We start from the raw sequence: 72,089 nt of genomic DNA, 5'->3' as shown, positions 1-72,089 counted from the left end.
GGGCATGTTACAGTTTCTGGCGACTCTGCTGGGGATTTTATGAAACCTTGACTCGAACTCCATGATATGACCTTTATTTTCAATTATATGTTCATTGCATTGCATTCATTGGTGCACTTCAGTCCTTGTGTTGCCCAGATACTGGTGGGAGCACAGGTAAGCTTTTTGTGACACTCCACCTATTTTTACGATACTTTAGAGGTCTTGTGTTGTAACCTTTTGAGATTTGTCAAAAGGGTAGCTTTGCTATGTAGCCCTGCTATCTAGCTTTGCTATCTAAGGTTCTCAGACTCCGAAGAGAGGCTATTTGACTCTTCTGATTTCCTGGGATCTTTATTGGTTATGACCCAAAGGACTCTTTGGTAACGTCACCTTGGCTTCAACCCATAAAGTAGAGCCAACCTTGTACATATAGTGAGCTATAGTACCTTTCAAATTAGGACAGAATGCTTTCCCATTTCTAGGATGTATGATACCACTTGTGTGAATAGTGAAACCCTAGATCATTCCAAGCTAGGACAGGATAACCCTACCCTCTTTAGGGGTGTTTGTTCTCTTTCCTGCTTTATGTGTAATGTATTGGATCTATACAGGGGTTCTCAAATTCGAATTAGTGGCTCAGGCTGTTCAGTTTAGCACCATTACTTCAAAAACAAAAAAATAACAAAAACATAAAATAAAAAAAAAAAAAATTTGTTAAAAAAAAATGCCGATATCCCACAAAGTCGACCATCTCTGTGCTTGGGGAGTGACCACCTGTTGATTGCATGAGCTTTATTTTGAATGTTGTGGCTGGCCCACACTTTGACTAGCAAAATTGAGAATGGTTTTATTCTGAGTTCTGAATTGAGTATTGAGTGTAAGTTTGACTCCACCAAGTTTGTAGAGTTAGAGTCAGGCTCGAGTCAGCCTAATGAGTCAGAGTCTGTTGATTTCGATAGTGCTAACCTAGACATTTCTGTCCTGTCTAGGTTCTCTTTGTCATTTTCTTTTGAGTATGTTGTCAAAAGTCTGTTGCCATTGCTGAGTCATAGTCTCTTTTTAATAAACAGAAAAACAAAAAAACAAAATGCCATAGAGTCTGCCTACTTCTCTGTGCCTTAATTCATTGCATTGACCAAAGTTTTTTAAAACTTTTTCCAAAACTCTGATGAAAACAAAGAGGAAGAATTTCCTCGGGATTTGCAAATTTTGATCAACTAAGAAGAAGAGAGGTGTGCTAAGCCTTTGATGAATAAAATCATTTTTGTTAATGTGGGTACTGAGAATGATCCTAGCTTGGTCCAAATTGGGTCTGTCTTATCTTCGTAAGAGTACGGGTGATTAGTCACTTTGTTAAAAGATTTCAAAAACCATTTTTGTGTGGTCCTACAAAGACATGCCTGGAATTGATTATACAGCATAGGATCCCTCTTGACTCCAGGTCCGACCTCCTTAGCTCCTTAGCTTTCAAACCTTAATTCGAAGTATTCAATGATCATTCAAAGTGTAAGGCTTGCGTAGCCGAATTGGAAATATCCCTTGAATTAGGGGCCATGATGTGATTCAAATGGAGGCAGCCCTTCAACTAGGGGCAAGAAGGTCGAATGTGATTCAGATTTGAAACAACCCTTGAACTAGGGGCAAAAGTATGAGGCTTGCATAGCTGAAATGGAGGTAGCCCTTGAACTAGGGGCAATAAGGTACCACCCTTGAGAGGCTCGCTGGGCCGAAAACCCGAAAGGGCGACCTAGGCAAAAGTTAGAGCACAAAAAAAAAATAAATAAAAAAAAAAGAAGGAAAAATAAAAAGAAAAATGAAAAGCTCGCAAGGTTGAAAACCCGAAAGGGCGGCTTTGGCAAAAGTTAGAGCGTAAAATGAGAGTGTCAATACCCGAGTGAACCTTAGCCAAAACTATGTAGGGCCTGTGATTCAGATTGGAAACAGCCCTTGAACCAGGGGCAAGAAGGTCGGATGTGATTTAAGATTTGAAGCAGTCCTTGAACTAGGGACAAAAGGTTGGATGTGATCAAAGAGTTAAAACTGAATCGTTTCCCAATGAAGATCACCCATAAAGGCAAAACCCAGAATTTGAGAGAATGAATTTTATTGTTGAAGGACAGTCGAGTTCCTATCCATTACACTAGGGGCAAATTCAGACCCAATTAGCCTAGTCCCTACATCATCATATCTACTGGTCAAGTGTAGCAGTCATTGGCTTAGAGATTTCACACCCAATCAACATGGACAAGCTAAAATAAAAGTACCATCCTTGAGAGGCTCGTTGGGTTGAAAACCTGGAAGGACGACCCAGGCAAAATTTAGAGCAGAAAAAAAAATCAAAAAAAAACAAAAATAATGAAAAACAAAAAAAAGAAATGAACAAAATGAAAAAAAATAGAAAAATGAAAAGCTCGCAAGGTTGAAAACCCGAAAGGGCGGCTTTGGCAAAAGTTAGAGCACAAAAGGAGAGTGTCAATACCCGAGTGACCCTTAGCCGGAACTACGATGGCCTGATTCCTATCTTGAGGATACGTAGGTAGCTTCATCTTGAAGTTCGGCCCTAATAATTTTTCAACTCATTCATCTCGTCCATGTTTGCTTGGTGTGTCTTTAGTCGACTTGGTTGTCCTATCCGTGTTTGATTGGTGTATCTTCATTCTGCTCAGTTCAATTGGTTTGATTTAACTTGGTTCAGTTCGGTTCGATTCGATTTGGCGGTTCGGTTCAGTCTGGTCCAGTTTTGCTCGACTTCATTCGGTTCGGATTGGCATGGTTCGGTTGGCTTGGTTCAGATATCACCTTTGATTATCTGGTTTGGGACTATGCACCCTAATGGTTGATTCCATGTTAGTTGAGTAGTGGCCATTTGCAAAAATAGATTTTGATTAATTTGAATGAAGCTGACTAATTTTTCTCAAAAATTGTTCCATTTTTGCAAAACTTAGACCATTCTTTGGATTTGAAAAGGGAAAATTTTCAGTGCTCACAGTTTAGCTTACATGATTTCAAACAGAAAATGGAATAAGTATGCTAATCTAACTGTCATGTTGATCAAAACATTTTTATGAAAAAAAAAAAAAAAAAAATTCAAGGTAATGAATTAGGGGCATAGTCGAGTTAGAAATTCTGTCTTCTCCACCACTCGAGTCAACTCCTCGGTGTATGTGAGTGTGTATTCATACCAATCAGTGTATATAAGTGTGTATTCATACCAGTTAGTGTATTCATACCAATCAGGGTATTCATACCAGTCAGTGTATATAAGTGTGTTCTTTTCATACCAGTCAGTATATTTATACCAGTCGGTGTATTCATACCAGTCCGTGTATATAAGTGTGTTTGAATTTTTTTTTGCTTCGCTCTTCTTTCAGTCATTCTTTGATTCAGGTCAGTATAGAATCAATGTTCAATTCAGAGTTCAAAATTCGATTACTCTCAAATTCAATCAAACAAAAATGTTTTCAAGTTCAAAGAGATATGCTAGTCACGCCATCGATGTGCAAAAACTAAACTGATTTTATTGTAGTCAGGGAAGGACATCCCCGATCACAGAGACACAAAACAAAACAAAAAAAACAAAAACAAAACACAAAAAAAAAAAAAAACAAAAACAAAAACAACAAAAAAAAAAAAAAGAGAGAGTAGCATTTTCTCAGTTTTTCGGCAGTAGCTTGGCAGCGAAGATTACAACCAGCTTCATTTGCACACAGTTTCATTGCCTGACTTTACCATCAGCTGCCTCGCTTCATCTTTACTTCTTCGAAGCTCTTGAAGACTCTGCCTCGGCCTTGGCAGAGCTTCCGAAGGAGATTATCCCTCGCTGGCCGTCAAAGGTAGTCCCATGACGAGTTGCGACGGTCACCTGTCGTTTCAACTCCTTGATTTGTTTCTTCAAGCCACTAACTTCCCCTCGAGAATCTTTGTACATATGTTGAAGTAAAGAAAGTTGTGCATTCAATCGATGTACTTCAGACGTCCTGTTCTGCAGTCGACGGGACAAGTTGGAGACCGCTGTCACGGTCTCCACACATGACCTCAGTGTATATGAGTTTGCTTCGATGTCAGACTGTGCCGCCATGATTTGTTCAACTGACATCGCTGGAAAGTTGAAAACAGGGGAAGGAGGAGGAGCTCGTGGTTGAGGTTCAGGAGAGTCAGAAGCGGTCATCTCTATCGTGGACTCGTTCAGGTCTGGAAAAAGAGTGAGAGAACCGTGTGAAGAAGCCATGGCAAAGAAGAGTAATGTAAAAGAAAGAGGTTGCAGAGTGGTGACAGAGAAATTTTGCAGGCTTTTGCTCTGCCTCTCTCTTTCGCAGGCCTCAACTTAAGAAGAGGATGAAGCCAAAGAAGAAGACAAAGAGGGAGGAAGGCTGAGATGATCATTGACAATCGGGGCACGATTGGATAGCCTGTCGGTCAGGCGCCGCGATTGTTGAAATCACGCGCCAGACACAGCGCTCGAAGAAGATGACGGAAGAGAGAGTAAGACAAAAACAGAGAGAGAGGCGGGAGAATTGTATATTTATACATATATGTATACATATTGTATATCTATGTATTATATATATTTGTTTGAACGTTTTGGTCACAAGAGTGGCTTAGGTTTAGTGGTCTAATTCGATGTTTGAAGGATGGAAGGCTGAGCCCGAGGTCAGGGGTTCGAATCCCATAACAAATGTTTCTTTTGTTTTCTTTTGGTTATATATATATATATATATGTCTCGTATACCTACATATATATATATATATATATATATTTGTTTGCATATTTTATCACAAGAGTGGTTTGGTTAAGTGGTTGAGGACTAGGAAACTAAGCTTAAGATCAGAGGGTCGAACCCCTGTATCCATGCATTTTGTGTTTATCCTTTCTTTTTGTGTGTTTTGCGTACGCACGCTGTCATATACCATATATATCTATGTATATATCCGTATGTCTTTGTATATGTCTGTACATATCTGTATATTTATATATCTGTATATGTATATATGTATACAGTATGTACATATCTGTGTGTATTTTTGTCTGTATATGAATATATGTATACCGTATATGCATGTCTGTGTATATTGTCGTATTAGTATGTACTTTGTCTATACATGGTATATGTATATGGTATTTGGTTCGAACATACAATTCCTTCTTTCATTCTGTGCATCTATCGCACAATAATCTCACTTCATGCACCTACCACATAAATGCATCAGATTCAATCGCCCTGTCTTGGGCATCGCACTGTCTTGTGCATCATCAAATTCAATCGCCCCGTCTTGGGCATCGCACTGTCTTGTGCATCATCAAATTCAATCGCCCTGTCTTGGGCATCGCACTGTCTTGTGCATCATCAAATTCAATCGCCCTGTCTTGGGCATCGCACTGTCTTGTGCATCAAATTCAATCGCATTGTCTTGTGCATCATCAAATTCAATCGCACTGTCTTGTGCATCATCAAATTCAATCGCCCTGTCTTGGGCATCGCACTGTCTTGTGCATCCAATTCAATCGCACTATCTTGTGCATCCATACATCGCACTATCTTGTGCACCCCCCACTCGCACTGTCTTGTGCACCCGTATTGTGCTATCTTGCGCATTCACCCATATCGCACTGTCTTGTGCACCCGCATTGTGCTGCATTACGCTATTCTGCGCATTCACTCAAATCGGTTAAAAACAGTCAGGTGTGCCTATCTGTTTACACCACCTCGGTTAAAATACAGTCAGGTGAGTCTGTCTGTTTACATCACCCCGGTTAGAATATAGTCAGGTGAGCCTGTCTGTTTACACCACCCAAATCGGTTAAAAACAGCAGATGAGCCTGTCTGTTTACACCACCTCTCCTCCTCTCGCGTGAGACGCGTTAGGATTGCAAATCGGTTAAAAACAGCAGGTGTGCCTGGTGTTTACACCATCTTTCCTCCTTACATTCTGTGCATCTAACGCATAATAAAGCATCTATCGCACAATTTCGATTCCATCGCACTGTCTTGTGCAATTTCAATTTAATCGCGCTATCTTGCGCATCACACCATCTTGTGCACTCCCTAGGTCTAGGAGACCTTAAATCCTCTGAAGGTGCAATTCCTTTGGTGTTTGTCGTGCCCGAACGACTTCAATGGTCTAAGAATGGTCTAGGAGACCTTAAATCCTCTAAAGGTGCAATTCCTTTGGTGTTTGTCGTGCCCGAACGACTTCAGATGGTCTGGTATAGCCACCTGCCTGTGATTGCAATAAGTTCCTAGGAGACCAACTGCGACGGTGGAAACTAGAGTTCGAATGGCGATGCCTAGAACACAAAAGGTTTGGAATTTCCGAGACTAAAGTCTGGTTTAAATACCCAGGGGTGTATCCCCGGCTTGAAATCTGTATGGCAGCCCCATAGGTTGAGGTAGCGTGTATGCGCCTCAATTCTGGATACTGAACCAACCTAGTCTGTCACCCCGTTGGAGAATAGGGAAAGTTGTGAATATGATCAGGAAGAAAAGCAGTATCGGTGGCTTCTACATATAGAGGTTACCCCTTGTCATTCTACCATACCTTCTTCCACTTGCGTAAGACGCGTTTGGATTTCGAATCCACCTTTACTCCTTTCACGTGAAACGTGTTAGGATGTGACGTTCTCCTTGGTTAAAACCTTCCCCCTCTCCGTATAAAATACGGTTAGGTACGCCTGTTGGTTACACCATTGTCATTCTCATTGGTTAAAACCGTCCCTCTCTTCGTATAAAATACGTTGAGATACGCTTGTTGGTTACACCATTGTCATTTTCTACTTGGTTAAAACCTTCCCTCTCTTCGTATAAAATACGTTGAGATACGCCTGTTGGTTACACCATTGTCATTTTCTACTTGGTTAAAACCCTCCCTCTCTTCGTATAAAATACGTTGAGATACGCCTGTTGGTTACACCATTGTCATTCTCATTGGTTAAAACCTTCCCTCTCTTCGTATAAAATACGTTGAGATACGCCTGTTGCTTACACCATTGTCATTTTCTACTTGGTTAAAACCTTCCCTCTCTTCGTATAAAATACGTTGAGATACGCCTGTTGGTTACACCATTGTCATTTTCTACTTGGTTAAAACCTTCCCTCTCTTCGTATAAAATACGTTGAGATACGCCTGTTGATTACACCATTGTCATTCTCTTTGGTTAAAACCTTCCCCCTCTCCGTATAAAATACGGTTAGGTATGCCTGTTGGTTACACCATTGTCATTTTCTCGTTGGTTAAAACCTTCCCTCTCTCCGTATAAAATACGCTGAGATACGCCTGTTGGTTACACCATTGTCATTTTCTTGTTGGTTAAAACCTTCCCTCTCTCCGTATAAAATACGCTGAAATACGCCTGTTGGTTACACCATTGTCATTCTCATTGGTTAAAACCTTCCCTCTCTTCGTATAAAATACGTTGAGATACGCCTGTTGGTTACACCATTGTCATTTTCTTTGGTTAAAACCTTCCCTCTCTCCGTATAAAATACGTTGAGATACGCCTGTTGGTTACACCATTGTCATTTTCTACTTGGTTAAAACCTTCCCCCTCTCCGTATAAAATACGGTTAGGTACGCCTGTTGGTTACACCATTGTCATTTTCTACTTGGTTAAAACCCTCCCTCTCTTCGTATAAAATACGTTGAGATACGCCTGTTGGTTACACCATTGTCATTCTCATTGGTTAAAACCTTCCCTCTCTTCGTATAAAATACGTTGAGATACGCCTGTTGCTTACACCATTGTCATTTTCTACTTGGTTAAAACCTTCCCTCTCTTCGTATAAAATACGTTGAGATACGCCTGTTGGTTACACCATTGTCATTTTCTACTTGGTTAAAACCTTCCCTCTCTTCGTATAAAATACGTTGAGATACGCCTGTTGGTTACACCATTGTCATTCTCTTTGGTTAAAACCTTCCCCCTCTCCGTATAAAATACGGTTAGGTATGCCTGTTGGTTACACCATTGTCATTTTCTCGTTGGTTAAAACCTTCCCTCTCTCCGTATAAAATACGCTGAGATACGCCTGTTGGTTACACCATTGTCATTTTCTTGTTGGTTAAAACCTTCCCTCTCTCCGTATAAAATACGCTGAAATACGCCTGTTGGTTACACCATTGTCATTCTCATTGGTTAAAACCTTCCCTCTCTTCGTATAAAATACGTTGAGATACGCCTGTTGGTTACACCATTGTCATTCTCATTGGTTAAAACCTTCCCTCTCTTCGTATAAAATACGTTGAGATACGCCTGTTGGTTACACCATTGTCATTTTCTTTGGTTAAAACCTTCCCTCTCTCCGTATAAAATACGTTGAGATACGCCTGTTGGTTACACCGTTGTCATTTTCTACTTGGTTAAAACCTTCCCCCTCTCCGTATAAAATACGATTAGGTACGCCTGTTGGTTACACCATTGTCATTTTCTCTGGTTAAAACCTTCCCTCTCTCCGTATAAAATACGTTGAGATACGCCTGTTGGTTACACCATTGTCATTTTCTACCTGGTTAAAACCTTCCCTCTCTCCGTATAAAATACGTTGAGATACGCCTGTTGGTTACACCATTGTCATTTTCTCTGGTTAAAACCTTCCCTCTCTTCGTATAAAATACGTTGAGATACGCCTGTTGGTCACACCATTGTCATTTTCTACGTGGTTAATACCTTCTTCCTCTCCGTATGAGATTGTTGGTTATACCGCCATTCCTCCTTTCGCGTGAGACGCGTTAGGCTGTTGTTTCACTCGGTTAAAATTATGTTGTGACACATTTGTATGTGATCTTGTGGCACAATTAATGCAATGCACCCCCTGTTATGTTTCATATCATTTGCACGAAGCTTTCCTTTTCATTGTTGTCATCTTCATATCTTTATCATCACTCCATGGCATGGTATTGCATTGCATAATCATGAATTTTCAAACAACTGGCTTCGCAAAGCGTGTAAGTCTAACCTTCAAACTGCATTTTGAGCATGTCACTTCCATTCTGCCCCTGAACTACGCTGGTTTGATTCCTTGCAAAAGGATACGTAGGCAACCTTCGGGTTCAACCACTTGCATTGCATCTTGTTTGCTTGCCCAAGTCTTACGGCCTTGTCAAAAGGGTCGTCTTTGGGCTTTGACATTCACTCACGTCATGAAATGACTTTGAGCTCTGTCAAAGAGGGGCAACTGTAGACACCCCATTTTGACCGGCCCTAAGACTTGGGCGCTTTCTTTTGATTACTCAATGATGAAAACAGGAATATGCTATCTCACAAAATTCTCAGTAAAAAGATGGAATATAAACTTTAATCCTAGTCTTACACCTGTTTTTGCCAAATTATTTTAGACTCCTTCTCCATTTTCTTTCCTTTTATTATGTATTATATATTATATATATATATATATATTATGTTATATTATTATATAATATTTTATTAAATTTATTCAGTAGCCTGGTTTCACCCACGCACCATACTTTTGTATACATATAATATTATATTATATAAGGTATTATTCCTCATTTAAAAAAAAATTCACTACACTCCCATCGTGCGTTTTTTTTGTTTTCTGTGCCTTTAGACCCGCTTTGGTCAAATTATGTTGCATATTTGGCCTACTAAAATATATTTTATTAGTCCATGTATTTTAATTTTACGTATTTGTGTGTTTTTATATATTTTTCTGGGTATTTGTACATGTATTTATGCTAATAATCTCTTTTATACATTATTATATTGTAAAGTGCATAGTAATTTTACTGTGCATTTCACAGTAAAATCACTGTGCATCTTTTGAAATCAACTCCTTCCACCACCGTTTCTTCTTTTGTCTTTTTCTTACAATTATTTTCTATAAAAGGGGGAAGATCAGAGAAGGAAGAGGGAGGATTTTGGCAAGGGAGAGATGAGAAGAGTCAAAAAAAATTGGGAGAGAGAATAAAAAAAAAGGGAATTGGTGCGAGGGAATTTTGAGAGAAAAAGAATCAGAAAGAAAGGAACCGTTAAAGTTGTAATTCCAAATTTTGACTGAGAATTGAGAACACATTCCACAAACTTGAGGGTAATCAAAAGAAAGTTTGTGAATCAGAAAATTCATCATGTCCCTGAAAGGTGAGTTTTCGCAAACTTTCATTTAATTTCAAAATGTGATATAATTTGTTTAAGTACTTTATTTATTGTTTTTCATAATTTTTTTTGTCACTTTAAATGGTCGGTTGAACCACCTAATTTTACTACTTTATCTGCTGTAATTTACGGTTGTATATAAACTGTTGTAATTTACATAAAATGTTGTAGTTTACTATTTATAAATTGTTGTAATTTTATCGCTTTAAATGGTCGGTTGAACCACCTAATTTTATTACTTTATCTGCTGTAATTTACGGTTGTATATAAACTGTTGTAATTTACATAAAATGTTGTAGTTTGCTATTTATAAATTGTTGTAATTTTATCACTTTAAATGGTTGGTCGAACCATCTAATTTGTTAAAAGATGTGACCCCGCCAAATGAATAGTGATCGGTGGTGAATAGTAACCTCCGGCGGTAAATAGTAACTTCCGGCGGTGAATAGTAACTCTGACGATGAATAGTAGCCCCATCGATGAATAGTACCTCCGGCGATGAATAGTAACAGCGGATGAAAAAATGCCCGGTAAGATGAATAACGATCAAGAAAGGTGAATAGTAATTGTCATGATGAATAGTAACTTCCGGCAATGAATAGTACCTCGGGATGAATAGTGCTCCCGCAAAAAATAAGTTTCCCCAAACAGAACGGAGCAGTCTTCCTACGTCAAGCAAAATATTTTCCGGCGCACATGAAGTTTCTTTATTTTATTTGATTTTATTTTTATTTTGAGAGTTTGTGAGGTTTTTATTTTGTTGTAATATTCCTTTCTCTCTCTCTTATCTGGTTTGTAATAATTTATTCAGAGCGTTGTAATAATTCCCCGCCCCGCTTCTTTCTATCCCGTTCTTTTACTTGCTTTCTTTATTTGTACATAAACATCATATTTATTTTTCATCATAGTTATGCTTTGCATCCATGTTTCATGCATCTTGATTCGGCTAAGTTTGCATTTGTGGATTTAATCAATTCCTATGTGATTATGTGCGCTACCTCATGTTCTTGAGATGATTCACATATCATATTTTAGAGGCTGAATCTTTAGTTGCATCTCATGCGTGAATTGCATTAGGATTTTGTATATAAGATCATACATGTTTTACTAACTTTGCTTTGTAGCTTGTTCGTGGGTCGTCAAACATGTAAGTTTTTATGCTTTAGCATCCCGTTTGTGTATGTTTTTCTTACTATGTTTAAGCATTCTACCATGTGGCTATTTGCTTATGTGATATAATTGTATGAATGCCAGTGGATGGAGGTTGTGTCGCTTAATTTGGAATGATGTTGATTTTCATGTTTGCAAACTCAATTTATTTGGGTTATACATTTTCAAAACTCTTTCAAAACTACATGAAATCAAGTTGTTCCAAAATGGGTGACATAGTCTATACTTGTATGCTTCACATAGTAAATTTTAGGATTTATTAACTAATCAGAACATGAACATATAAATAAAATAAAATTCATATCGTGGTTAGTAAAGGCCGATCTTTGATCGGGTGGGCGGGGGTGCTCATTATTGACCTTCCCCTCTCATACCTAAGGTTCCGAGCCAAGCATCCTTGGTTACGACGAACAGTGGCCTTGGCACCGAGTCATGGGTTTCCTAATTTCCCAAAATATTAGGTGGCGACTCTGAGATCTGATGACGCAGTCCATTTTTGACAAAATTGCAATAAAAATGGATTTTCAATAAAAGTTGCCAAATCTGGACTCTCATCTACGTTTCACATTGCACTCGTGAGAATAGATCAAAGAGATCTCAGGGGTCCGAACTGTTTAACGCGCGCGGGTACCCCCCGGGCATGTTACATGTATCCACTTTGGTTGTTGATACATGAACTGATGAACTTTTAATGCATTTTGAGTATTGCTATGCTTTAAAAAGCTGTCTTGGTAGTTGATGGATTCTTGACCAGACAGTCTAAAGTTGAATAAAATCGTTATATAAATCTCCATCCATATACATATTACTTGCATTGTTCTACTAAGACCTTGAATAAAAACCCAAATGGCCTCACTAGGCTACTATGAAGTCCTATCAGCACTTATATGCTTTCTCTTCCTTTTCTTCCTATCCACCACCGTTGATGATGTGCTTCCTTGGAACTGGCCTCTTTTTGGGATGCTACCGATTCTTCTCTGCCATGTGCACCAGATCCACGACTGGGCCACCAGACTTCTATGCCAAGTCGGAGGTACTTTTCTATTCAAAGGCCCATTTTTTTGCTAACATGAACATGTTGGTAACTGTTGATCCATCCAACGTGCACTACATAATGAATTCCAACTTCTTGAATTTCCCAAAGGGTCCTCAGTTTCTCAAGATTTTCGACGTTTTTGGAAACACGTTTATCAATTCTGATTCAGATATGTTTATCTACACAGTGCACTATGTGAAGCATTAAGGCTATATCCACCAGTTCCATTCCAACACAGAAAGCCTTTAAAACCAGACACACTTCCAAGTGGGCATTATGTTGATCCAAAAATGAAAATATTATTCTCTCTATATGCAATGGGGAGGATGAAATTCATATGGGGAGAGGATTGCGTGGAGTTTAAGCCGGAAAGATGGTTATCTGAGCGAGGAACGATCAAACATGAGCCATCTTACAAGTTCTTGGCGTTCAATGCAGGATCGAGGACTTGTTTGGGGAAAGAAGTTGCGTTCACTCAAATGAAGGCGGTTTCGGCTGCAATAATCCATAACTATAACGTTAGAGTTGTTGAAGGACACCCTGTTGTTCCTAATGCTTCTATCATTCTCTGTATGAAGCATGGCTTGAAAGTTAAAGTTACCAAAAGATGGCCTTGAAATTAATTTTAGTAGTAGTTTGGGGTATTTAAAAAGTGTAGTAAGTATGCAATGATTAGAATTTCAATAAGTAAAATGAATGGTTCAAAATAAATGTTGATTGTTGCTCTCTTTTAGCATATTGCCTAATTGTTTAAAGTTGTAATATCTTGTTCAACAAAGATGACATTTGGGTTTATTCTTGTGTATGTGAAAAAAAATTGTGAGAATGGTGATTATATGTGGTTGTGTTTAACTCACGTGCTTATGTTTTGATTTCTTTGTATGTAGAGGGGTACTATACCTATTTTTTTAAGACCTCCACTAAATAAATTATTTTCCTCCATCTTTTCTTTGAACCCATCGTAATATTTAAAATACTCCTTTCTTTGAACCTTCTCTTTACCACAACTTTTCCTTTAGCAAACGTCCTCTTCTGCCACCCTTTAACTCCGGCCACTTTTAGCATTGCCTTTGGCGGCCCTCCCCAACCCTCGCCTTATCCCCTAACACCCTTTCGCACCTCCATCATTGCCTAGTAGTAGCCCTTCCTCACCCCAGCTTTTCTTCAACCATTTTTCTGTTTTGTATTTGAATTTTTTTGGAATAACTAGGACCAAATGAACTTGATTTGTCTTGTCGTGTTCCATCGAACAAACTAAGTTTGTTTGACTGGAAATGATTGAACAAATCAAATTTGTTCGGTTCTGACCGATCGAACACAACAAAATTGATCAAGTTTGACTTTAGTAGTCTGAACATCCTTAAAATGTTCGACAATGAAAAATCGAACAATATTTGTTCGGCAAATCAGAACCGAATAACTCAATTTTTGTCAAAATCATATAAAATTCATAAAAATGATAACCAACTACACTCAAACATTTCTTAAACACCAAAATCTTATATGTAATTTATATACAATAATCATATTTACTGTTAAAACAAGTTGAGAGAGAGAGAGAGAGAGAGAGAGAGAGAGAAAGAGAGAGAGTCTCTGTGAAATATATTATTTCAATACTGAAACCAATGAACATGGTCTCCTTTATATAGAAGAAAGAAGACAAGATAAGGACTAAGATACATAGCTATCTCTGTATATATCTTAACATATCTATCTACAGAAACATAGCTATCTATATACATATCTATCTACAGATACATAGCTATCTATATACATTAACAGCCTCTCTCAAACTCAAGGAGGATACATATCAACCAACTTGAGTTTGGAAACAAGTTCAATGAAGTGGCCAGGAGGATAAGCTTTAGTGAAGATATCAGCATGTTGATTAGCAGAAGAGATCTGATAGAGATGAACAGTACCATGAGTGACATATTAACGAATAAAATGGCAATCAATCTCAATGTGCTTGGTGCAATTATAAAAAACATCATTGTGAGCAATCTAAATAGCACTATGATTGTCACAATAGAGATCAGTAACACCAGAGGGGGTAACATCCACGTCAACAAGAAGCCAACGAAGCCAGAGAAGCTCCTGAGTAGTATCAGCAAGAGCACAGCATTCGGCTTCTGTACTTGAACGTGCAGTAAGAGACTGTTTCTAGTTGTACCAAGAAATAAGAGAATCACCTAAGAAGAAAAGAAACCTGTAGTAGAGCGGCTAGGGATGGCAATTTAAACCCGGTCCGATGGGGACCCAACCCCCCAACCCCGATTGGAACAGCTTTTCCTCGAAAATTATCCCCATAGGGCCGAGAATGGTATTGAAAATTAAATCCCTGATGGTTTTCGGGCCGGGAACGGGGATATGTTCCCCAACCCCAGCCTCAGCCCTGGCCCCGCCCCATCCCGACTTAATCCCCGACTAATCCCCGTATATATATATATATATATACATATTATATGTTTAGGGTTATTTTGTGTCACTTCTCTCAGTCTCTCTCTCACTTACATCACACTCACTTCTCTCAGCCTCTCTCTCTTTCTCTCTCTACTGTGTAGTTCTTGTGATGAAGATCAATAGCGGACGTGCAGATGGGCGAAAGAGAGACGACGAATCAAACCCCCCTCCGACGACGACGACGACGACGACGACTAAGCAGAGAGCAAAGAGAGAGAGAGAGACCACCGAATCAGACCCTCCTCCTCCGATCCGTCCTCCTCCGACGACGAGCCCCACCTCCTCTTTCTCATCCTCCTTCTCCGATGAGTGCCACCTCCTTCTCCTCCGAGACCTTTGATGACGACGACGTTCCCTCTGCCACGCCAGATTTGAGCAGATGGATCTCTCTCTCTACTTAGATCTATCTCTCTCTACTCAGATTTGTGTGTTGTTGATGTTGTTTGATGATATTGTTGTTGATGATGTTGATGTTGAGGATGTTGTTGTTGCTACTGTATTTTTTTTTTTGATCCAGGAAATTTTTGGGATTGGGAAAACTTGATTCCCGTTAGGGGACGGGGACGGGGACGGGGACGGTAATAGGTTCCCCGTCGGGAAACGGGGCCGGGAACGGGGACGGGGACATTTTTACCATCGGGGATCGAGGACGGGGACATTCTTACCATCGGGGATCGGGGACAGGGAGGGCGATCTTCGACCCCGCCCCGTCCCGCCCCAATGCCATTCCTAAGAGCGGCAGTCAGTAGAATCCCCAGCCCACTCAGCATCGAAGAAGGCACGAAGCTGAAGAGAGAAGTGGGCGGAATAATGAAGACTATGAAATAAGATGCCTTTGAGATAACGAAGGATACGAAATAAAGCATCATAATGAGGTGTACGAGGAACCGACATATACTGGATAACAATATGGATAGCATAGGTAATGTCAGGACGAGTAATAGTAAGATAGACAAGGCTGCCAACCAGTTGACGATATAGAGTAGCATCAGAGAGTAGAGTGCCATCAAGAGGAGTAAGATTACTCTGAGTCTCCAGGGAAGTGGGGGCAGTCTTGTAATCTATAAGACCAACACAAGCGAGAAGATCGTAGGTATACTTAACCTGAGAGAGAAACGAACCCGTGGAGTCATGGGAGATTTCAAGACCCAAGAAATAGCTGAGAGGACTATAGTCTTTCATCTCGAAATGATGGCTAAGAAACTGTTTGAGGCGAAGAACACCATCCACATCATCACCGGTGATAATCATGTCATCCACATAAAGCAGAAGCAGGGTGGTCCCTTGAGTAGTTTTCCACACAAAAAGAGCAGTATCATAAAAATTGGAGGTGAAACCATAATCATGAAGAGTAGAGCTGAACTTGGCAAACCAAGTGCGTGGGGCTTGCTTAAGAACATATAATACAAGCTGAAATTTGCAGACCTTATGAGGCGGATAAGTAGACCCAGGGAGAGTTTGCATGTAGACCTCCTCTAGAAGATCACCATTAAGGAAAGCATTTTGAATGTCTATTTGAGAAAGGTCCCATTGGTGAGTGGCAGCAACAACAATCAAGCTGCGAACAGAGGTAAGACGGGCAACAGGAGTAAAGGTCTCCTCATAATCAATACCATATTCCTGGTTGAAGCCTTTAGCAACAAGGCGAGCTTTGTATCTCTCAATAGAGCCATTAGGGTGGGTCTTGATTTTGTATACCCATTTGCAGCCAATGGCAGTCTTCCCAGGGGGATGATCAACAACATCCCAAGTATAAGTTTTGTCTAAAGCTTGCAACTCATTAGTCATAGCATGCTACCAAAGAGGATTAGAGCGAGCCTCGCGATAGGAGGTAGGTTCATGAGTTGAAAAAGCAGTGGAACCAATAATATAATCATGAAGATGAATAGAAGGTTGTGTTACCCGGTGTGGCCGAGTAGAGGGTGAAGAAGCCAAAGGGCATGGGAGTGACGCAATAGGAGAGGAGGATCCTAAGGGAGCAAGAGCAGAACCATCAGAGCGAGCAGGCTCATGGGCAAGACCAGTAGGAAATGATGTCTCTAAAGGGGTAGGTAGGGGCCCTGTATTAATCTCATTAGAGAATAGATCTGTGGAAGGGTTAGTAAAAAATAGAGAGGGTGAGGGAGTGGATAAGTGGAATTATGAGAAGGAGGAAAACATTTTGTGTTCCCAAAAAATCACATGACGAGAGATACGGAGGTGCTGGGAGATAGGATCACAACAACGATACCCTTTATATTCAATACCATACCCCCAAGAAGCAACAAAGACATGAACGAGGTTCAAGTTTGTTGTGTTCATGAGGTTGGAGAAAAACAAAACATGCAGAACCAAAGACCCTAAGATTGGGGTAAGGGGGACAAGTGCCATGCAAACACTCATAGGGAGTGTGATTATGAATGACAGGCGTAGTGATACAATTTATAGTGTAAGCAGCAGTGAGAGCGGCTTCGCCCTAAAAATTTTCCGTAACAAGAGGAAGAGAAAAGGAGAGCTCGAGTAGTGTCGAGAATATGACTATGTTTCCGTTCAGTACGTCCATTTTGTTAAGACGTACCGGGACAGAAACGATGAGGCTGAGTACCATGACTCTGAAGAAAAGAAAGAAAATCATAATCCTTATATTCCATGGCATTGTCGAAGCGAAAGATCTTAGTAGTTTTAGAAAATTGGGTTTGGACCATTTAAACAAAATTGTAATAAAGTTGTTTGAGGTTAGAGCGATTTTTCATAAGAAACAGCCATGTAAAATGGGAAAAATCATCTATAAAAATAACAAAATAACATGTACCTCCCATAGTAGGAGTTGGGGAGGGGCCCTAAACATCAAAATTGATGAGATTAAAAGGCATAAGAGAAATAGAGTCACTTTTATTAAATGATAAAGCAGGTTGTTTGACAAGTTGGCATGACAAACAATCTAAAGTTTCAAAACTAACAGGACCTAATTGACCACTAGAAATTAAAGACTTTAACCGACCAACAGAAAGATGTCATAAACAACAGTGCCAAAACTTAAAAGGAGATAAAAGAGGAGCAGTAGTAAGAGCTGTTAGTTGAGAAGAAACCTGAACATAAAGGTGAATGAGTTCATAAAGACGTCTATGCTTACGGCCGATCCCAAGAGTCCGTCCTGCCCGAGGATCTTGCATCAAACAACCAGTATGAGAAAAGGTACCAGTTAGACCATACTCACATAAATGACCAATGGAGAAAAGATTTAAAGTAAGAGCAGGTATAAAGTACATATGAGATAAAGATAAGTGCGAGGTGGAAATAGAACCAACATGACTTACAGACAAAAGAGACCCGTCAACAGTATGAATAGAAGGAACATGAGGATTAGAAGAGAAAGAAGTAAAAATAGTAGGATTAGAGGTCATGTGATTACAACAAGTTGAGTCAAAATACCAGGAAGTTTTACCTGAGGTGACAGACAAAACAGTAGAGGGAGGAGTATCGGAAGCGGAGAGAAATTGTTGGAACATGGCTTCGACATCGGTTTGAGAAAAGACTGAAGTAGAAGGGTCTATAGGCATAGAAGAAGGTAAATCCTCTAAGGCAGCAGCAGCAATGCGATGAACATGCATAGATTTAAACTGATTCCCAGAACGTTGAGAGTTGCCCTGTGAAAAACTCCTAGTGGAAGAACCATTGTGAGAGGATGAACTAGGAGAGGCTCGGGTTGGATTTTGGAAGCAATCTTGTTGTAGATGACTAGGACCAATCTTGTTGAAAAACCGGCAAAGTCGAACTGGACAATGAACCAAAAGATGAGTAGATGGAAGACCTCGGTTTTGACAGTAATTTCAAGTAGTGGACCACTGTTGTAAAGAAGAACTACGAGTCTGGGGAGTATCAAGAACAGAGTCCATAGGGTGTGGATGGAGATGACCAAGCCTAGTTTCCTCTGATAGTAGTTCTGAAATAACCTGCTCAAGAGTGGGTAAAGGAGTGCGATGAAGGAGAGATGCGCACACCGGCTCAAAATGAGGAGTTAGAGCCATAAGAAAATTGAACCAATCACTGTTGGTCGCGATAAGTAGTAAACAGAGCAGCATCCTCAGTATGGGGCCATGGAGGTTCAGAGAGAGCAAGCTGATCCCAAACAGAATAAATTTTGGAGAGGAAATCATTAATAGTCTGAGTTGGCTCTTGGCGCATACGGTGAAGATGGCTTTGAAGCTGATATTGGTGAGCAAGACCAGTAGTCTGATATTGGTTTTTCAAAAAATCCCAGATATCTTTTGCTGAGTGGAAAAAGTGTCAAGTTGGAACTGACCAAACTGAAAGCTGATAAATGTAGTAGATGTATTCCGAAGCCAAGTGATAATCTGATAGTTCTTACTATCCCAATCCTCTAAGTGGTCTACATATTTGGCAGCTGATTCAGTGGTCTCTTGGTTGGGTTTGCGCACATCTCCAGTGATAATATGCCAAAGTTTCTTGCTTTTGAGGAAGCCAGACATGGCTTGTGCCCATAAGACATAATTGGACCCGTCAAGAACAACTGAAATAGGGTGGTAAGAAGAGTCTGGGCAATCCATGGAAAAAAACAACACTATAGATACAGAATTTGAAAAATCGAGGGTTCCAGTGAATTCAGAGGGTCGAAAACAGTGAGAAACCAGTCTGAACTGGCCTAAAAAGGCCAAAAACTAGACTGAATCGGCCTATTGAAGAGGTTGAACCGGATTAGGGCTGACGTCAGCAACAACGTGTGTCAGTTAGGCGCGTATGATTGAGGCTGCTCAAGCGGCTGAAACGGTGCGAGTCTGTGGCGTCTAGGGCACAAGCAGCTGAGACGGCTCAAGCAGCTGAGGCTGACATAAGACACGTAAGATAGCGGAGACGGAAGCGATTGACGCACCGGTAACAAAAGCGATGCGTGAGGACGCGTGGAGTCTGATCTAAGGACGCCGTTAGTGGCGTTGGAATCGTTAGAAGATTCTGAGCACAATGGTAGGCTGTGTGAAAATTTTAGAGAACAAAAAGAATCTGAATAGTGACGGAACTAGGATAAATACCAAAAAATGTAAAGCTTTCTGGTTAATGAGCCATAACTTTGCTCTCTGATACCATGTTAAAACAAGTTAAGAGAGAGAGAGAGAGAGAGAGAGAGAGAGAGAGAGTCTCTATGAAATATATTATTTCAATACTGAAACCAATGTACACGGTCTCCTTTATATAGGAGAAAGAAGACAAGATAAGGACTAAAGATACGTAGCTATCTAACTAAAGATACGTAGCTATCTATCTACATTAACATATACGTCTAAACTATGATATTTATTTTTTTATTTTTGTTCGTTATTATATTATTCATGTTCTATATGGAAGTTAATTTTCAAGAAAGAGAGGAGCCGAAAAGGGAGCCATCGGTAAGAGAGGGGCTAGGCTTGCTGATGGAGTTGGAAGAGAGATGAGGTAGCTGCAAGTAGTGATGGGTTGGTGGGATAGGGTTAAGGTTAGAATTTTGTTGATTAGGGATGAGGATAAGGTTAGTATTTCATATTAGAGTAATTTTGTAATAAAAAAATAAATAGAGAAAGTGGAAATCCTATGATAAAAAAATGGGAGCTATTAGCATCTCTCTTACATGAAGCATGGCTTAAGGGTGAAAATTTTGTTGAATGTTACCATTTTCTTGTGTTCTGTTTGGTTCATCAGAATAAGATGGAATGGAATAGAAATGTGATTTCTTAAGCCTTACTATGGTCAAAATGGTGAAAGATGATTCTTTAATGGTGAAAGATGATTCCTTTAATTTGATATTATTTTTTAAATCTAATAAGAGTAAATATATTTTTATAATGATCATTTCATTTTATTTCATTTCAGTTAATCAAACACTACCTAATAAAATTTTTCTATATTTCTACGAAACACAATGTTACCTAATATATGTAGATTTTTAATTGGTACTAATTATGCAATATAGTTGTGAAACAATTTGATCTTGCAAAACATGAAGAAAAAAAATATCCAGGTGATTGGTCATTTAAAAATTATCAAATTGAATTTTTATATTTTTAAACAAGGGTTTGGATTCTCTCAAAATTGGTCATCCAACTTCTAATAAATGTTTGAGCTTGGTGGGTCCATTTTGGGACCGGCCTCGGTAATCTAAACCATTCATTTTTAAGGATTTGTTGAGTAGAATATTCATATAAAAATTAAGTTGAATAGACATTCATAGCTATATAATTTAATTACATTTGTTTAAAAAAAATAGAAGATAAATATAAGTTTTTGAATAACTATCTATTTTTTGTAATATAACTGTGATTCAAATATATAGTTACTGATATTCGTTCATCTTAATTTTTTTTTTTTATAAATATTCTACTCAACGAATTTTAAAAAGTAAATGGTTTAAATCACCAAGGTCAGCTCCAAAATAAGTATACCAAGCCCAAACACTCTCTGAAATTGAGATGACCAAATTGATAGAATGAATACATACCCTTAAATAAAGATTTAACAAAAAAAAAAAAAAAACAAAACAAAACAAATACACGAGTTACTTAAAATAATTGAGATTCCAAATACATATTAATCTCTTAACTAATCATAAAATGTCACATTACTTGGATTCTAGGACCTTTAGCTTCTTACGTTGGAGGAAAATGTGAGCAAGCAAGCATTGAAGAACTCCCAAGTTGGAAGCATGCCTACCCAACACGATACAGTATAAAATATTAACCAAAATCACATAGTAAAGTCATTACCAAAGAATAGCCATAATTTATGTTGATTTATTCACCAGTAAACTTTCCCCTTTAATCTAGCTTAATGTTTGTTTTGTGTTAAAAAAAATAAAAATATAAAATAAATAAATAAATAAGCACTAATGACAAAGAATGGTGTTGAGTTTATGCAATGGAATGGAGATTTCCATTTTAATGGGGGAAGATTATTTCTCTCTTGATCTTATGCATATTATTATTATTATTATTATTATTTCGGTTAATTATCCATAGGTCTTGTTATAAGGACCTGTGCACCATTAAGGGTTTGTTTGGCATGTGCTAAAATAGCACATGTTATTTCAGTACATTATCTTATTTGGATTAAATCACCTCTTTATCACATCACTTTAATCCCAACTCACATTTTATATTTTTTTTTATAAAAAGTTAAAAAGTATACTAATCTAACACTTCCTAATCAATCCATAACTCTCACAAGTGTTTGTATAGATCAAAAAGTTCCACAAGTGTTAGTGACGTTTCTCTGTAACATTTTCTCAACTGACGCTAAAAGCTAACCATTAGTAACACATTTTTTTTATAAAAATGCCACTAAAATAATAAAAAATAGAATTTGTGGTAACAATTAAAAGTAAATAGGAATTTTTGATACATAAAAAATTTAAGAAGATTTATTAATACACCCATCTTTCACTACAAGAAAAAGGGGCTATTGCAACGGTTCTTTTATGGCGTTTATGAAAATGCCATTATAAACTAATGAAACACAATATTTTGAAAAACATTGTCTGTAATATCAGTTAAACGGTGTTGTATTGGGTCATGTTATTGACCGTTTAAACCTCCATTTCTTTTAACCCAGTCTCTCTCTTTTTCAGTCTCTTCCACAACTCAGTCTCTCTCTGTCTTCCAAAACTCTCAATTTGAAGCTCTCACTATCATTTTCACTCTCATTCTCAAACAAACTCGCTCGCTCGATTGCAAATTTTGCATTTGATCTCTATTATCTCACTCTCACACACTATGGTTTGCACTTCATCGATCTCCGTTGTAACGCCCTCAAAATAATAACATTAAACCCATCAGATAAGACAAGCATTTACATATAAACTAAGCACATTCCTTTCATTCATTAGAATTCCAAGACATAAGTATTACATGTTAACCTTATATCAAAATGCCCTACGGGCTTACAGCTTTCCAAGTTAACACTTGGTTACAACAAAGAGTTCTAACTCGTTTACACATTAAGCCCTTGGCTTGAAATTACATGTAATACATCAAAAGTAAAACGACAAAACTATGCCCGCCACTAGCCTCCCAGCTATGTCCTTGGAGGTGGCATGCTTCCTGTACCTGAAAATGATATTCCCATATAGGGTGAGCCACAGCCCAGTAGAAATACACTAAACCAACCATGGACAATGACTAAAACATTAGCAATTGATAGTTGGTCAATACTGATACAATCACATAAATTGCATATTTATGTCAACGACTTACAAGTCCCAATTACTTTTCATTTTCCCTTTTTCAACAGATAAGCATGCTAGCTCTATCATCATTTCCACAGATATGTATAAAAACTATATCTCACATTCAGATAAGCATAAAAGCTATATCCACATTCTCAACAGATATGTATATCAACAATATCCACAGATAAGCATACAAGCTGTATCCACACTCTACAACAGATATGTATAACCACAATATCCACAGATAAGCATACAAGCTATATCCACACTTCACAAAGATAAGCATATGAGCTCTATCTTCACTTCTCTAGACAAGCATATGAGCTCTGTCTACGGAGTTCATCCCCTATCTCCTCCCAATACCTATCCGGTTTAGAGGTACATCCCCTATCTTCCCCTAAACCGCGGAGTACATCCCCTATCTCCTCCTCTACACATAACGTATATAAACACATTGGTTCTATATACAATCACACAATACAAACAATTAATGTATTCTATCAACTGTCAAGTTCCATGACACATTCCATTGATTAGTTCCCGTTTACTTAATCATCATGCATTGTCTACAACAATCTCGACTATCCTTCACCGATAGCCCAAAGCAGTTATTTCTAAAACAGAAAATAAATGCACAAATGGATATTCAATCAACATTTCATTTCCTTCATTCCTCTCAATTAATTATCCCAATTAATTAAACAATGTAATTAGGTCAATTCCCTTAATTAACATTTCAACCCTTAGGTCCCATTTTCATCAATGATTCAACATTAATTCCATTTTCCATGCCAAACATGCATCTAGGTTTATTATGAATAAAACCCCAACTTTTGTAAAATTACGCAAAAGTCCCAAACTTTCACCAAATTACCAAACCAAGCCCAACATCTCAAATTACCAAAATTTAAAGACAAAACCCATAGAGAGGAGTAGGTTATCCCTACCTCAAATTCGGAGTCCCAAAGGAGAAGACAACAAAACCCAACGTGCTCCAAAACCCGTGATTTTCAGATTAAAATGTAGCCCTCGACGATCAACAACCTTTTTGTAAAGGCCAAAGGTGAGCCAATCACTCCTACTAGATCAAAACCTAGAGAGAAGGTAGTATCTAGAGAGAAAGACTCAACAATGGTGTTTTTGGAAAAGTAAGAGAGAGAAGAGAAAGTGAAAAAGTGATTTGAAGAGTCACAATTTCGGGACTTTAACCCAGGTCTCTGCTCGAGCGTAAAACACCCCGCTCGAGCGGCCACTCACAGACTCCCGCTCGAGCGGCCAACCTCCCGCTCGAGCGCAGAATGCACTCGCTCAGCACTTTTGCAGAACCAGGCCTCCGCTCGAGCTCCCAATCCCTACGCTCGAGCTCACAACACTGCACAACAAGATACTGGATGGATGTATTCCCCGCTCGAGCGCCAACACCTCCGCTCGAGCGGACAGGCCAAAAATCTAGGCAACTAGTTTTGGTTTCTAAACTCAACCAACCTGAAACAAACCTGCCCAACACATCCCATAACTCAAATACTAAGTAAAAAGGATGCAAACAAGATGATAGACAACTACCAACATCCACGGACACATGTCCGGATCACGGTATAACAAGGGTAAACCCGGGATCGCTATAACCTCCCCCCCTTAAAGAATTTCGCCCCCGAAATTAAGCACAAGTTGCAAAACAAGCTTTCCTCCATTTTAAACAGTGTTACACTTGAACAGTCAACAATTCGACCCATTACCGGTCATCCCATCCCTTAAACAAGAGACATATCACAATATGTAAATAACATATGTACTTTCAACATGCATCAACATTATGCACTATCCTTCCAATTCCAACAATATATTCAACAGATATATTGTTACATTCAACTTCCATATGAGGCAAGTTCCAAAACATACTTTCAATAAACCAAACATTTTCAATGTTTCACAACTTAAGACATATATAAAAGCTCTTAAGTTCAACAAAACGTAAAATTTAAATACAAGATCACACATCAACAAACAAGTCCGGATATTTCTCACGGACTTCCAACTCACGTTCCCAAGTGGCTTCCTCCACTCCGTGATGTTTCCACAAGACTTTCACCAAAGGAATGGTCTTGCCACGCAGGACCTGATCCCGCCTATCCAAGACCCGAACCGGTCTCTCCTCATACGAGGCATCCTCATCTACCTCTAAATCGGTCCAATCCAGCACATGTGATGGATCTGGCTCATACTTCCGAAGCATACTCACATGAAACACGTCATGCACTCCGGACAACTGCGGCGGTAAGGCTAACCGATAAGCAACCTCACCTATCCTCTCAAGGATCTCAAAAGGACCTATAAACCGAGGGGATAACTTCCCACTCTTCCCAAACCTCATCAGGCCTCGTCTAGGTGATATCTTCAGAAAGACATGATCACCTACCTCAAACGCCAAAGGCCTCCTCCTACGGTCGGCATAACTCTTTTGTCGACTCTGGGCTGTAACAAGCCTCCTACGGATAAGCTCAACTTTCTCCGTCGTCTCCCTAACCAACTCCGGACCCAACAAAGGTGCATCACCCACCTCGGCCCAACAAACTGGAGACCTACACGGTCGGCCATACAAGGCCTCAAACGGTGCCATACCGATGCTAGACTGAAAACTGTTGTTGTAGGCAAACTCTACCAATGGCAAGTGCCTCTCCCACGTCCCACTAAAGTCCAGGACACAACCCCGAAGCATATCCTCGAGGATCTGAATAGTACGCTCGGACTGCCCGTCAGTCTGAGGATGATAAGCCGTACTAAAGGTCAGCTCAGTGCCCAGTGCACTCTGCAAACTCTGCCACAACCTAGCAGTAAAACGAGGATCTCTATCTGAGACGATCGTCACTGGGACCCCGTGCAATCTCACTACGTCCCGAATATACAAATCGGCTAGGTGATCTACCGAATCTCTCACGCGCATAGGAATAAAGTGCGCCGACTTAGTCAACCGGTCTACAACCACCCAAATGGCATTACTACCTCGCTGAGTCCTCGGAAGACCTACAACGAAGTCCATAGTGACATGCTCCCACTTCCACTCGGCAATAGGCAAGGGTTGCAACAAACCCGCTGGCCTCTGATGCTCGGCCTTCACTTGCTGGCAAGTAAGGCATTTCGATACGAAAACAGCCACATCTCTCTTCATACCCCGCCACCAAAACTGGCGGCTCAAATCCTGATACATCTTAGTGCCTCCCGGATGCACCGCAAGGCGCGAATGATGAAACTCTCGGAGTACTTCCTCTCGGCAAGACTCCGGTACAAACAAACGGTCTCGGTATCTCACACTCAGGTCGGGATACACCGTCAAACCCTTCTCAACTTTCCCACTGGAGATCTTCTCTCGGATGGATTCTATCTCAAGGTCACCTCTCTGTGCCTCTAACACTCTAATCACAAGTGTAGGTTGCGCAACAACGGAAAACAAGGCCGCAGCCTCAACAGATTCGCCTAGTAGCAAATCAAACTCGCCAAGTGCTCCCAACATCTCCCATTCCCGGATGGCTATACAAGCTACATCACTAATGGTTTTCCTACTAAGGGCATCGGCCACAACATTGGCCTTTCCCGGATGATAATGCAACTCAAAATCATAATCCTCGATGAACTCCATCCATCTCCTCTGCCTCAAATTCAAGTCTCTCTGGGTAAACAGATACTTCAAACTCTTGTGGTCCGAGAATACCTCGAACCTCTCACCATAAAGGTAGTGCCTCCAGATTTTCAAGGCAAAGATCACAGCTGCTAACTCTAGGTCGTGTGTGGGGTAATTCTTCTCGTGTATTTTCAACTGACGTGAGCCATAAGCTACCACTTTCCCCTCTTGCATCAACACACAACCCAAACCCTCTCGTGAGGCATCACAATAAACCGCATAACCCAACCCTCTCTCCGGAATAATCAATACCGGAGCGGTGGTCAATCTAACTTTCAACTCTTGGAACGACTTTTCACAAGTCTCACTCCACACAAACTTGACTCCCTTCCGAGTCAGTCTAGTCAACGGTGACGCTAACCTGGAGAAATCTTTCACAAACCGACGGTAATACCCAGCTAATCCCAGAAAACTGCGGATCTCAAACACACTCTTAGGCTGTGCCCAATCTTGCACTGCCTCAACCTTGGATGTATCAACAGACACCCCTTTTCCGGATACCACGTGGCCTAAGAATTTGACTTCCCTCAGCCAGAACTCACACTTCCCAAACTTGGCATACAGCCTATGGGCTCTAAGCAATTCAAGCACCACTCTCAAGTGTTCCTCGTGCTCTTCCTCAGAAGGCGAATAGATAAGAATGTCGTCCACGAAGACGACCACAAATCGGTCTAAGAACTCCCGGAAAATCCGGTTCATCAAGTCCATAAAGACTGCCGGTGCATTGGTAAGCCCGAATGGCATCACCAGAAACTCGTAATGGCCATACCGCGTACGGAATGCCGTCTTCAGAACATCTTCCTCCCTGACCCTCAACTGATGGTAACCCGATCTCAAGTCTATCTTAGAGAAACAACGGGAACCCTTCAACTGGTCAAACAAATCATCTATACGGGGCATAGGGTACTTATTCTTAACCGTAGCCCGATTCAACTTCCTGTAGTCAATACACAATCTCAAGGCACCATCTTTCTTTTTAACAAAGAGTGCCGGTGCTCCCCACGGTGAAACACTAGGGCGGACAAAGCCCTTATCTAGCAATTCCTGGAGCTGAACTTTCAACTCAACCAACTCTGCTGGAGCAAAACGGTAAGGTGCCATAGAAATCGGCGCCGTACCAGGCACTAAATCAATAGAGAACTCTATCTCTCGGTGAGGTGGCAAACTAACAAGATCTTCGGGAAAGACATCCGAATACTCACAAACCACCCTCGGTAACACAACCTGGGTCTCACCACTCTCACCACTCTCACAGCTAGCAAGTAGACTACTAAGCTCACTTCGCCCTCGCGAATCAAACCCCGGTGGCAAAACACTACCAACCCGGTCTCCCAAGAAATGGAACCACTCCCCGCTCAAGGTACATAACGTGACCCTCTGGCGGTAGCAATCAATAACAGCCCGGTATGACGATAACCAGTCCATACCCAAAATAACATCAAAACCCTTCATGGGCATGACAACAAACGGAAAAGGAAGCCTATAGTCGGCGACCTCTATATCACATCCTCTAACACCCTGTTTCAGGATCAACTCACCGCCCAAAGGCGATACCACACAAATAGGAGATGCTAACTGTGCTAACTCCAATTCCAAAACAGATGCAAATGCAGCAGATACAAAAGAATGAGATGCACCCGTGTCTATCAACACATTAGCAACCGAGTTGAAAAATAGAAAAGTACCTCTCACTACTGATGGAGCCGGTACTAAATCCTGCGCGGTAACAGCATACACGCGCCCCGTAGGCCCCTGGTCTACCTGCTCACCCCTCGGAGCAAAAGACTGCTGCACAGACTGGGATGACGAAACTCCCGGATTGGCCCTCGAGGCCTGCACAGACTGAGCTGGCTGAAAACCCTGCGTCTGCCTAGAACCAGACGCTCCCGAAGTGGCACTCAACTGTGGGCAAAACCTCTTCATGTGCCCAGGTTGTCCACACTGATAACAAGTCAAGAGCTGCCCCCTGCCCAAACTCTGACTCTGCGGTCTAGCTGAAGAAGAAGTAGCTTTCTGACCCCCACCCTTCTGCGGGCAAACCGAAACCTTGTGACCCAACTGGCCACACTTGTAACAAGTGAATTCCCCCTGACTGCCTCTCCCCGAGCCTACACTCGGCACTGGAAAGGTCGATCTAGAGACTGCACCCTGAGACTGCTGAGGGTTATAACCCTTCTGTCTCCTGCCATCACTCTGACTATCCTGGCTCCTCTTGGAGCCTCTTTGACCCTCATCCTCCTCCTGCATCATAAGCTCCATATGAGCTGCAGCGTCCACTAGGTGTCTATACTCTCGAATATAAGACCCACCAATTCTCAACTTGAGGCCCCGCCTCAACTTCCGCTCAAACTCATAGCAACGGCGTTCCTCAGACGCCACCAGTTCAGGTGCAAACCTGGACAGACTGGTAAAAGTAGCCTCAAACTCGGCCACTGACAAGCCCTGCTGATTAAGCCGGCTAAACTGATCCCTCAGCTTCTCCCTAGCTACTGCAGATAAAAACCTCTCCTGAAAAGCATTCACAAACGCCTCCCAAGTACCACCAACACGAGCTTTCTCGTACTTCCACCATTGACCCGCATCTCCCTTCAGTTGAAAGGATGCCAAGGTCACTTTCAGTGCTCCGTCCTCGATGCCAAGCATCTCAAACGTCTTCGTTGTCTGTTCGAGCCATTCATCTGCCTTAAGCGGCTCTTTAGGATCCCTGATAAACTCGTCCGGATTACACCGGAAGAACTCCCTCTTCAAGAAGGAAGGTCCTGTCTCAGCTGCCTGATTCCCAGCTCTAAGAATACCCAAAGCTCCTGCTATCTCTCTGGCCAAGGCACCCATAGCCTGCTGACCTACTGGCTCGGCCACATTGGCCTGCCCAACTCCATCCTGCACTGCCGGAATCTCACCCTGTAACGGTACTTCCTGCCTCGCAGGTCTACCACGCCTAGCACCTCTTCCTCGTCCTGACATCCTAATAAAGGTAACACAGAACGTTAGCACATTCATAGGTGTGCCGAAACTGAACACTCACGTCCTAATGCATGGACAAGTGTAATTCACTCCACATAAGCACATAAACACATAAGCACTTACGAATTTCATTTCCGGATAATGACAGTCCGAGGCGTTACTAGAGTTCCGGTTAGAAACAGCATTGATCAAGTGCTTTTCCAACAAGACTCCCAGAAACTCAAGGATCCAATCAACATCCCAGAAATTAAATCCCATACCCACATAGTCACATAAGCATGTTATCACTTAAGCACATAGCATATGGTACTACATCTACGTCTCTATCAAGCGAGACAAACCCATTGTGATCCTAATCACTTCCCACGTGCCCAAAGTATTCGAACCCGGTACGCTCTGATACCAAGTTGTAACGCCCTCAAAATAATAACATTAAACCCATCAGATAAGACAAGCATTTACATATAAACTAAGCACATTCCTTTCATTCATTAGAATTCCAAGACATAAGTATTACATGTTAACCTTATATCAAAATGCCCTACGGGCTTACAGCTTTCCAAGTTAACACTTGGTTACAACAAAGAGTTCTAACTCGTTTACACATTAAGCCCTTGGCTTGAAATTACATGTAATACATCAAAAGTAAAACGACAAAACTATGCCCGCCACTAGCCTCCCAGCTATGTCCTTGGAGGTGGCATGCTTCCTGTACCTGAAAATGATATTCCCATATAGGGTGAGCCACAGCCCAGTAGAAATACACTAAACCAACCATGGACAATGACTAAAACATTAGCAATTGATAGTTGGTCAATACTGATACAATCACATAAATTGCATATTTATGTCAACGACTTACAAGTCCCAATTACTTTTCATTTTCCCTTTTTCAACAGATAAGCATGCTAGCTCTATCATCATTTCCACAGATATGTATAAAAACTATATCTCACATTCAGATAAGCATAAAAGCTATATCCACATTCTCAACAGATATGTATATCAACAATATCCACAGATAAGCATACAAGCTGTATCCACACTCTACAACAGATATGTATAACCACAATATCCACAGATAAGCATACAAGCTATATCCACACTTCACAAAGATAAGCATATGAGCTCTATCTTCACTTCTCTAGACAAGCATATGAGCTCTGTCTACGGAGTTCATCCCCTATCTCCTCCCAATACCTATCCGGTTTAGAGGTACATCCCCTATCTTCCCCTAAACCGCGGAGTACATCCCCTATCTCCTCCTCTACACATAACGTATATAAACACATTGGTTCTATATACAATCACACAATACAAACAATTAATGTATTCTATCAACTGTCAAGTTCCATGACACATTCCATTGATTAGTTCCCGTTTACTTAATCATCATGCATTGTCTACAACAATCTCGACTATCCTTCACCGATAGCCCAAAGCAGTTATTTCTAAAACAGAAAATAAATGCACAAATGGATATTCAATCAACATTTCATTTCCTTCATTCCTCTCAATTAATTATCCCAATTAATTAAACAATGTAATTAGGTCAATTCCCTTAATTAACATTTCAACCCTTAGGTCCCATTTTCATCAATGATTCAACATTAATTCCATTTTCCATGCCAAACATGCATCTAGGTTTATTATGAATAAAACCCCAACTTTTGTAAAATTACGCAAAAGTCCCAAACTTTCACCAAATTACCAAACCAAGCCCAACATCTCAAATTACCAAAATTTAAAGACAAAACCCATAGAGAGGAGTAGGTTATCCCTACCTCAAATTCGGAGTCCCAAAGGAGAAGACAACAAAACCCAACGTGCTCCAAAACCCGTGATTTTCAGATTAAAATGTAGCCCTCGACGATCAACAACCTTTTTGTAAAGGCCAAAGGTGAGCCAATCACTCCTACTAGATCAAAACCTAGAGAGAAGGTAGTATCTAGAGAGAAAGACTCAACAATGGTGTTTTTGGAAAAGTAAGAGAGAGAAGAGAAAGTGAAAAAGTGATTTGAAGAGTCACAATTTCGGGACTTTAACCCAGGTCTCCGCTCGAGCGTAAAACACCCCGCTCGAGCGGCCACTCACAGACTCCCGCTCGAGCGGCCAACCTCCCGCTCGAGCGCAGAATGCACTCGCTCAGCACTTTTGCAGAACCAGGCCTCCGCTCGAGCTCCCAATCCCTACGCTCGAGCTCACAACACTGCACAACAAGATACTGGATGGATGTATTCCCCGCTCGAGCGCCAACACCTCCGCTCGAGCGGACAGGCCAAAAATCTAGGCAACTAGTTTTGGTTTCTAAACTCAACCAACCTGAAACAAACCTGCCCAACACATCCCATAACTCAAATACTAAGTAAAAAGGATGCAAACAAGATGATAGACAACTACCAACATCCACGGACACATGTCCGGATCACGGTATAACAAGGGTAAACCCGGGATCGCTATATCCGTCACTTGCAATCCGACTCTCTAGCAGTTCTTCATTGATCTCTGTCACTCGAGGGCTTTGCTCTAGCTGTTCTTCATTGTATTCGAACTCGAACTCGATCTGCTCTTCATCAAATCGCAGATCCAAAACTCATATCATTCTTGAACCATATCGATCTCTCTTGCTCTTATCTCAGGTACATTTTTCATTCTCTACTTTCTCATTGTCAAATCTACTAATTAAGTCTGTAATTTTTTCATTCTTTAGTTTTTTTTTTTATAAAAAAAACTAGTTTATATAATTTGTGATGATCTTACTTGTTAGGTTTTATTCTTGGCAATCCCGTTTGACAAAACTCCTTTCAGTTATATTTATTTTCGCACTTTTATTTCAGTGAGGCTATGAGTGTTTAGATGCGAATCCAACCCGAATTGAGCCTTTCAGAGAAGTTTGTGATGCAAATATTTTCAAGATTGCCACTTCGCTGATTATTACGGGGGTCGAGCTGCCCGGTCAGCTCGCGGCCCGAAGCAAAATGCAAAAATGCATTCAAAGTTGCCTGTCCGATCATGTTATATTTTTCCAGTTTTTCCAGTTTTGGCCTTCCCGCTCGAGCGGGGAAAGGGACGCTCGAGCGGGGATTGGAAGCTCTCAGCATCTCTGCAGTCGCCTGTAAAAATACTGGAAGGTGTGATTTTACGCTCGAGCGGATTCTCCTACGCTCGAGCGCATCTCAGTTTGTTCGCACGCAGTTTTTGGTCAGTCCGCTCGAGCGGGCTATGTTGAGCTCGAGCGGAGATCGCGGGACAGATTCTATAAATTCGCATGTTGGGTCAGATTTTAGGATAACGACTCCAGATCTTCTTTTTGTTTTCTAGGGTTTATATCTGGGGATACTTTGTGAGTTTTCTTTGATGTTTTTATTGAGTATTCAACTCATGATCTAAAGAGAGTACATCAAAGGTTTGTTTGTTATACACAAAAGAGAGAGTTATTCTTCAGTTGTGGATTCTGAAGAATTCGAGCCTGAAGCTTTGGTGGAATCCGGAGTGGCTCATCAGAAAGACAATTCCGTGGTGAAGATGGGGTTGGAAGAGGCACATAGAGGTTGGTTCAATTAGGCATTGTGGATTCGCTAGGTAATTGAGAGTATACCTGTGTAATTCCTTTAAATCTTCTTAGTGGATTGTTCTTGTGGCTGTTGCCCGTGGTTTTTTGATCACAGTTGGAGGTGTCCAATTGTGGTTTTTTCCACGTTAAATCGCTGTGTTTCTTTGTCTTGATTGTTTGATTGGGATTGTTATATTCTGCTTAAAATTGATACATAATCACAAATCAACATCTAGGGGATTTCTAGATTTTTCATTACTGTTCTAGTTCTTTAGATTATTTATGATTTTAGCATTGCAATCTGTTTGGGGAAAAAACTAGTTAATATTCACTTGATCCCTGTCTTGAATTGGATGTTGTGTTTCATTGCTTACTTGACGACTTCTCTTCTGAATATTCTGCCAAGATGAATAAATTACTTGGTTTGCCTGAAAACAATGATGATTCTCTAAGGAATCCACCGTGGATACAATGTTGTATACAATTTCGTTCTTCTAACCAAGCTGGTACTTTTTCAAGGAGTGGGCGCTACTATATATGTTGTACTAAACTTGTTTTAAAGTAGGCAATGCTACCAAGTTGTGTAGGCTTTTGTTAGCGTAGTCAATTTGTATGTATGTTGTGGTCACTAACTAGGGTTTTGAAGGGGTTTCGACACAGAACAAGTTAGTGTATATTTTGTATCTATTATGGTCACAGTTGGGTTATGAATGGACCTAGAACAGTAGTACAGCTCAGTGGATATATGTTTTGAAAAGTGCCTATGAAGTTCCATTTAGTTTTTGGAACTAGTTGTAATTAAAGTTTCAGCTATTCTTAAACCCACTTAAATAAATACTCCAGTTTAAGATGGTTTCTTGGTTATGCATAGCCTTATTTGTTTCATTCTCTTTTTGAGGGCATATTTTTTTCTTTAATTATAGGGATAGTGTCTTGTGTTTCTATCCGTTTTGTTGCTTCCAGAAGTCAGGATATCTTCCATGAATGTTTTGTATGTTTCTCATGCTCCAGAGGATAAAAATCAGATTCTAATATTATTGCGAGCACTGTATACCAGCAGTTTTATAACCAATATCATAATTCATGAACCTAAATTTATTTTGCAGGAAGAAGTCAACTTCGCCTGTTGGATAAGATCTTCATGATCACCTTGTAACTAAAATTTTTATCTGTTATTCTTTCGGCCCAAGTAACTTTACTCAACCCTAGAGATGCATTATAAGAATATCAATAGCTCTTCCTTGGGAAATTTAGAGAATCCAAAAAATTTGAATCAATAAACTTGTGAGGCCTATGGGAAATTTGAAATGGTTGGTTAAGGTAGTTGTTTTGAAGAAGATCATATGTTTTTACTTCTGGAATCTTTATCTCCAATTTGTTTTTGTCTTTCTATTCTAAAACCTTGCCAATCATATGATTATATAAAAATCTCAAAACATTAAAGGTTGGGACCATCTAAGCTTGTTGGTGGATAGTCTAAGAAGTTGGATGGATCAACCTTGATAGTCCCATAGATTGTATCTTTGGTGGGAGTGGACCCATTAATGATTGGCCCATTAGTTCATATACTTAGAGCATCTCTATCAAGCTCTTCAAAATCATATTTTAGCTAAAAACTTCAAAAAATCCACTCCATCAAACTCATTTACAGCTCGTCAAAATTTACGATGGCTACAGTAACTCGTTACAACAAACGAGGCACTGTTCATCGCTATTTGTGTGTTACCGGATGTCCGACAGGAAGTCCGGCCGGATGTCTGGCCAGTTAATTTTTTTTTTTTGCTTTTTTTAAGAATTGTTTGGCTGGTAACTTATCAATTTAATAAAAAAAGAAAGACTAACAAACATAATAAGAAAATAATATTTAATAAGAATAAGTTAGAATAAAGAGTTTGATGTAGTAGGTGCTAAAAAGGGTGTAGCCAAAATAATAAAATAGCTTTAATTTAACTAAAAAATTAAAGAGTTTGGTGTGGATGCTCTTACAACTAGATTTGGACACATGTCAAAATCTAGACAACTAAATCACCACGAATCCACTTGATTTTTTGTTATATAATATATTTCACGATTTTTCGTGTTAGTTAAACTTAGTCATTTTATGATGAGGATTTGGGTTACAGGTACTTTCATTTTGTGTCATGTATTTATGACTGGTATTGCAACTACATGTATATGGGCAGTAGTGTATTTTTATTTATTTATTTTTAATTGAGTGTCCTAACTAGTTTACGTGCATGTCAATTATTCTTAGAGTTCTGCAATTAACAATCAGATAAATCTCTAATGACTCTTGAGGTGACTTGAATTCAAGATTTTAAATCTATACTCAAGTCTTTATCACTTGATAATACGAATAGTAATATATAATAAAAATTACAATGATAGATCCATATATATTTTTATAAGTTGCGAAATCAAGATCATTATCTAGTTATGGGGTTGCTTTCAGAAACACTCCATATTTCTCTATGCGTCAACCATTGTAACTCCATTAAAAAAATATGGAGTATTAAAAAATTCATTTTAAGTAAGAAAATGCTATTTGTATAAATATTGATATATATAGGCCTCTTTTGAGAAGGTAAAAAAAAAAAAAGTCAGCTTATTAGTTTATTGATTAAAAAGTCAAAAAAAAAAAAAAAACTCTTAGTTTATTTTAGGATCTGTTGAGTACTTAAAAGTTAAAGTTGCCAATTATTTGCAGGTTAATACAAATGCTGACGAGGCGATGAAGAAGTTTATTTTGGCATCTATTGGGAAAAAAATGGAGAGAGTGGAAGGCTAGAGTTAAAAAAATGGGATATATGTCATTCGACAATAATGTTGATAGGCTAACTCATCGACCCGAAAGAGTACATGAGCATCAATGGCGGAACTTGGTGTGGACTCGCTTTTTTCCGCACCTCGCCTTTCCAAAAGGGTTTGAAATGAAGGTCTTACAGTTCGGACTCCCGCGATTTTGAATCTCGTCTCACAAAGTGTAATGTGAAACTGATAAACACCAAAGAGTCCAAATCCAACAAACCTTTTTAAAAAGTTAATTTTAAATCAAATAATGCCAAAATTAGACTGTTTTGCCAGATACAGAGTCGGTACTTAAATATTTTATTTTGGAAAAATTTAGGAAACCCTGACTCGTGCCAAAGGCCACGTGTCCGTCATCACCAAAGTTGCCTTAGCTCGAGAACTTAGTTACGAGAGGGGAAGGTCCTGAAATGAGCACCCCCGCTCGCCCGATCAAAAGATCGGCCTCTACTAACATGATATGATTTTTATAAACATTATGTGTTCTTATTCCTGCTATTAGCTAACATTACTATGTGACGCACACAAGCAAGTGTAGACTACATCGCAAGATTTGAAACAATTCAACTCATGTTTGTTTGCGAAAATGGTTTGAATTTGTCACCCTCAAGTGGGCTTAAAGTTACGGATTTGCCACCAAACACAATGGGCTTAAAACATGATTTTGCCACAACAAAGTGGGCTTAAAACTCACATTCATTGAATCGTTCCAATTCAAACAACAAGCCTTCATCCACAGGCATTCATGCATTTTAGCAAGTAAGCACATAGCCTTATGGCAAGCATGTGAAACATGGCAGTATGGCAATCACACTCATGCAAGTATGCTAAAGCATAAAACTCACTGAGTACTTCAAGCCAAAACAAAAATTAGTTAGAAAAATACACGATCCTAACTATACAAGAGGCCTAATGCAACACATGCAATAATGCAATTAATAGGCTTGGCTACTAAGCATGGCATATGAATCGATTTGAACAACATGCGATTAAACATGTATTCAAATAAGATATTGAAATGACGATGCAGTTTGAATGATGCGCCGATCCTCCGTGCATACAATATGAGATGAATAGATGCAAGCATGCAAGCATAAGGTATGTTAATTAAAAATGTCTCTAATCTAACCATCAAAAGCGATTAAATAAAAGGGAGAAAGACGCGGGGTTGGAAGACATACACACACGCTAGCACACTTAATACAACATTATGCCCTCATGAAGGAGGGTCCGAATGAATAAGCTAAGCTAATCTAAGCTAAGCTAAGCTAAGCTAATCAAACTAATCTAATTAAACTAATTAGACTAATTATTACAAATCAAATGAATAACTAGTAAACTAATTACTAACTATTACAACACTTTAATCAACTAGTAAACTAATTAATTAAAACAAATGCACACTAACTAAGCATGTAAGGCATTAAACTATGCTGCCACTGCTCCGCCTCGGGAAGTGGAAGATGTATGTGCTCGGTTTTCTCCCTGAAAAGACCTTCGTTATGCTCTCAAGAGGCTCTGTTTACAGGGTTGAGCACACTTCATAATCTTTCTGCTTTAACTTACCAAATATTTGCTGAGGGTTACACCAGTGACCTGCTGGCCCTGAATGGTTGCTGCCGGCCCTCTACTGGCCAAAAAGGTGCCTTGCCGGCCAGAAATAAAGCCTTGTTGGCCATTGGTGAGGCACTGCCGACCACTGATGCTCTGGGTCACCATATTGCAACGGAGCACAAATAGAGCAAAAGAAAGGTTTTTCCAAGGGTATGTTTGTACTGTACCCTTTCTTATTATCTTAAAATCTCAAAGGAGTGGCACACTTGGATCCAAAATGACCAATCAAGCAATTTCATTGCATGATGGCCAAAGATCCAAGTTGTACAATTTCAATAAATGCACAAATATGACTCAAATGACCACCACCCTATCATGCATGATCAAGGGTGATGGAGACCAAGAAAAATGACACATTTCATCACTTTTGAGTATGAAATGTCCCATTCGCCTTGTGTTCAAACTAACGTCCAGTTTGAACACATGCAATGCAACACAAAGAATGCTTATCTTGCATCTTTTACTTGTTCAATTTTGTTTACTCATTTTACATTACCGATCTATTCTTTAATTGATTAAGTCCATTAATGAGTGTCCTCTAAAGGAAAGAGAGCTCAAACCAAAGATTTTTTTAGGCATGAAAGAGACCTCATGCCGTTGGTAATGAACTCCAAAAGGGATTAAACCATTAAGCACAAACATCTCAATTTCATGCTTTAAATAAGCAAATGGTTTAAACCATTTTCAAAGCAAACAAAAGAGTGAAGACTGGAGGGAGGTTACAGAGATTTTAAGTGTAGAAATGGAGTACAAAACAATACTAAAACATGCTTTGAACTTAAAACAATGATGATTAAAGCATGAAAACACCAAGCTAGTGAAGGAATTAACCCTACAACTATGCTATACAAGCCTCAACTAAATTAACCAACCCAAAATAGAGCCAAATCAAGTCAAAACAGAGGCAAAAACATGCTGGACTTAAGTTAAATTAAGCTAGAAAAACATGCTAACTCATGAAGCTAACTAGGCATGCAAACAAGATACAAGGAGCGGAGGCTAACCCCTCTAATTTTGGACTTCAAAATAGGGTTTTTACCACTGAAAAACCTCTGAAATTCAGTGGTTAAAAGGCCCAAAAAATTTGGTTTGAAAGTGATGAAAAGATGGCACAAAAACTTAACAAGCTAAAAAGAAAAAAGGGTGGACAACCCCTTAACTCAAAAGAGCTCAAACCACCACTTTTAGGCCTCAAAAACAGAACTTTTTCAATGCCAAAACCAGCCCCAAAATAGTAGAAAAAGATGGCAAAGCAAGTATTGAAAGCAAGCTTAAGTAATAAGTATTATACCTCTTGAAGCAAAGGCACAAAATAGGCAACAATCCAAGCCCAAACCACTTGCTAGAGCTCAAACCAAGTCTTAATGAACCTCAGCTCAAAGAGAAGTAACTTCTATCGAGGAAGTGTATGTAAAAGTGTAGAGAAAACAAGCTTCTAGACACAAAATTGTAAGAGAGAGAGAAATCTAGAGAGAGAGAGAGAGAGAGAGAGAGAGAGAGAGAGAGTTTTTTTTGTCTTCAAATTTGTCTAACCCCTCCACATGGAAGAGAGGGGTCTATATATAGAAAATACAAAATCCCTTCACAAAGATCCAGCCACATATGTGTTAGAAGATGCATGAACTTGTGCAAACAGCTAGCATAAAATATCACAAAATATCTGTAGAAAAGGTTGATGGTCGGCCGGCCTTCAAGGATGGCCGGCAGGCCATCAAAAACTTCACCCTGAAAAGACCTAAGCATGATCCAAAGATGAGGCAAAATGGATGCTGGGTTTAGAGAACTTAAACCTGTGGCGTTTTGCCGTGGACTTCGAGCGTTCGGTGGGCAATCAAACTCATTATCGGATGTACCTGCAAGAACATCCATGTACCTGCAAGAACATCCAAGTCTTAAAGAGGGCGTCAAAAATGGAGTGTCTACACTTGGTCTATTATTGGGGCACTTGAAAGGTACATGTATCATTTAATGCTGCTAGTTCAATGAATTGTTTGTATTAAATTGTTTACTGAACTCTATTGTAATCTCACAAGATGAGTTTATTAATTAATAAATTATCTTGTGTTTGTGTTCATATGTAATAGAAAAAAAAGTACGAAAAACAAAGAAATTCGGAAGAAGAAGACATTAAATCACATAACCGGCAAAAAACCATTCTTAGTTGTTTGAGTAGAGGTAAATAGTTTCCTTATATTTCAAATTAAAATTGTATATTTTGATTTTGTTACTTATTTTTAATTGTAATTATAGCAAATAAATAAGAAGAATGGAGTTCCGGCAACTCGCTTAGAGGTGTGGATGGTTGGGTACTCAAAGGATAACAAACCAAGTATTGATAAAGTTGCTGAGGTCATGGTATGTAGCTTGGTTGCTTCTTTCTCTCTCTCACAACTATGATTGTTTTCATGATTCTCTTATCAGTTTTGTTAATATAAATTTTCTTGGTGGCTAATTAACTAATTAACAATTGCAGACACAAATGAAGGAGCTTGGGACACAATCCAATACTACAGATGAAGAGATTATCACACAGGTTTACAACTAAATCACATTATATTGAATTGTCTTAATAGTATATGTCATCGTTCATGCATTATAAGTTTCTTTAATTTGGGGTACAATGATCGTGATTATAAGATTGTTAAAGTTTCTTTCACAGACTGTGTGCTTGATGGGAGTTATTGAGAAATACAAGGAATTGGCCAAGTACAATCTGAGGTAGCTATCATCCAAACCATAGTTCCTTCCACACTTTTTGGGGTATTATTATAATTGGGAGTTTCTTTGTAGTTTTTGTTAGATGTTATCAAATCGTTGTTAGGTTAAAGATTTTGATGAAAATCAAAAGATGAATGAAAGATCTAGGACCTGAGAGATAAGGAGCTTGTTTTCTTTTAAATTATTTAAAAACATGCTTATCATTCTAAAAGTTTAATGTAGTATAGCTATATTTTTATTACCCCTATTAATTATACTTCTGGAGGCTTTGTTAAGCTGTTTGACTAAGTAGTATTTGGAGTGAGGGGAGCTATAAATTGTTGGAGTTGTTTTCTTCTTTTAGCTTATTTTCCTATGAGCTCGATACTCCATTTAACACTGTTGTTCTTTATTGAGCTGAGTGTTCACTGTGGGTTGAGTGATTTAGTTGTCTTATATTGTGAGTTTGCTGCAAACAGTGTTATATTGGTTCTTAATGCTATATTTCATTTGTGTGCTCTTATGATTCTAGGTCAGCTTTATCTCTGTTGGGACTTGAAGATGTATGCATATGGTTTACATATTGTCCAGGTTAATGCTAGAGTGTATGGAGGAATGGATGGAATTTTGTTGGTTGGACTTTATTTTGGTTAGAATTCGGTTTTGTGGTCTTTTGAACTTGTTCATTGTCACTATTTCCTTTGTATATATGGATGTTGAACAGGTTATTCGGATCAAATCTTTTAGTTGCTGATCTATTTAGGCTTTAGCCTTATTTAGTTGTGGTAGGTCCTGCGGTATGCCCCTTGGAAACTTGTAAATTTTTTTATTTTATTTTATGATTTATTCACTCAAAAAAAAAAAAAAAAAACTCTTTGGTAGCTGGTTGCTTATGTGATATTAGGTGAATATTTTTATCTGATTGTAATTTCGATCATATTTCAGAATCAAGAGAGAGAACCAAAAAAAAAAAAAAAGGTGGCGCTTTTTAAAAAAGGCCACCAAATGATGTCATGATGATGCGTTAGTCTGTGATCGAAATGGAAGCGGACGTCAAAGATTTTATGACGTTTTAAAAAAAGCCGTCTAATAGTTGTAGCGACAGTTTTCAAACATTGTAAAGCTATTACAGCGGCCGTATCAACGAAGAAAATTTTAAATGTTGCTGTAACATTTTACGATGTTTTTCAGGCTTTTAGCAGCGTTTTTAACACAAATTTCCTGTGTTTATAACAGGACTTTTCAGTTTCTTATTGTTTTGTATTGTTATATTATATATGTCAGGCCCAATTTGCATTCGGCCTATGTGCGAAGATGGCCCCATACTGAATTGCTATTTAAGAAGTTCAGCCTAAGCTCGGTGTGACAACTAAAAAACGCAAGTTATTTACGCAAAATTATCAGCCAGTCCTATCCGTTATGATTATTTACCCAATAAATCTTTGAGTGAGAATTTTATGGATCTATTAGTTTTAAAAATTATACTTTTGCAGTTGAAATCATTAGAAAGTAGAGAATTTGATGTGAAAATTGCAGATTAACAGATTAGGTTGTAAGGTTAAAATTGAAAACATAGCCCTATTAATTTAAAGTAAGACTTGTTAGACATGTTTTATTAGTAGGATTATAGCATATGATTGAAATTGTTAGTTCATGGACTCACGATCTTATGTTTGATTGCAAATTTTATTAATTAGATTACATGTACGACAGACATTCAATCCAATAAAATTGACGAATTTTTAATACTGAGAGAGATTAAGAATCATAATTTTAAGTATAAAAGTAAAAGAAAAAAAAAGGTTATCTCACTAATTTAATTGAATAACTAATCTTACACTATTTCATGAAATTATTAATTTTTTTACTATTAATTTCATTAATCAAGGCGGTTTGGTATAAAGTCCGGTCTATCATACCAGCACATAAGTCTCCATTAGCCTGGGAGGAAATATTGTTTGGCTCATATTGTTGTTGGGATCAACAGGCCCTATTTGTGAAAGGTAGAAGTCTCGCTCTCTCCCTTTTTCTCCCTCTCTCTACATGATCATTTTAAGGGTTACAATGGTCTTTTGCATGAATTTGGGTAGAAATTTAAAAAAAAGAAAAGAAAAATGTGGATAAAATATAAATAAAATGTAATTATATTTCACTCATATTTTCTATTTTTTTTTTTAAATTCTTGTCCAAATTCGTAATCCAAACACAACATTAAAGTAATACTATAATGATCATATTTTTTAAATATTTATCTATGATCATTTTTTGTGTTAAAAGATTCAATTTTTCAAATAATAGAAATTATATGATGTAAATAGAATTATTAGTGACCTATGAATATAATATGATATAAATACAACGATATGACAAAAGTTAAATTTAAAAAAATTACAAATACGATGGTTAAGCTATTAAGACTAGCTGTTGGTCCTCCCATTTTGGATTTGAACCATCAAGTGGCTCCTTTAATTTATTCATGCCGTACAAGGTGAACTAGATTGGTTTATAATGCAAATCAAACCAAAAATGATTCATTGAGTTGAGGGTCAATCAATGCTCCAGAGAAGTCTATTCTCGTCAGCAAACTTAAATTATATTTTTGTACCCGTTTGACAATTGTAAAAATAGGTCCAAAACACTGCCGAGCAAACTTACTCTGCAACAGGACCTCCAATCCTAAAATCATAGACCAAAGTCTAAAGTGTATTCACTTATTTTAATAATTAAGACTGAATCGTATATCCAAAATGTTAAATTAAATCCAATCGTATAATTTATTCTGGTTCGAATTAATTTACAATTTTTTAATTTTTTTCTCAATTAAAGTATGATCATTCTGTCTATTCAAACGGTTGAATCTTATACTCATATGACCTAAATGGAATTGACGGAGCTAACAGTAGTTAATAAGTAAATGTTTTTGCTTTTGTTTTTGTTTTTTTGATTTTTTGTTTTTCGTATAAAATCAAAATTTTATTTTCTATGTGACCAAGCAATCCCTCTCCTTCTCCCTCTTTATCTCTCTATCTATTTCCTTTGGTCTTGTTTGATTAATATGATTAATAGTGAAAGAATTAATAATCTCGTAAATTAATGTAAGATTAGTTATCCAATTAAATTAGTGAGATAATCATTTATTACTCTTCATTTTTTTTTTCTTTCATATTAGAAATTATGATCCCCAGCCCAACCCCTCTCAATATTAAAAATTTGTCAATTTCGTTAGATTGAATATCCGTCGTATATGTAATCCGATTAATAAAATTGGCAATCAAATTAGTGAGATAACCATTTCTTATTTTAATTTCTTTTTTTTTAAAAAAAATACCAATAAATTATATTTTGCTATTAAGATTCCTCATGAGTCTAATCAAATTTCATTGTGAATAATTAATTCTTTTTCTTCATAATTTATTCTCCAAAAGTTGGGCAATTCTATTTTCACACACTAATTCCACTCAGTTCACACACTTAATAAAAAAATTTATTAATACAATTTTGTCTTAAAATAAAAATATCATAATACTCTCATCTTCTTCTACTCAAACCATATTTCTAAAATGCCACAACCATCCTCTATTGTCAATGCCACCTCTCTCATCCGTCATCTCCTCCTGTGGCCTTTTTTCTTATCCGCCTGCAATTACTTTTCGCCATGAACCATACACTCTCACAAGTTTCTCACCATGAATCACTCAATATTGACTGTGGAAGTCTAGGATGGAGGGGGGATGAGCTAGAAGTGGATGGTGGTAGCGATAGAGGGTTGAAAGTGGCGGCAACGACAGTAAAAGATGATTGGATGAATGAAAAAAGAAAAAAAAAAAAAATATTTTGTTTGGTATAGTTTTAGAATATGTTTTCAAAAATAAAGTAAAAAAAGTCTTATTTCAATATGGTTTCATCTTTTTAGGGGCAAAAAGATTCAAAAATTAAAAAAAATTATTTTTTTGATATTTATTTTTGTCAAATTAATTTATATTTTTCTCATAAAAATTTTAAAATTTTGATTCAAAAATTAAAACTAAACATAGCCTTAGGGTTTTAAAATAGAAAATGAGGGTAATATTGAAATATAGATATGTGTACTGAGAATTTATATTTTTATAATGTGTGTATTGAGAAATTATTCGTTAAGTATGTGTACTGAGAGAAATTATTGTGTGAAAATAAAATTATCCCAAAAAGTTTGCTTCTTCTTAATGGTTTGTTTTATTCCAAATCTACCCTTATAATTAAATATAAATAAAAAATTGTATAAACAAATTTAATTTACTTAAAAATTATATTTTTAATTGTAAAAATTAAACAAATTATATTGAACAATATTATAAACAAGAATTTGATTAAAAGTTCTGGCATAAGACTCATCATTTTATGTTGTCTCGTATTATGAAAATATGTGGTAAATAATTCAAAAAGCCTAATTTTACTAATATTACATTAAAAGAGGGAAATACTACCATAGCAAATCCAGATACTTTTCAAAGGGTGAGGTAAAAAAAATAATGAATTTTATGTCTACGTTTTTATTTAATAGAATTTGCATATTTTTAAAATTTCAAAAAGATTTTCTTTCTAAGGTAAAGTTGGAACAAAACATATTACCGTGGAGAAATAATTTTTTTGGAAACAAGTTATCAAAAATAGGATTTAATTGTGGATATCAAAATTTGATAGGATTTTCAATAATATTGTATTAATTATTGTTGGTTTCCTATGAGTGCATGGATGGGATTGAGACTTGCTCGAGTATAGATGATCCAAGGCATATTTTTCTGCCTTCGTGTCTACCTGTACTTTGGAATTAACAAAAGTAGTCATATAATATCAAAGATTTATGATATTTAAATTATCTTAATTAGTATGTAATATTTTATTTTAAGTATAATTTAAAAATCATAAAACTTTGATGATTACCTAGCAGCTTATCTTTTTAGAATCCATCCAAACACCAAACAAAACAACAAAAGAATCCAGCCAACCACTTACAACCGTACTAAGAAACAAGACAGAAAAGTGAGAGTTTGTATTTCTCTCCTTCAAAATATGACATATCAAAGGGAAAAAACAACAAATCTAACACACACACACACACACACAATTCCTTATTACATAATAGACTTGTACCAAAACTCAAATACATAGATCATCAACTTAAACACACAACCCAACTAGAAATCACATCATAACATCATCAGACCAAGTACTCCTCTCAAATCCATCTATTGGCAGCTCTAACCTTCAATCCATGCTTCATGTAGAGAATGATCGAAGCATTAGGAACCACAGGGTGACCTTCCACAACTCTAACATTGTAGTTATGGATTATTGCAGCCGAAACCGCCTTCATTTGAGTGAAAGCAACTTCTTTCCCCAAACAAGTCCTCGGTCCTGCATTGAACGCGAAGAACTTGTAAGATGGCTCATGTTTGATTGTTCCTCGGTCAGATATCCATCACTCTGGCTTGAACTCCAAGCAATCCTCTCCCCACACAAATTCCATCCTCCTCATTGCATACAAAGAGAAAAGTATTTTCATTTTCGGGTGAACACGGTGCCCCGTGGGCAGTGTGTCCACTTAAGTGGGCTCTTTGTGTTGGATTGGAACTGGTGGGTAAAGCCTCAATGACTCACACAATGCAGCATGCAAATAAACCAACTTGCTTGGCTCTTTTGCCTCGAAAAGCCGCCATTTCTCAGTTTCTCCTTCAGGTATAACCGATTTAAGCTCTTCTCTGATCTTTTCTTCGATGGTTGGATGCTGCGAAACAAGCCAAATAAACCATGTCAGAGCTGAACTAGTCGTGTCTCACCCTGCAAGCAAGAGATTCAAAACAGTATCCCTCAAGAACTTATCATCGGGCTTTAAATTGAAGGTGCCATCTTCAATCAAGTATGATGTTAGTAAGTCCACAGCTTCTTCTTCTTCTCCCTCTTTTAACTCGGCTTTTTTGCTCGTTTCTTCTTTCTTCATCGATACATAATTATTGATAACGCGATCTAAGGTTTTCCAAGCTTCGCTTAATTTCTTCTCGTGTCCGATCCCTAGCCAACTTTGGATCCTCCACACGGTTTCAGGCACGACGTGCCTCACAAGCAAGGCTTCTTCGGTGTCATCCATGGCTTTCGCAAAGGGTACATCTGGAAATTCAATTGAAAGACAACCCAAGTCATAACTAGTTATAAAAATACAAGTAGTATCAAATGTGAACCCTTGAAATAAATCTTGCAAGTCCACAATTAGGCCTTGTTTGGACACATGGTTAAGAATCGGGATCAACCCCGTCTCCACTTTTCCCCGACTAGTCTTGACTAAAAACCGGTAGAGTCGCTGGTGGTTGATCAATACGCCGGCGAGCTTTCTCTGATTCTTCCACAGATCTGCGTTGGAGTTGAAAATCCCATCTCCCAAAACATCAAACATTTTCAAGAACTCGGGTCCTTTAGGGAAATTGGAACTCATGACGTAGTGCACGTTAGCAGGATAACATGTCCATGTTAGCGGGCCTTTTAGCAAAAAGTAACCCCAGTTCGCCCTAGGATTTTGGTACACATTTCATGAACCCGGTTCACATGGCGGAGCATGCTCGGCAACATGCCAAGAACCGGCCAGTTCTGGGACAAGTCATTGTTGTCACCAAAGACATACCAATCCATTAGGATTTGCCTTTATTCCCAAGTCTCCATACACCAGTCTGAATAAATTCTGGGAGGATGAGATCACACCCATAAAATCATAGAAACCAATATCACAAGCAATGCCTCCAAACAAATAAGAGCACATTTAAGATGATTCAACTGCTCCTCTGCACCTTGACTGGCAAGCCAAAGCCTAATAGTTTTGCTGCACTATAACTGCTAATTGCTCCCTAAGCAAGTCCCACAACTAGAAGCTCCATAAATTATGTGACAGGCCCTATATGCACCAAGAGCATTGTTCAAAGCTAAGTAGCATAGAAATGGAAACTGGACAGTGGGCAGAAACACAGCTATATGACAAATCCTTAAAAAGTAGGACATCACCATGGTGAAGCTATTGCAACATATACATATAACTCTTATTTAACGTTAATTATAAAAGTATACTGCCCATCCATATATATAAAAGTATATCGTATATTACTTTGTTAATTCTCTAAAACTCCATGTTGGGAATAAAGGCAAATCCTAATGGATTGGTATGTCTTTGGTGACAACAATGACTTGTCCCGGAACTGGGCGGTTCTTGGCATGTTGCCGAGCATGCTCCGCCATGTGAACTGGGTTCATGAAATGTGTACCGAAATCCTAGGGCGAACTGGGGGTACTTTTTTTGCTAAAAGGCCCTTGGTTTGCTAACATGGACATGCTAGGCACAGTTGATCCTGCTAACGTGCAGCACGTCATGAGTTTCAATTTCCCTAATTTCCCTAAAGGACCCGAGTTCTTGAAAATGTTTGATGTTTTGGGAGATGGGATTTTCAACTCCGACGCAGATCTGTGGAAGAATCAGAGAAAGCTCGCCCGCGTATTGATCAACCACCAGCGATTCTACCGGTTTTTGGTCAAGACTAGTCAGGGAAAAGTGGAGACGGGGTTGATCCCGGTTCTTAACCATGTGTCCAAACAAGGCCTAACTGTGGACTCGCAAGATTTATTTCAAAGGTTCGTACTTGATTGAAGACTTGCAAGAAAGAAGAAATGAGCAAAAAAGCCGAGTTAAAAGAGGGAGAAGAAGAAGAAGAAGAAGCTGTGGACTTACTAACATCATACTTGATTGAAGATGACACCTTCAATTTAAAGCGCAACGATAAGTTCTTGAGGGATACTGTTTTGAATCTCATGCTTGCAGGGCGAGACACGACTAGTTCAGCTCTGACATGGTTTATTTGGCTTGTTTCTCAGCATCCAACCATCGAAGAAAAGATCAGAGAAGAGCTTAAATCGGTAATACCTGAAGGAGAAACTGAGAAATGGCGGCTTTTCGAGGCAAAAGAGCTAAGCAAGTTGGTTTATTTGCACGCTGCATTGTGTGAGTCATTGAGGCTTTACCCACGAGTTCCAATCCAACACAAAGAGCCGACTCAATGGACACACTGCCCACGGGGCACCGTGTTCACCCGAAAATGAAAATACTTTTCTCTTTGTATGCAATGGGGAGGATGGAATTTGTGTGGGGAGAGGATTGGTTGGAGTTTAAGCCAGGGCGATGGATATCTGACCGAGGAACAATCAAACATGAGCCATCTTACAAGTTCTTCGCGTTCAATGCAGGACCAAGGACTTGTTTGGGGAAAGAAGTTGCTTTCCTCAAATGATGGCGGTTTCATGCTGATGTGTTGATGGGGTTGAAAATCGTATCAATTTTTGATATCCACAATTAAATGCTATTTTTGATAACTTGTTTCCAAAAAAAATTATTTCTCCGTGGTAATACGTTTTGTTCCAAGTTTACCTTAGAAAGAAAATCTTTTTGAAATTTTACAAATATACGTTTTGTTCCAAGTTTACCTTAGAAAGAAAATCTTTTTGAAATTTTACAAATATGCAAATTCTATTAAATCCGAGGTAATACGTTTTGTTCCAAGTTTACCTTAGAAAGAAAATCTTTTTGAAATTTTACAAATATGCAAATTCTATTAAATAAAAACGTAGACATAAAATTCTTTATTTTTTTTACCTCACCCTTTGCAAAGTATCTTGATTTGCTATGGTAGTATTTCCTCTTTTAATGTAATACTAGTAAATTTAGGCTTTTTGAATTATTTTCCACATATTTTCATAATAAGAGACAACATAAAATGAAGAATCTTATGCCAGAACTTTTGATCAAATTCTTGTTTATAATATTGTTCAATATAGTTTGTTTAATTTTTACAATTAAAAATATAATTTTTAAGTAAATTAAATTTGTTTATACAATTTTTTATTTATATTTAATTTTAAGGGTAGATTTGGAATAAAACAAACCATTAAGAAGAAGCAAACTTTTTGGGATAATTCTATTTTCACATACTAATTTTTCTCAGTACACACACTTAATGAATATTTTCTCAATACACACATTATAAAAATATAAATTCTCAGTACACATCTCTATATTTCAATATTACCCTCATTTTCAACTTTAAAACCCTAAGGCTATGTTTGGTTTCAATTTTTGAATCAAATTTTTAAAATTTTTATGAGAAAAATATAAATTAATTTGACAAAAATAAATATTAAAAAAATATTTTTTTAATTTTTAAATCTTTTTGCCCCTAAAAAGATGAAATTTTTTTAATTTATTTTTGAAAACATATTCTAAAACTATACCAAATAAAATCTTTTTTTTGCTTTTCTTTTTTTTATTCATCCAATCATCTTTTACTGTCGTTGCCGCCACTTTCAACCCTCAATCGCTACCACCATCGCCATTTCTAGCTCATCCCCCCTCCATCCTAGACTTCCACAGTCAACATTGAGTGATTCGTGGTGAGAGACTTGTGGGAGTATATGGTTCATGGCGGAAAGTAATCGCAGGCGGATAAGAAAAGAGGCCGTAGGAGGAGATGACAGATGAGAGAGGTGGCGTTGACAATAAAGGATGGTTGTGGCATTTTAGAAATACGGTTTGAGTAGAGATGAGAATATTATGATATTTTTATTTTAAGACAAAATTGTATTAATAAATTTTTTTATTAAGTGTATGAACTGAGTGGAATTAGTGTGTGAAAATAGAATTGCCTAACTTTTGAAGAATAAATTATGAAGAAAAAGAATTAATTATTCACAATGAAATTTGATCAGACTTAAGAGGAATCTTAATAGTAAAATATAATTTGTTGGTAATTTTTTTTTTTAAAAAAAGAAATTAAAATAAGAAATGGTTATCTCATTTAATCCAATTAATAAACAAAAATTCTCACAAATCCACTTTGTGGATTAGACAGTGATGTTTGGATTTGTCAGGTCTACCACAGGTCTCAAATTAATTATCGGAATTATTTATTTTTTTAAACCACAATGGCGCTATTTGGGATTCCGAGAATTAGGCTATTATAGCCTCATTTGATTTTTTAGCCCAAAAGCAACACTGTCCATGGATTTTCAGAAAAAAAGAGAGAAGAAAATAGGCTGCTGCTGGACAGTGTAGGCACAGCCTACACTGTCACAGCCGGACAGTGTTGCCCCCAAGGGCGAAATTACCATTTTGCCCCTTTATATCAATTTTAAAAAATAAAAAGTTAGAGATAAATCTGTCATTTTAAATTTAAACATCATTTCAACACACTTTTCAATACAATAACTCAACTAAAAAATCATCTCATCTTCCCAAACACAAAAACTAAAATAGCCACTAAAATAGCCAAAAAGCCAAATAGCCTACTAAAATAGCCACTTCCCAAACGAGGCCAATGTATAAATTATCTATATAACAAATCATGTCAATTCAATAACCATAACTAAGTTAATTTATTACATTTGTCTCCCAAAAAATAGATAATTTTGTTTTCAAATAATATTTATCGTTTTTTTTTTTGCAAATAAATATAAACTATTTTTTTTCATGAATAAGCTAAATATTATAATTTTAAAAAATAAACAACTCAAATTATTGGAATGAACCATAATGAATGCCACGAGCAACATCACCGCCCATACTAAGCTTGTCCAAGAATCACGGTCAGATTTACTTTTAATAAAGTGCATTTAGTTATCGTTTTCCTTTTGAAAATAAGAAGTTGCATTCTTTTGGATTAAATATTTTTTTTTTATATGAGAAGTTAAGTACTGTCCAAGTTTTAATATTAAAGCTCCACAAAAAATTTTCTGGTTTAGTCAAAATTAATTATAACGTTAACATTGATTTTTTTTTTCATTTTGGATAAATAGTATCACTATTTGATTAGTATTATTACGGTGTTTTGTTTGGATTTATTTCAAATTTAAATATCAATTTCACCGTTATATTCGGATTTATGATACTCATTACGGTTTCCATTGTAATGATATTATTCTGTAAGATCTTTCGTATATGTCATTTATGAAAAAAATTTGATCAATTTGATAATCGTATTTATTTTTATTTTTATTTTATCACATTTGTCTATAAAAAAAATAGATGACAAGCTTATTTTTAAAAAATAAATTATTCATCTTTTGGAGACAATGGCAAAAATGAAACAGTTGCAGTTATGGAATGAACCTACTATTCAGTGTGAATAACTTACTATTCAATCTCAGTCATGTAAGGGTCTGCCTGTGAGAGTGGCATTATTACTACTTGCGAGCAGTGGCGTAGTCGAATTTAGGGAAGTGGGGTACAAATTAATGACAATATTAATTATTTTTTTTTATAATAAATAACAATGAGATATTACTAAACTTAAATATTAAAAGTTCATTTGGATAAATGTGAATTTTAAATTAAACGATTTTAGATTAAATTTTATACAAATATTGGGGAGTAACTATTTTATAGGTGGAATGGAAAATTAAAAATGAAGATAAGTTGAAATTGAAGATATATTTTAGTAGAGAAATTCTATAAAACATACTGTAAAAAAAGTGTTTATCATATGTTGCAATTATGATCTTCGTGGTCTTTAGTTATAACACATTATAGTATTAGATATAATTTAGTTATAACTTTTTGTGGTTGTTATTTTAGTTATGACTATATATCAAGTAATAGTTAGTTATGACTCATTCTGATATTAGTTATGATCTATTGTAATTTTTTTATTTTCTATAATTGAAAATGTGTTGCTTGATTATAATTTATATAGTGGTCATTTTAGTTATAAATAGAAAGAAACACATGGAAGATAAACTCCATATGTAGGATAAATTTCACATGTCAAATGTAATTAATAATTCAATAAATTCTATATCTTTATTGAAATTAATCATGTTTGTATGTCAATAATGATAGACATTACCATTATATTGAAATTTTCATAAATAATAATATGACTTACTATAGTCTCTTTATTTTTAATCAAAATAATCATTATTATTCTCATAATTTTAAAAGTGTCATTGACATGTCACTTTAAATAATATTTTTATAATTTTTTTTATTTAAAATATTCTATTTATGTTTAAAAAAAAAAAATCTCAAAATTCAGGGAACACGTAACCCTCGGGCCCTACATAGCTACGCCCCTGCTTGCGAGTGCTTGGCAGCTTTTCTTTTTCCTTTCTTGTTTTTGTTTTGCTTGGGCTTGGTTGGTTCCTCACCTTGCTTAGGCCTAGTTTGAGAAGGCTAAATAAGTGTACTTTTTGATTTTTTATGAAATATGGGTTGGGTTTGGGTTGGGTTTGAAGTGATGTGTTAGAGAGGTGATGTGACTTAAATAAGATGATGTGATTTAAATAGGATAGTGACTTTTTGACTTTTTATCTTTTTTCAATCTTTCCAAACTAGGCCTTAGTTGGAGCTAGCGTGTAATTGAGCTTTTTTCTCGATGCCAATTTAATTGTGTTAGGTTTTTATTCTTGGCAACCCCGTTTGACAAAACTCCTTTCAGATGTATTTATTTTCGCACTTTTATTTTCAGTGAGGCTTTGAGTTTATTAGATGCGAATCCAAACCCGAATCGAACCATGCAGAGAAGTTTGTGATGTTAATGCTTTCAAGATTGCCACTTCGCTGATTATTACGGAGGTCGAGCTGCCCGGTCAGCTCGCGGCCGAAGCAAAATGCAAAATTGCATTCAAAATTGCATGTCCGTCGTTGCTCGCTCGAGCCAAGGAATTCTCGCTCGAGCTAGGGCTTGCTCGCTCGAGCCAAGGAATGCGCGCTCGAGCCACGGATTGCGTCCATACAAAAACCTGAAAAAGTGTATTCCTCGCTCGAGCCAAGGATCCGTCGCTCGAGCCAAGGCACTAGTAGAAATCATGAAAAATACACTGCTCGCTCGAGCGAACCTCAGAATCCGGATTTCTCAAGGAGTTTGTTTTTTTTCCAATCTAGGATTACTTTTGGTTCTCTATAAATACTTGGTTTTCTCCCAAAACTAAGTGATTGATTGAAGTCCTCCAGATCTTCTTTTTGGTTCTTAAGGTTTATATCTGGGGATATTTTGTTTGTTTTCTTTGATGTTTTTTTTTGAGTCTTCAACTCATGATTTAAAAAGAGTACATCAAAGGTTTGTTTGTTATACACAAAAGAGAGAGTTGTTCTTCAGTTGTGGATTCTGAAGAATTCGAGCCTGAAGCTTTGGTGGAATCCGGAGTGGCTCATCAGAAAGACAATTCCGTGGTGAAGATGGGGTTGGAAGAGGCACATAGAGGTTGGTTCAATTAGGCGTTGTGGATTCGCTAGGTAATTGAGAGTATACCTGTGTAATTCCTTTAATTCTTCTTAGTGGGTTGTCTTGTGGCTGTTGCCCGTGGTTTTTTGATCACAGTTGGAGGTGTCCAATTGTGGTTTTTTTCACGTTAAATCGTTGTGTTTCTTTGTCTTGATTGTTTGATTGTGATTGTTATATTCTGCTTAAAATTGATACATAATCACAAATCAACATCTAGGGGATTTCTAGATTTTTCAAATTGGAATCATCTAACTTAGTTATGATGTTTTTTTGCTCTTCTTTGCTTTATTGATGCTTGTAATGTATTTTGTACTTTCTCTTTTATCAATAAAGTTATCTTTTTTGCTGATAAAAAAAAAAAAAATTAGATGAACCCACTATTTTTTTTTTTCATTGATGATATACACAGAAGACCTTACTAAATGAACAATTCGAATCATTAAAATAGAACTCACGATGAACATAATAGTAAGTTGAGATTTGAACTTAAATTATAAAATTACATCAAATTTATATTATTTTCTTTAATAATAGTTAAAATTAATAGAATATAATTTAATGCCAAAATCGTTTACTATTGGCATTAATTCATTGTTGCCAAACTCATCCCTAGGCTGGCCCTGATTTTTATGGGTCTAAGGCAAACTCATAAATAGTATCTTAAAAAACAAAAATTTAAAATTTTGCTTGTATATATATAAACACTAAAAGTGATAAAATAAACAAAATTGGGGGGGTTGGGTTGTTGCGGTCGTTTGGGTTTAATAATTTCTTTTTTTGAAATGTAACGCTTATGTCTATTAATTTTGTTTTTCTCAGAAGAGATAAAGAGTGATCACTTTTAGATGGAAAAGAGAAATGGTTGAAACCGGATAATAAAAGTAAATAAGTTACTTTAATTAGTAAAGGAAAAAAGAGTTACAAAATGAAAATAACTCAAAAACTATAAGCAAATCAAACCAAAATTTTATGAAAAATATCTAATATGAATTAAATATTAGTAACATTTTTTTATAAGAAAAATCATTTATTATAGAAGATAGAAAAATTAAAATAATTTATTATAGAAAATAGAAAAATTAATTATAAATTAACAGAGTGCAGATGAGATATTTGTCCCAGTATAAGTGACAACTACACCCTTGGGACACAATTACCACTTGCACTTCGTTAATTTGAAAATTAAAATTAACTTTCTTGTTTTTTTATTTATTTATATAATTAGTATAGGAGGGCTATGAATTCAATTAGAACCATAAATTTAGAGATTTATTATTTCCACTCTACTTGTTTATAAATACACTCCGAGAATTGTCCTTAAAGTGTTTAACATTATACATTGACATGACAAAATACACATTGACAATTCACATTGGAGATAAAGACTCGTAGTAATTAGAGTGTACGTGTGTTCTAATGGCATGTCTTGATAAAGAGTAATGCTAGAGATCCCAAATATTCTATCAAAAGTTTTATCAAATGTCTCACATGGGTGTGGGACCCACACAATGTGGGTCCCATGTGGGTCCCACACCCATGTGAGACATTTGGTAAAATTTTTGGTAGAATTTTTGAGGCCTCTAGCATTTTTGCTTGATAAATGTAAAATATTAGAGCTTTCCTATCATATTACTTAAATTTTATTTAAAATATTAATAAAAGTTTTATTTTTTATTTTAAGAATTATTTTTTCATTTATTTCTCCCAACAGATTCTATTATTTTCCTATTCTATTAACAAATTCTCTATTTTTTTTCTCTATTTTATTAAAATATAATTTTTAATTATAAATTTAAAAAAAATTAAAAATCATAAATGTGTGTTGCAGTCCCTAAACAAAAAAAAAAAAATAATAAAAAAAAATAAAATTAATAAGGGAGTTACAGTGACTCCTTACAAATAGGGAGTCACTATAGCAATTCCTATTTTTGGAAAGTGTTTAAGAGCTCTAATGGAAGGGTATAGGGAGCCACTAATCCCTTAAAATAGGCAAGGATGAAATTTAGGGGTTCTATTAGACACTACTAAAATTTCAGCTTTTTGCAACGGCAAATGACTTTTTGCGACGGTAAGAGAGGGGTCGCAACTGGGGGGGTTGCAAAAGAGTTTTTACGACGGCATTTTTGCCTTTTGCGACAGCACTTTACAGTCGCTAATAATGTTTGAAATTTCTTGATTTTTTGCGATGGCACTATTTTACCGTCGCTAAAAATGTTATTTGAGACGGCAAAAAATGCCGTCGCTAATAGTCTTTTTTTTGGCAACAGAAAGAACATTGTTTTTGCGACGGTGTGGTGCCGTCGCAAGCCGTCGCAAAAAGTATTAAAAAAAATAATAAAATTTCTATTTTTTGCGACAGTTTAGTGTCGTCGCAAAAAGAAAAACCTGTAACAAAATCAATAAAAATAATAAAATTTTCTTTTTTTTGCAACAGTGTAGCGCCGTCACAAAAAAAAAAAAAAATCCTCCGATAAAATTATTAAAAATATTAAAATTTCTCCATAATAATTGCATAATAATATAAAAATTCATGCATAAAAATAACAATTTCTTCATAATAAAAATTTTACAATGATTTACAAATTATGGAAGGATAAGGGCATTAACAGTATGTAATGTATAAAATGGGAAAATAAAAATTTTATTTTTATTTTATTTTTTTCAACTCGTCATCCCGTCTGGTTATTTGGATTTGAAAGCCATTCACTAATCGAGCTGAAGGAAAGAAAGACATCCAATCCATCTTGAGTTGGGTCCACCTACCAAAATAATTTGCAGCGAAATAAGAACTCCATTTACAACATAATTTCTTCACATCATCCACACAAAAAACAATATGTATATAATCCATCATATTTATAAATAAATAATGAGACCCACCATTAATTTTTGAATGTGATGTGTCCTACATGCAAATATGGTGGAGTTTATTGTGTGAAACGTATTTGGTGATTTATATATATATATATATATAAACCCTCAAAAAACAAACCCATAATTTGAGGACATCTTTACAACCATTAATTAATGCAACATAATTTTTCTTAAGTTTTTTATTTTTTATTTTGGTACTATGTAAAAGTCTATTTGTCTGTATAATGTTTTTCTAATCAAAGGAGGGGGGAAAAAACATTCGAAATATCTTAAGCTTTTACGGAGAATAAACTAAATTATATATTTAGACTTTGTCAAAAAACATAATATTACCCTATTCCTACTATTTAAAATGTACTTAATGTTAATAAAACATGCTCTAAACATAATATTACCCTATCCCTGCACAAAGAATTTAATGTTAACAAAACATGCTCTAAAAATCATTTATGACTACCAAAGCACTAGTACAAGCATCATCAAACATACTGAGCACAACTCCACTAAGACGCAACCAACACTCCAAACATCGCAAGGATAACTCCACCCAAGCCCTGGACAATCATAAAAAAAAATTTACTAATTGGATATGTCTTCCAGTCTTAAAGGTACATCAGAAAAACGTGAAAGATAAGCCATAGCAGTTGAGAATAGCATACCCAGAATTACTTCTGGTGCCCGATAATGTCGAATTGATACAATGTAGCTCTGATCTTGACGATCATAAGTTGTGCTGCCAAAATCAATTACCTTGATGGCACTTGATTTTGGAACTTTTTCGAAGTAAGAACCATCCTTTGGCGATCATGAGGAACCCTGTTCACATAGAATACAAGATAAGGTCTCAACACAAGTTAACAGTAGAAAGTCCACTATACATCATGTACAATATAAATAGACAAGAAGAAGAAAGATTCAAATAACCACCTAACAATGCATTACCTTGTAATCTGGAACTTTAACATGCTCTGAAGACACTAGAAGAATATTCTCAGGCTTCAAATCCGTATGAATCAGATGCAAATCATGCATAACTGCAAATTAGAGAAATAAAGCCAAATATTAATGCATGTGATGAGGAAGCTAACTAAATACAAAAATCTTTAGCAGAACTTTGTATAAAAGAATTTGCAGCTTAAAAATAAAATTGAAATGAATTAATGTTAGCTTTCATCTATCACCAACCAAACCTAGTAAAAACAGAAAACGGAAAATAATATGATGAATTTAAAGAAACTGGTCCAAGTAATTACTACACACATGCTACACATTCCAACAGTTGTATGCCAATCTCACGGACAAGATCAATTGGAAATGAGCGATAATTGTTTTTCTGTAGAAATTTGTATAAGCTTGGTCCAAGCTTCTCAAACACCTGTTAAAGCCATTTGAATCCATCCACAAGTCTTAACCCCAAAACATTCTTGAAATTGGGGAATTTAACCCACCAAATCAATTATATACTTACAATACAGATATGGTTACGATAGTCAAATCAGTTCCTTATTTGCACACAACTGCAAGGAATAAACCCATTTAACCACTGACACAGAATTTACAAAATCCCACCAAAACATGAGGAATAGCAGTGAGAGATTGAAACACATTAAACTCATGAAATAAAACTCACCGGTTGCCATCCTTATCATGTTTCCCAAGCTGTTGCAATACTTCAACTTCTATCATAGCTGCTTCACGATATTTCTTAATACCACGAACAATTTTAATGGCAGCCATATCCTTCCTTTCTCTGTCCCAACATTCCAAGACCTGGCCAAAGGTGCCTATATAAAAATAGATCAACAAAAACAAGACATGTGATGAGCCTGGAATTAAACTTCAGTAATATTATAATAGAAATATGTTTATTAAGAAATACCTTCGCCCATCTTGCTGTGAATCTTATCTGCACCCAAACAACAAAGCCACACAAGTACAATCAGAAACAAATAAGAATCTAATGAAGAAAAATTAATATAACAATATTAGACACATCAAACAACCTGCTTAGTATGAGTTTTGAGACAAAAATAATGCCTTGGATTTGTTTAATTAAAAAATTATGCATATATCCTTGAAAGTAGAGCTATAATCAAATGCAAAAGTTGCTATTAAAAGGATTTCAATAGGTCACATCAGAAAGCCACCTTATGGCTTTCAGTCACTTGCATAAAAACTTTATAAGGCAAAAGCCCTATTTAATGATAGCACCACCACATCAATGAAAAAAAAGCAATGGTGGTGCATGTTCATTTTAGTAACTTCAAAGTTCACAAAATGATCAAGTGAATTGAAAAATGAAAATATCTTTGGTGATGGTAGTGTAGTTACAGCGATAAGTTAAATTTTCGCCAAGCGCAAATATGTAATGTCCATCTTTATCATCTTCTCGCCATGGGGGAGAACCATTTCGAGCCACTCACTTAACAAACAAAGAGGAACTAGTATGGTCTGAGGGTGCCCTTGAAGTTGCAAAGCTTGTCACATTTCCAACCTCTTGTGCACAAAACATTCCTAGCTGAGCCTACACACAGGTATTCATTCATGTTCCACTCAATATAAAATATTTTTTTTCACCTCTTGATGCATTAGAGCCTTTACGACACACTTCACCAATCATCAAAATCATATCAAAATAATAACCAATGAAACTTCATCACATAAAAATTAAAAAAATATATATATATATGTTTCAACAAAACCAAAAAATAAGAAACAATTCTATTCTATATCATCATTAGCTAATCAAATCAATTTTTTTTTAAAAAAAGGAAAAAAGGAAAAAAGAGAGGAACACATCAAGCTTACAAATTTACAGAATCAAATGCTATCATATTATCCTAATTTTGATACTGTGATTTTAGATGCAAAGATTACCTCCGATAAGAAATCAAACATGTAGAATTTTTTTGTCTCCGATTATTACATTTCTTTATTTCCAATATAGCTCCACAGAAAATTTCAAGATATAAATTTTGTTTAATGACATTCCCAACCTTGTCACATTCCCAACCTCGTCGTCGGTGAGAGACCACAGAGGGCTTAGCGATGATGATGATGATGATGATGAGAGACCCGAAGCTCTTCTGGACTCGAGCTCTGAAAGTGTTGCCCATGGAATTCGAAGATGAAGCCATCGATATCGATTGGTTGATATTTGATTGACGATTCAAACAAGTCTGTATGTATGTATGTTGATATTTGATTCCGATTTCCTACTTCTACGCCTAGAACTCCTGCTCTTCCTTTTCCTCCTCGATCGTGAATCATCCTAATTAGCATTTGAAACAAATTGAGAAGGAGAGAGAGAGAGAGAAAGAGAGAGAGAGAGAGAGAGAGAGAGAGAGAGAGAGACGTAAGAAGAGATTAGGGATTTTGAGATTGGGGATTTTGGGTTCACGAGATTGGGGATTTTGAGTTTGGGATGGGGGGAAACCCGAGCGGGAATGGAAAGGGGGGATTACAAATGAATTTATTTATTTTTTTTTCATTACAAATGAAAATTTAAATAATAAAATGATTTTTTTTTTGCAACGGAGGATGCCGTTGCCAAAAAAAATTATTTTTTATTAAAATAATTTTTTTTAGTTAATGAATTTTTTTTTTCATTTAATAAGATTGAAAATTTATTTGTTTCATATTTATTTTAATAAAATAAAAAATATTATATTTTTTTTTATTATTTGGTAGAAGTAGGGATAATATTTTCTATTAAAATAAAGTTAATTTTTTGTGGTCAATGAAAAAAAAAATTTTGTGACCCTTTTTTTTTTGTTACTAAAAATCAAGAACTAATTTTTTGTGGTAGAGGATTGGAAGTGGCAGTAGTGGTGAAAGTGGTGGATAAGAGGTGATAGTGGTGGTGGTAGTGATGGTGAAGGATATAAGTGCTGAAGTTGTGGTAGTTGTAGAGGAGATAGAATAGCGATGGTGGATGAGAGGTAATGGTAGTAGTAGTGGTGGTAGTGGAGTGGTAGCGATGGTAATAGTAATTTAGTTGTAGAGAAGACGGAAGGGAGCTCAGTAAATAAATAAGACGGAAGGGAGAGAGTGAGCAACACGAAGACAGTGGGGGAGAGAGAGAGAGAAAAAGAGAAGAGAGAAAGAGGAAGAGAGAAAGAGAGAGAGTGAAAGACAGAAAAAGAGACAGAAAAAGAAGAGAGATTAATGAGATATAGAGAGAGAGATAGAGAGAAGATAAATGAGCGAAAGAGAAGAGAGATAGAGAGATGAGAGAGATAGAGAGAAGAGTGATAAGCGAGAGACAAAGAGAAAGAAAAAAAGACAGAGACAAAGACTGACAAACAGAGAAGAGTGATGAGTGAGAGAGAGAAGAGAGGTAATATTTTGTGGTAGAGGAGAGGAAGCGGCAGTAGTGGTGAAGGTGGTGGATAAGAGATGATGGTGGTGGTGATGATGATGGCGAAGGAGATTAGTGGTGAAGTTGTGGTAATAGTGGCAATAGTGGTAGTGGTGGTAGTGGAGTGGTGGCGATGGTAGTAGTAATGGTAGTCGTAGAAGTGAAATTGCGACCGTGGTAGTAGTAGTGGCAGTGAAATGACGTTTGCAGTAGTGGTAAAGGTGGTAGAGGAAATGGGTGGTGAGAGAGAGATATGAGTGAGAGACAGATAGAGGAGAGAGAGAGAGAGAGAGAGAGAGAGAGAGAGAGAGAAACAGAGACAGAGTGGTGAGCGAGAAAGAGACAAAGTGGTCGCTAAAAGTACATTTTCTTGTAATGGATCGATAAATCGAGAGGGAGCTTAATAAATAGAGAAGACGGAAGGAAGAGAGTGAGCAACATGAACACAGTGAGAGAGAGAGAGAGACATAGAGAGAGATAGAGAGAAGAGAGATGAGCGAGAGAGACATAGAGAGAAAATAGATGAACGAGAGAGACATAGAGATAAGCGAGAGATGAGCGAGATAGAGGTGAGAAAGATAGAGAGAAGAGAGATGGGTAGAGAGATAGAGAGAAGAGAGATGAGAGAAGAGATAGATGAATGAGAGACAGAGAGAGAGAGAGAGAGAGAGAGAGAGACAAATAGACAGACAGAGAGAGAAGAGTGATAAATGAGAGAGAGAAATAAAAGAGTGAGAGGAAGATGAAAAAATGGGTGAAAAGATATAGACAGAGAGAGAGATAGAAAAAAAAAGAACGAAAAGAGATAAACAAGAGAGAGACAAAAAGAGATGAGCGAGAGAGTGAGAGAGAAAAAAAGAAGAGAGAGAGAAGATAGATGAAAGAGATAGAGAGAAGAGAGATAGACAAGAGACACAGAGAAAAAGAGATAGGGAGAGAAAGAAAGAGAGAGAGATAGAAGGAGAGATAGAAAAAGAGAGAGAAACAAGAGATGAGCGAGAGATAGACAAAAAAAGAGAGAAATAGAGCGAAAAGAGATGAGCGAGAGAGAGACGTAGAAAAAGAGAGAGATAGAGAGAGAAGAGAAATGGGCAAGAGAGATAGAAAGATAAGAGAGAGAGAGAGAAAAGAAATGAGAGAGATAGAGAGAAGAGAGATGAGCGAGAGAGACAGAGAGAGAAAACAGATGAGAGAGATAGAGAGAAGAGAGATAGGCGAGAGACACAGAGAGAAAATGAGAGAGAGAAACAGACAGATAGAGAAAGAAGAGTGATGAGTGAAAGAGATAAAGAGAAGAGAGAGAGAGAGATAGAGACAGAGAGACAGGAAGATGAAAAAATGAATGAAAAGATAAATGTTATATCAAAAGAGTAAGACGACATTTTTTTTTTAATTTTTTTTGCGACAGAAAAATACCGTTGAATTTATTCAAACCATTTTGTGACTGTATATATATGAAGCTGTCTCAAAACCACAATCACTACGCTAGATTAGAGTTTTCTAAAAACTCTTTTAAGAAAATTATACTTTCTTGTGTTTCCGTGTTATATTGTTTTTACTGAATTTTTTTAATATTTTAAGTATTTTTTTTTTAATTTTTAGACACACCTAACATAAATCCACCTAAAAATTTTAAAAATTGTAAAAAAAACCTTTTAAAAATTCACTAAATACCAAAAATACAATAATTCAATACATTTTTTTTTGTATTTTTATGTATTTATTAATTTTTAAAAATATTTTTTCATAACTAAGTAAGGTGCATCTAAAAAAAATATTTAAAAATTTAAAAATATTCACTAAAGACAAAAAAAAAAAAAACACGAAAGTCACTTTTTGCGACGGCAGAAAATGCCATCTAAAAAAAGCAGAGTATTTGCGACAGCACCATCTGCCGTCTTAAAAAATGAGAGTATTTGCGACGGTAAATAGTGCCGTCGCAAATGCTCTGTTTTTTTGAGACGGCAAATGGTGCCGTCGCAAATACTCTGCTTTTTTGAGACGGCAAATGGTGCCGTCGCAAATACTCTATTTTTTTGAGACGGCATTTTCTGCCGTCTCAAAAAGTTTTTGAGACGGCAAGTGTGCCGTCGCAAATAGTTCCGTCTCATAAACCCACTTTTCCTGTAGTGAGAGATGCTCTTAGAGCATCCCCAACAATATCCTTATTACCTTTTTAGCTATAATAAAGAGTTTTTTTTGGTCAAAAAACAACCCCAACAGTTCCCCTATCCAACCCTTAAATATAAGTATTGCTACAGTGACTCCTTATTTGTAGGGAGTCACTGTAGCTTTCTTTATATTGATAAATTCTTATTTTATTATAGCAGAAGGCGCGAAGGGAAACTGGAGGGCGCCAAAACTCAGCCAAAGACTCTCTCAAGAATCTCTTTCACGAATATAGGTCACTCTTTCTCACCATCATTATCACTAAAAGCAATTTCTGGTATGTATTTTCTTTGTATTGTTCCCAATCTAAACCCTACTTTTTCTATTATACTTCTCTGTGTAGTGTGTATCTCTCTCTTTGCTTTTTCACCAAATAGAGACCAAAAACTTGCAAATATATATGTGATGCTTTGGTTTTGGTGATGGTAATTTGAAATTTATATGAAAATCTATTTTAATTTACTGGTTTATGGAGTTTGTGGTTTAATAGGAATAGATATTTTATATATATGAGGGCTTTGAGAATTTGATTGCAAACAATTTTACTTCTTAAAAATTGAAGAAATCAATGGTTTAAAGAAATTTATATGAGAATGTGTGACTTTTCTAGTTTATGACTTTGTGGTTGGATATAAATAAATATTTTATATAAGAGTTGTTCATTAAGGTAATGCCCTATTAATGACTTTTCAGTTTTTGTGGATTATTATGAAATTTTGTTTATGGGCTTGTAGTAAGTAGAATTATTGCATATGCTGCACTTAAAATTGTTAAAAATAGTTAGCTCTTGTTTGAATTCTATTTGTATTTTCTATTCAATATGTAAGGATGGATTCACAAGGAGGCAAATACTTCATCAATCTTTTGCACGAGGATTCCAACTTTAACGACTTAATTTTTATGGATTCACAAGATCAAATGGGTCAAAATTTGAAACAAAATACTCAAATACCTGCTGAAACAACTCAATTCTCACCTCAAATGGTATCCAATACTAAAGGATCACGTGGTGGAAACTTCATTATAGATGAAGACAATCTCATTGTATCAGCATGGCTTAATACTAGCTTGGATGCAGTGTATGGGAATGAGCAAAAACATAAGACATATTGGTCAAGAGTATATGAGTACTTCCACAAACACAAGACCTCCAATCATGAATGTAATGTGAACTCTTTAACGCATCGGTGGTCAAGCGTTCAACTTGGCACAATAAGTTTTGTGGATTTTTTGCCCAAATTGAATCAAGGCATCAAAGTGGTATAAATGAACAAGACAAGGTAATTTATAATTTTTTAAAAAAATTATACATTTTGCAATTATTACTCTTTTATAATTGTTGACTTTTATATTTTAATTTTAGATCTCTCAAGCAAAACTATTATACCAAGAATTGCATAATAGTTCATTTCAGTTTAATCATTGTTGGAATTTGTTGAGGTTCCAAGCAAAATAGATGAAGGGTTGTGAAAAGAAAAAATCAACAAAAAAGCCAACATTGACCACCATCCCCTCCTCTAATCCAGATACAGTTAATCTAGGGGATGATGATGGATCACATGATACCTTTGTAGACTTGGAGAGACCAATAGGCAGGAATGCTGAAATAGAACGGATAAAGAAACGAAAGAGTGGAGATTGTATGACTTCGCATACTAACTGAGAAAAAGGACGATAATAAAAAGAATAGTGAGAAGAAAATAGAAATCCTGGAGAAAGCATATGTTCAGGAGGAACAAAGACTTCGACACGAGGAACAAAGGCTTCTTCATGATAAAAAAAGACTTGCTATGAAAAATGAAATGTTCAGAGCGGAACAATTTAAAGAGGAGGAGAGAATTATGCTGATAAATACTAGTGGTTTGTCTCCAATGCAACAACAATATTACAATTGTCATCATTTGGAAATCCTTGAAAAAGGAAAGTAACTGCATAACTGCAGGTTATGGAAGATAATATTGTTTTTGTATGGGCTATGATATGGAAATTAATGTATTTTGACTTGATTCTACAGGAAAATTTTGTAATTGACCATGGCCTGAAAATGTAATGTATATTGACTACAGTGCAAGAATTTTGTAATGGACCATGGTATGAAAATGTAATGTATTTTGACTATAATGCAGGAATTTTGTTTATGGACCATGATGTTGGAATGGACCATGTTTATGAGATAAAAAGTTAGAGATATGTATACTTGGAATTTTGTAATGGACCATGTTGTTTATGAGATAAAAAGTTAGAGATATGTATACTTGGAATTTTGGAATGGACCATGTTGTTTATGAGATCAAAACTAAGCTTAAATAGATGTTATTTCATGGCCAAAACAGCAGAAGAACAACAAGCAAAACAGCTGCAGCAGAGTAGGCAAACATAGCAGCCCAGACAAGAGGCCGGGTGTAGACACCCTATTTTTGACCGTCCTCAAGACTTGGTTTTGCTTGCAGGTACATCCAACAACTAGTTCGATTGCTCGTCGAGTATTCGACTGCCGCGGCGGAACGTCACAGGCTTGAGCTTTCCAAACCCTGTATCCTTTCTGCCCCATTTTTGGACCATGTATTGGCCCTTCCAGCCTGTTTTTCTTGGTGCACTGCCAGCCCCTTTTAGCCTTGCTAGCCATGCCTTTGTTACTGCCGGCCATTGATGATGCCTGTCGGCCATCAATGAGCCACTGCCGGCCACCACTGATGGCCGGTAGACCCCTTGTTTCAGCAGGTTTCACGCCAGATCTTTTGAGCCAGCTGGTTTTCACTTATCTCTCCTCCATACACGTGTATGGAGGGATGAGCCTCTTTCCAAGCTTGTTTAACAAGCTTTGCATTATTTTTCTTCTATATAAGGAGAGACCCCCTCTTCTTAGCAGAGGTTCAGCCATTTTAGAGAAGATATCTCTCTCTCTCTCTCTCTCCATCTCTCTCTCTCTCTCTCTCTCTCTCTTTATATATTGGATAAAATAGTGCTCTAAAGTCCATTTTTCTTGCACTTTTGTACTACAACACATAGAGGTACACCACCATCTTTGGACTGAAGTTCTTGGGGGTGTTCCTTGAGCTCTGAAACTTGATTTCTAGCCTCTAAGGTTGCTGATTTCGAAGTTGAACTTCGAGGGTGAGTATATTCCCCTTTTTAGCATTTATTTGTACCTCATTTTGGCCATCCTTGCATATTGTTCTAGACCTTGCTTTCAACTGAAAAAATTTCTATTTTTAAGTTCTTTAGATCTTTGTTTAAGGTCATTTTTTTCGTTGGGGGTTGTTTACTCGCTCTTAGGCCTTGTTAGGCCTTGTTTTGAGCCATCCATTTAGGCTCTTGTTGAACCCTTTGCATGACCTTCCTACCACTGAAATCTAGAGGATTTTTAGTGGTGGAAAGGTGGTTTTGGAGTCCTAAATAGGAGAGGGTCATCCCCTCTCCTTTGTGTCTTGTTTACTTGCTTTGAATGCTTCACATGTGAGCACCTTTGTTAAGTTCATGTTGGCCATAACTTAGCTTTTATTTGTGGTTGTTTTGCTAAGGCATGCCACTGTTTTTGCTTGGTTTGGTCACTCCATGTTAATACACTTGTAGTGCAAATCACACAAACTAGCTTTGTATGCTTCACAAAGTAGCATGTCATTCTAGCTTATGTTAAGTCCATTCCAGCATGTTTTTGGTGTTATTTTAACATGTCTTAGACCTGTTTTGGTTTGGTTTGGTTGGCTCTTGCATGCCTCATGCACTTGTAGTGCATTTCCATGAAATAGCATAACATGCATCATGTTTTGACATGCCATTTTGGCATGCTTTTGGCTTAACTTCAAGAAGACTTCGTTCATGTTTTAGCATGTTTAAAGTCTAATTTATGTTATCTTGGTCATGCATGACTTGCTTTGTATAGCCTTGGTTCAATCTAGCTTGTTGGCTTTGTGTATTGAGTCCACTAGGACGTGTTATTTGGCCTATTTGAATGATTTGGCATCACTTGTTATGTTGTTTCAGTCCATGAAATGTGGTCATATGCTTGCATTTGACATGCATTCAATGCGTTGGAGGGTTTCTCCCTTTATGTCTTAACATGAGCCATTGCGTATGCCTTCATGCCTTAGCTTGCGAGCCATCATTTCAATGTGTTTTTGGGGGTGGTTATGCCATAATATAACTCTGATTTTTGTTGGTTGAGTCACCTCATGCTTGGTCTTAATAGGTCTAGTGTAATTCACCCTATTTGCCTTGTATGCATCATGCCTCATGCTCACCATACCAGCTTGTTTTGGCTTCCTTCCATGCATGTTTTAGACTCATTTTAGCATGTTCTAGGACTTCTTTGGGTTGCCTTTGTCGCATTCTTCATGTTTAGTATAGTTGTAGTGCAAGTGCTCTTGCTCACTTCAAGCTTTAAGCACCATAGCATGCTTCATTTGTGTTGCGTACTTGATTTGGCATCATCTAACATGACATTTCAAAGCCTATAGCATTGCCATGTTCCCACTTCAATCATGCTTTAAGTGCCTTTGAGTGTTGTGCATCATTGCCTAGTTTATGGCTTAGCTTGTATGCTTGCATGCCTAGGTCTTTGGGCCCTCATCTCAGCATGTTTAGGTCCTTATTTTGACTTATTTGAGCTCTGTCCATGCTTAGTTCATACATTTGTGCCATGTATTGCATGCCTCATTCGTAGTCCTTTTGATAGCTCCATGCTTTAAGGACCTTCGCATGCTTTACTTGTGTTGTTTAAATGATTTGGCATAATTTCTCACCTCATTTCAGAGCACTTAGTGTTGTTACACTTCCACACTTTTCACTCTTTAGGTGTTCTTGAGAGTTGCACATTTATACCTTAATTAGTGAACCAATTGGCATGCATGCTTGTATGTGTTTTCGATACCTTCATCTTAGTAGATGGCCACTGATTTGGGCGTGGCTGAGGTCTGCCCATTTTGGTTTAAGTCTATCCTTGCATGTTGTTGCACGCTTGTCTTGCACATTGTTGTATGCTTGCCCCATCTTTGCATATTGTTGTATGATTGTCTTGTATGTTGTTGCATGCTTGTTACATACTTGGTACATCGCATGTTGTCGCATGCTAGTTCCATTACATGTTGTTTGCATGCTCGCCTTACATCGCATTGTATATGCCATGTTCATCGCATTGTGTATGCTTAGTTGTTGCATACATTAGTATTGTGCATGCCATTAGCCTTATTAGGTTGTTCATATTGCATTACATGTTTGCATGCTTGAGTCGCATTGTGTATGCCATCCTTGTATTGCATTGTTATTTGGATTAAGTCTTAATCTGAGCACGAGAAACGAGGGATGTTTCATACTTCAAGTGATGAAATGTGTCTCAATTCTCAGTCGCTGACACTCTTGATTATCCATGATAAAGTTTTAGGCTTTATGTGTTTGTTTGTGCATTCATTTTACATTAAAATTTGTACAAGTTGAATCTTTGGTCATCATGCATTGAGATGCGTGATTGATGGTCTTGGATCCGATTATGCCTCTCCCTTGATGTTTTGAGGTGATATGGGGTGGCATAGTGCGTACATATCCTTGGGAGACCCTTCATTTTCTCTATTTTGTACTCTGTTGCAGCTTGGTGTCACAGCACATTAGTGGCCGGCAGTGCCTTGCAGATGGCCTGCAGTCCTTCATTCTTGGTCGGCAGTGCCTACTCTTGGCCGGCAGGGAAGTCGGCAGCAACTCCCTATTGCTGGCAGGCCACTGATGCACTCCCCAACATGTTTCTGGTAAGATCTAGCAGTAATTTCTCAAGGACACCCTGTAGATAGAGCCTCCAAGAGAGCAACCGGAAGGTGTTTCAAGGCGAGAAACCGAGTGCGAGCATGCACCCTCTTCTCCTTCAACCAGAGCTGGAACAGCATGGTTTACTCTTTTTCTAACTTGTTAGTTACCATTTGGTTTTGTAATTTAATTAGTTAATTTGTTAATTAATTAAGTTTTGTAATAATTAGTTGTAGCTAGTTATTCATTTGGTTTTGTAATAACTAATTAGCTTGTTAGTTAGTTAATTAGTTAGCATGTATTATTCTTTCAGACCTTCCGTCGAGAGGGCGAATTTTGTAATAAGTGTGCGTGAGTGTGTGAATGTCTTCCAACCCCACGTCTTTCTCCCTTTTACTTACCTGCTTTTGATCATGTTTTGATTAGCATCCTTATGCTATGCATGTTTGCATCATTTATCTGTATTGCATGCACCGGGCTCGGCGCATCATATTAACTGCATTGTATTTTAATTCCAAATTGAATACATGATTATCTAATCGTATTTCATATGCCGTATTAGAATAGCCGAGCCTATCTCTAGTTGCATTTTGTATGTGTTGCATTAGCCATTTTAAACATGAACTAGGATCATGTATGATTTCTAACTAGTTCTTTGTTTTGGCTCGGAGTACACTGTGAGGGTTTATGCTTTAGCATCCCCACATGTGTGTTAATGTTGCCATGAAAGCATGCTTTCCATGAGACTAACTGCTTAAGTGTTTAACTGCCTAAATGCCTGTGGGTGGAGGTTAGATTACTTGAATTGGAACAATTCATTGAAATCTTCGATTTAGCCTACTTGCGAGTAGCAAACTTCAAACCGTTTTCAAACAAACGAATATGCAATGTTTTGTTTCAAATTAGGCGATCTAGTCTATACTTGTGTGCTGTATGCATCACGTAGTAAGATTAGCTAATTAACCGGAATAAGAACGCATATGTTTTCAAAAGCAAGATATCATGCTTAGTACCCCCTCTCGTACCCAAGTTCCCGAGTCGAGACAATTGTGGTAATGACGGACACGTGGCCTTAGGCATGAGTCAGGGTTTCCTAAATTCCTCTAAAATAAATATTTAGGTGGCGACTCTGTATCTGGCAAAGCAATCCATGTTTGACACTTCTTTACAAAAATCAGTTTTCCAAAACGATTTGCCGGATTTGGACTCTTTGGTGATTTATCAATCTCACATCGCACATTGTGAGATCAGATTAAGAACTGTGACCTTTGAGTCCGAACTGTAGCATGAAGCCCTAGGGTGCGTCTACACCGGGCTGTAGACACCCCATTTTTGACCGACCTTAAGACTCAGACGTCACCGATTGAGTGCTTGGTGATGTTGCATATCGTGCTCGTTCAGAGGTTTCGGAGTCTCGGCTGCGAGCCTTGCCTCCGGACTTCCGGACTCTTTCATGCTTTACCTCGGTTTGCGAACCAGGCTCTGTTTTCTTTGTTTTCTCTTCCCGAAGGGAGGAAGAGGTCTCGTAGATCATCTCTCAGTGGCCATAGGCTACGTTTCGTGGTCGTAGGCCATTTTGCCCGTTTGGAGTCCGGTTTCTGGTTTTTCGGAGCCGTTGGCCGTGTGCCTCGGTTCGGGACCGCCTAACCACCTCCGTCTGCCCCGGTTTTTGGCATACATCTTATTTGCTCCCTTTTGAGGGACACTGCGGTCCGAGAGACCAACTTCGTGGTCGAACACCACTCCCGGTGCCCAACAGTCAGTTTTCGGGGCCCCAGACTGCGCGTTTCGGCCCCCGAACCTTCATTTTGCATCGGTTTTGGTTCATTTTTGGCAGGGACCTCTGTTTCATCATTAGAAAGGTCGTAGAAGGGTGGGAGGCCAGTAATTGTTCCGGCAACCAGTTATATTTTCTCATCACCCTCCGTCACCCGTTTTTCTCACTTGAAAGCCAATGTTGACCACCTTAAGGCCACTTTTTCCAGCTCTAAACCACATATTTGTGATGTACACATCTGGGAGGCAACCAATATTTGGTGGCCGGCCAGTAATTGCTGTTGACCCTTTTGAACCCCTTTGAAAAATGGGTTGTTCTCTCTCCTGGTTCACTTTTTCCAGCGTTTAACCACAGGGTTGTGTTGTGCACACATTAGAGGCTCTCTATTTGTGGTGGCCGGCTATTACTCACACTTGACCCTTTTGACCCTTGGCTGGCCGGCCATGAGAAGTAGCCGGCCTTCCACCTGCAACCGAGATAACTGGCCGGCCATGTTCCTTGTATCATCTACAGTGCAGATATACATCTGTTTTCCCCCCCAGATTCTGTATCCGGGGGGCTGCATTTTGGAGGGAAACTTAGCATGTTTTCCCTCCATTTTTTCCCCATTTCCCCCCCCATTCTTGCCTATATATCAGAGGCTCCAGCTCTGATATTAGGATTGGAAAATTCCCCCTCAAGCCCTTTGCACTATATCCCTCTCCTTCTCTATTTCCAAGCTAAAAACCTTCCAAGTCCTATACCCCTTTCCACACCACCACCAAGCTCCACCCTTCCATCCTTCATTCCAGCAGCTGGAGGTTCTTCTTCAAGGCCTAGGAGTGCTACATCTCAAGCCAAAAGGGTGCCAAAGTGTAGTCTACAAGGGTGAGCCCCTTTTTTTCCCTTTTCTACCTTTTTTTTTGTTCAATACATAAGTCATATTTGCTTGCTGTTTTGGGCTCCGACCCTAACTAAAGTTAAGCTTATTTTGAGCCATTTTTCATGTTTCATTAAGGGCCTCTCACTGTTTGAGGCCTGCTTGGTGCACTTGCTTCATTATCCCTCTTATATGCTATTATCTTGTGTAGTATTTTTGGCCTAGGTATAATCTGTTTTGAGGCATGTCATAAACTGTAAAGGGGCTTATTTTGAGCCCTTATTCAATATTTTTGAAGGGCTCAATGATGTTTGAGGCTTCTATCTTCCACTTGCCTTTATATCTCTATTTTGGCTCCATTTTTGCATGAGTTATTAGCCTCTTGAGATTCTGTTTTTGGGCTCTGCTCCAAACTAAAAATGGCCTTATTTTGATCCCATATTCATGTTTCATTAAGGGTATTTCATGGTTTGAGGCGTCCTTTGTACACTTTGTGTTATATCTCTCTTTTTGGCTTTATTTTGTGTAGTATTTTAGGGTTGCATGCATGCTGTTTTGGGTCCGGCCATCAACTGTAAAATGTATTATTTTTGGCCCCTCTTCAATATTGTTGAAGGGCCCCTTTGTGTTTAAGGCCAGAAACCACCACTTGCTTCTTTGACCCTCGTTTGGCCCATTTCTTGCATGAGATCTTAGCCATACCTGTGCTGGTTTTTGGAGTTTGTTGTAAACTGTAAAACATCATATTTTGGGCCCCTCTTCAACATTGTTG

General features: G+C 37.5%; 3 pseudogenes across 1 annotated transcript; 1 reads left to right on the top strand and 2 right to left on the bottom strand.

Moving 5' to 3' along the window:
- The first annotated feature begins 12,102 nt into the window (after nucleotides 1-12,102).
- Nucleotides 12,103-48,562, top strand: LOC114308040 (alkane hydroxylase MAH1 pseudogene; annotated as a pseudogene).
- LOC145792550 (alkane hydroxylase MAH1 pseudogene) lies at nucleotides 45,222-46,922 on the bottom strand (annotated as a pseudogene).
- Nucleotides 48,563-56,805: 8,243 nt separating the features above from the next.
- On the bottom strand, nucleotides 56,806-58,937 carry LOC114308029 (serine/threonine-protein kinase AFC2-like; annotated as a pseudogene). Its single transcript, XR_014331894.1, has 8 exons — nucleotides 58,751-58,937; nucleotides 58,299-58,325; nucleotides 58,050-58,203; nucleotides 57,888-57,936; nucleotides 57,680-57,794; nucleotides 57,362-57,453; nucleotides 57,079-57,235; nucleotides 56,806-56,973 (listed from the first exon to the last, which is right to left on the bottom strand). The product of XR_014331894.1 is annotated as a serine/threonine-protein kinase AFC2-like (transcript).
- Nucleotides 58,938-72,089: the final 13,152 nt, after the last annotated feature.

This window comes from Camellia sinensis, chromosome 6 (genome assembly GCF_055761805.1).
Source record: "Camellia sinensis isolate YWXY chromosome 6, ASM5576180v1, whole genome shotgun sequence".
NCBI lineage: Eukaryota > Viridiplantae > Streptophyta > Magnoliopsida > Ericales > Theaceae > Camellia > Camellia sinensis.
The sequence above is the reverse complement of the archived record's forward strand: the minus strand, read 5'-3'. Positions and strand labels throughout refer to the sequence as shown.